Genomic DNA, 72089 nt, shown 5'->3' on the forward strand with positions numbered 1-72089 from the left:
TTACTAACTTGAAAAAACGAGTGCGATGTTTGGGTGTAATTTGTTGATCCTCAACTCATTTTTTTCTCCTGGGAGCCAGGCATATTTCACTAGACAGCCAAGAATTGAAAGAGTCAAATTGTTTTGTTCGATTCGGCACAAACCTAAATTACGGATTATTTGCTTTAAAACTTTCTCGTGTTGCAGAGTAAGACATTTGTTTTCAGCTATCTTTCCTGAATAAAATGAACGACTGGGCGATCAATTCGTCGTCAAACTTCAGCCAATCGCAATGCACGGGTCCTCCGACGGCTGAGATCAACAGTTCAGCAACCGTGGTTGCCATTGCGATATTGCTGGTTATCAGCGTCTGTCTTGTCATTGTAGCAATTACCTATCAACTGACCCAACCAAGAAACAGTCAGTTGAAAGTTGTTAATTGTCTTTGTAGCCTTGCTGCGGTCTCTACCTTCATGGCAATGGTTTGGTTGCTGCTGGTTGCCGTTTTGACAAATAACCGGGCGATTTGTAAGGCCGCTGAGCCTGTATCATTTGTGTTCTTATATATCCAAACCTTGTCTTGCTACTTGGCTATTTGGCTCCGTCAAAAATCAATTCGCGAAAAGTTTCCTTTCACTGTGGAGTTTACGAGTAAAATTGAGCTGGCCAGTAACGCAACTCTTGTCGGATTTGTGATCCTTACTTGTTTTTACGTGCTTTCTTCCATCTCTATGAAAGCGACTTACCGTCCAAAGTTTGGTTGCTGTGTAGAAGCTGTCGGGTTTGTTTTGTCAGGCTTGACCACTTTCTTCTCTGTGGCTTGTCAGGTCAGCCTTGTCTCTTTGAATATTGCTCCAGTGTGTAGACTGAGGCGGCATAACAACGATTTATTTCCAATCTGCAAAAAGCTCCTGGCCTGTACGATAGCAACTGTTGTGTCCGATGTAGCAGTGCTGCTAGCAAGACAGATTCCAATTTCAAAGGCCACAACTTTCTGGTTGATTTCAATAGCACCTCCGCTCAACGCCGTTTTAAACAATTTGTTTCTCTGTTTGTCCTTCGGCGATTATAAGATGAGACTGTTTCCCTTTTTTGTCCATTGTTCCTTGATCTTTTACCGGAAAAATCGAAAAATAACAGCAAAAAATAACGCCGACGCTGTATCATGTTTGAATAACATTGACAAACCAACCATCGCCGTTAATCGAAGCATTTGGACAGGAGGTGGCAGCAATACTTTACCAAAAAATACAATTTTGCCTTCAGGCATTATTTCAGCTAGCCACCTCAGCACAATTTTCCCCCGAGAACCTTCAAATAGATTCCAGCAAAAAACTATCGCCTCCCCGAAAAGAATGCAAATATCCAAAGCGGAGGTATCCACAGGAGATAATCAGAAACACGTTCCTTCGATAAGAATTGCATGGGAATAAATCAAGGGGCAAAAAGCTTTAAAAATATTTGTTTTTCTGGCTTAGTTAGGTCTGCTTGTTATTGTTGACCTTGCAAATTCCAATGTAAGTATTTTGTGACCAATTTAATTGTGTAAGCGTTCTATGGCTTAATGTGAAAGGTCACTTAGCACAGGATTCAAAGTTAGGATTCAATTTGAAAATTTAGGCTTTTTTTGAACCTCTTTGGATTTAAGAAAAATTAAGAAAATTTGCCACAAAAAGAGAAATTCAATGTACCAGCATGACCATTTATTGCATTTTTTTATTTATTTAAGGAAAAACATAAGCTTGTTAGAGTTTGTAGTAGATTTGGCTTTTTTATTTTTTCTATCTGGCAACCCTGTAGCACATGATGCCATATCATTGTAGTATAAATGCCCTTACTTCAATTGTTACTACCTTGTCGCAAGAAGGCTGCTTCTGCTTTAATAAGATTGTTTTGTATACACTATATTGAAGATAATATTTTAAAAGGCATTTTGTTTCATAAATTCTTGCCTAATGTGTGGGGGGCGGCCACGTAGTCATGGCCCACCAAACTGGATTATTTTCCTATTTTGGCTATGTATGAATGTATGTGTTAACCCATTTTATTTTTAGCCCAAAGGCGTCTTGCTTCTTATCGGATAAAGCTTTAAACGAAAGTTTTGCCAACTGAAACAACATAAAGGCTTTGTGTGAATCAATAATATCTCTGTAATTTAACTTTTGTATTGAAATTAACACCTCTCCAATCCTAAATTTAAAGAAAATAATCGAACTGACTAGTGGTATTAAGGTTATTCTTCATAACGTCACGTTTAAACGCAACTTTGTGACGTCACATTTTGGCTTAACTTGGTGACGTCATGTTTTGACTTAACTTTGTGACGTCATGTTTTCACGTAGCTTTGTGTCGTTTGTATGCCACCCAAGCAAAATCCTAGATCCGCGTCTGTCTGTAAAATACTTCAGTATCGGATCATCTTGTATGTTGTAGAGTGTTTTTGGTGTGTCGTCGCTTATTAAAAAAATATAGTTAAATTCTCTTTCTCAATAATTATCACCTTTCAGGATTCAGTTTTTCAAGGCGAAACATGTGTTTATAACATTTTTTTTTTGTAAAAGTGTATTCGATTTAAATAAACGGCAAAATATGAGATTGAAGACATTTTACACTTTAGTATTTCCTAAAAACTTATGTCCTTTAAACTTCCCCAATATATTTCGTAAACCATTTTTAAGATCGATTCAAAATGCGGTAAACTTCGCCTCTCAAAGGATTTTTTTTTATATTTAGGGTGATATGAACACACTTAGGCGGAATTTTTATAACATTGTAACACAAATGTAAATGTCAGTTTGTAAAAACAATCTGAGCTGCCATTTTTATTTTAATTGTTCAAATAAAAATGGTATTACACAGGACTGTATAAGTTACATTTACATTGTGCACACATTGCAGCCTAAATACAAGTATGTAATCCACAAGCATGGCCTGAGCGACACACGCCTATAGTGCTACGATGAAGGCTGCAGTGCTGCGGAGTCGGTTAGTACGGTGATTCTCAACAGCCGGGCCACGTCAACTTTCTGCCTGTCCGCCAAATACATTACAATTTTTATGTGTCTCGATTGCAAACCGCGAGATGTTGAAGGATTGTCCATTAAATTTAAAACTTCGCCAGTTCCGTAACACAGAGTTAATGGTCTTCTTTGGACTTAATCGTACGTCACAATGCTGCAAGTGTTGTGCCAAACTGGCTACTTAAACTTTAAGACCAGTTGTATGTCAAAGCTGAGAAGTCTAATAGTAGTATACTTTTGCCGTAATTACATATTTGGATTGATTTGCATTTTTGAAGGTCAACCGGTCCGCAAAATTTGTTCCTAAATTTTACCCATCCGTAAGCTAAAAATGGTTAAGAACCACCGGCACTGGGTTAGAAATAACCCGAGTCCGAATCTGGCTAAATGTGCCATAATTCCATTACAGCCGGACTTTTAATAATCCTCGTCGCGTCATGACATAACTTTTAATCCCATCTCTCAAAATGTCATGGCCTTAATAAAAAAAATCTTAGAACCTATATATTGACGTATGAAATACTCAAAGCCGTGTGTGTTATCAGCCCGCTACTGTGTTGGTATAATTTCGCTTCAATTAATATTCGTGTAGGTGGGCATGAGCTAAGATTTACAAATAACTCATACGTGGGATGGCTTCCATATTCAGCTATTCCAGTGCTGCGCAATCATTATGCAGTTCCGGCACACAGAGCTAAAAAAGAAAGCGCCACCACCCACAAGATCTACGTCAGTTTACATATTTAATCAGGTGTTCTTAATTTTTTTTTTTGATCCGCATGGACCAGTGTCGGCAAGAATTTTTTTAGAGCTGACGTCATAATACAAACAGACTTCAAATATTTGCTGTTTCTGGTCTAAAAATGTTAAAGTGAATTGAAGTCTAAGTATATTCAGTGCAGACGTTTTTTTTTAACTATAGCCTACTGTTTTCGTTAAATAATAGATTGCTGAAATATACACCTATACTAGTTTTATTAGGCATTCATGGACCTCTTAAAACTAGTTCACGTACCCCAAGGGGTCCATGGACCCTCGTTTAAGAACCCCTTTATTGTAAAGCAAAGAACAAAACAAACTTTTTTACTGAAAGGTGTCGAACGCGCAAACAAATGGGCCTATTACATTCGTTTATTTTAAAATTTTGCTCTGTTACGGTCGAAAAATATATAAAGCTGGCTTATATTCTAAAAAATTATATTTTCTTTCTATAGCCGATTAGCGGATCTGAGGTCATTAAAGACTTTTAATAGCACTCGGAAACTGAAACCTGGCAATTGTACTTTGTACTTTTTTTCTTTTTTTAAAAACAGCAGCCGAGACTTATTTATAAAATGCGAATTGAGGCTATAATAATAACGACAAAATGTCAATAAATTAATGGAGCAGTTTTATTTCATGAGTTTCGAGCGTCTAAGCTTTGTATAAATAAAATAAACACTATTGTATAGTAGACGCATTAAGCCTGGCAGTTGAGTTTGTAAAAAATAAAATTCTGAAAAAGCATTTTCGGCGATTGAACGTAACAAAATTTTTTTTTTTAAGTTTTACATAAGTAAAAAAAATTATAAAGTTACACGTGGATTATTGCACACTGCCAAAATGCCTGCAATGTAGGCTAATCGTTGTGAACTTTTTTGTTTTGTTAATGCTATACTGTTTATATGTGGGCTACCTTCAAAAAAATGCAAGTGAAACTATTCAGGAAACACTGTGTGTTTTGTGGGCATGGGCTCGCGGCCCACTGATTGCGGAGCACTGCGTTAGTCTATCGAAACATTAAGTGGGCAGACGGACAAAATACGTCGTAATTTTACTGTTACATACGTTTAACGGCGCTTGTCACCTCTTATACAGGTTAATAGGCTTACTTTCACTTAGTATTCGCCGTTATACAATGCTATTATGAATAGATTGATATTTTGGTCGTTTTTGATCTGGAATTATCAAATTGGACTCTCAGGTCAGTTTGCTTTGTGTTTTGTGAATGTCTATTATGATATGCCGATACTTTGTAGCAACAGAATTTTCCTAACCTAAAGTCTGATTCAAGCAACTAAAACCAATTGGTATCAACTTTAATTGCCTGTGGTCGAAATTCGTCGCAAGGCATTCCTACATAAATTGGCCCTTTTTTCGTTACTAACGTTTGTTAAAGACTAAACCAGTGATGCTCAAACTGTGTGCCTTGAGATATTGTTAAGGTGTGACGCGAAACTTTTTGTAATTCCGGAAAAGAGTGTATTTTGTATTACCAATAAGCATTTTAGACTTAAATACGCACTATCCATTAGAAATTAATAATGCTGAGATATTTACATATAGTTATAGTCGTGTGTTAAGAGCGATTGTGAAATTACTCTATGGTTGTTTCTGGTTAAGTGTGTCGCGAGCTAAAATAATTCGGGAACCATTTCAAGAACTAAACAGTTAAAGAGTGTATTACGTAATATTGGAAATCTGGAATTTAGAAGGCACTGTTTAACAACAAATTGTATTCAAACCTTGACAAGTTTTCGCCCAACCGTTCTTCATAAGGTCAAAGAAAAACTGTAAGCAATTAAAGAGTACGAGAGTAGAGGCACAAGCGCGAGTAAAAGGCGATAAGAATAATTGAGTCCAATATATCCAAATATCTCTCACTGACGCAAAAACACAGTAATAGCTGGAGGTCTGCATTTAACTGTACGTTTGGTGTATAGAAGCTAACAGTAGTTGAGTTATAAAAGCTTGCTGTAGGGCGTAATGTGAGTGTAGAAGACAAGCTTGGTAATACTCGACAATTTTTCTATTATTGCTTGCGTGTTGAATGACGATAGCGAACGTAGAATTTTTCGCGCGGTATACCCAACTTAAAAAAGTGTAGAAACAGTGCAGGTTTTCTGTAAGACGTAAAGCATAACAAGTTTTTTTTTTCTTCTCTTTTTAGGGCGAAGTAACTCAGGAGAGGTGAGGTTAGCAATTTGCTAACTCCCCCTTCGGTTCGGGCTCATCATTGCCCCATTTGTTTTATTTTATTTGAAGCTCTGGCATGTAAACGCCTTGTAAATGGGAACAAAAACATAACAAAGTTTGATGTCTGGCGTGTGTAGTGTATTCGTATTGGTGCCGACTGCACCACGCACCGGAAAACAACAGCTTTATATAACAAATAATTGGCCTCAAAGACTAGAAGTTAATCACATTCTTTACGTGGAAAGTGCTAACCTCCGCACCTAGTTAAGTAATTGTGCGTAACTATGCGCCGCGCCATACTGCGCGCGCAAGAACGAAAAACAAGCCACAGCGAACGGACAAAAACTTACAGTGAGAAAAACCCAAATCCCGATTTAGTCCAGCAATAATAGCATAGAAGTTTTGAATTATGCTTTGTTCGACTGTTAGCCTTTCTAGGGTGCCGTTTCTTAGTTTTTATACAGCGCAACTTAAGGTATTTTATACTGTGTAAACCTTGGTTAAAATGTTCGCCAACAGGTTTGTCCGTATGTCCATGTGCCTTATCTCACTCTTGTGCCCACTGATGCACCTTCTGATGGTTTGTCCAGTTTTATCCAATATCGATTGTTCGGAGACATTTTACGCGTGTAATTGCGTAGACCGCATTGATGGTACCGCAGTTATAATTTCCGCCGACTTTAACGCTGCTGCTATTCTTTAATGATATGACTCCTATTGATATGTGAGCAAAGTTCACAAAGACTTTTCATGTAGAGCAGGATAGCAAATTTTTGTTTTTCTTCTTTAAATTTGCTGGTGACGGATATGTTGCGCATGTTGTGCGTTTGCCGATAACTTAGAAGTGGCTTCAAAGGAATATTCTGATGCGGTTATTGGAATATTGGTCAGTGTGACGTCTAGAGTTTAAGGACTAGTCACACGTAGGCTATATAGTAAACGTTTAAAACCAACCACTGTGGATCTGTATACTCTTTCCATTTGATGTATTTATGTTTTAAAGATTACGTGCTGTAGATGGCGCCCTCGAGATGTAATGCACTGTTGCAGGCGATTTTTGGTTTTCAAATACTCGCCAGTCACACGTAGGCTATATAGTAAACGTGTACAACCAACCGCTGTGGATCTATATACTCGGTGATCCATGTTGCACTGAATATGTGTTAGGAAACATCTATGAACATTGTTGTTTTGTCTGTACTAGTCAGTATTGGCTTGCCCGAGTGCAATACACTGCCTTCCCACCACAAAGATCTTTAGCGTGAAATGCTTGCCCAAAACGACGGCAGTGACTTCATTTGGCGTAAAATATCTTCAGTCTAGGTAATTCACAAAAGAAAATGTGGCCGATTTGGCGTACAAATCGTCCTAATTTTGCGTAGGATTTTGGGCAAAACAGTTTTTGCGCGAATCTTTGGCGGTCACAAATTACGGTATGTAGTCAATTGGCTAAAGGTGAGCGATTATGCGGTTGAAGTTTTGGATCCCTCTTCGAAGCCTAAATGCCCCCTGTTATTAGCCAAATACTACTTGAGGGACATCCCACCTTATTATTTTCAGTGATGGTGATGTTTTTGTAGTTATTTCCGATTTTGTACGCGAAGAAGCCAAACAGACGGAAGAGTTGAAACTAAAGCACCAGCGACATGTTGAGTTTTAGTTGGGCAGCCTTTTCTGGTCGCGGGCCAAAACCAAACTCAGAAAGGTCTCTGTGTGCCATTTTCAAGTTAAACTGTGTAGTGTAGACTTTACGTATCTTATTTTAACTACCACAACGACTGTTAATCAGGGATAAAACTAGGGTATTTTGTAATTAAAAAGGGGTCTATCTACATGTTACACCCAAGGCAAGAACATTATTATAACAAAATACTGTTACTTGGTTAAAATAGCCTTAAAATACGAGGAATGGTCTCGTGCCCAGTTTGCAAAATAGGTCGCACGCCTCATTATTTGCGTTGGTGGGCCGGATGTGGTAGATTGCCCACTCCTGCTTTATAGGAATATATAGGGTTTACACAAGACGACATATATAACCACGCAGGCCTGCTTTATCGCATTGGGTTTAGCTCGAACTTCGTTTTTCATCAGATAGTTGTGTATCTCTGATTTCGCCAAATGTATTGAACAGCATTTACTTGGGAGAATTTGCAATTATTTCCCATTTGGATAAATGTGCTTATTATTTATTTTTCTCAATTCTTTTCGCCTTGAATTTCAAACAAACTGTTTGCTGAACAGTTTTCGAGAAAACCAACGTCATGTGTTTTCCAGGGTTTTGCGTAATTCCGAAAAAAAATATCCGAAATGTGTAGCCTCAGAAAATCCTCAAAGCACTAATGCAGTACTAACAATAATACGTTACAACCATATGTTTTTAAAATCAATTTTTTCCAAATGGGTCGATTTAAAAAAATATATTTTCGGTCAAAACATACTCGCCTTAGTCGTGGACTATTACGGTCATTGCTTTTTTTTTTATAATATTTTAAAATATTTCTTTAAATGGTCATTGTCAATAAAGAGAAAATATTGCCACAACCTGTAGGCATTTTAGTGTTTTGGTTTATCGTATACCGTAGAAACGGTTGGCGCAATTTTTTATCACAAAATAAATTTGTAGACGCCTAATAGACTGTCATGGGTTGATATAGACGCTGCAATATGCAAGGGAAGGAACTTCGTGCTTTCAAGCAGCAAAGCTAACCAAACAACCTCCAAGTCAGCTTGCACTGGTGGTAACTTGACAAGTATTCCTGACGAAGCAACACAAAACCACATCAGCACTCTCGCAAGCAACAAGGTTGGCAACGGGTGGACTGGAGGTAGTGAAGTCTGTAAGTAACAAGAAGCAAAAATGTTTAAATTAACTTAAATGCAAGTGATAATTTGTAAGCATATGGAAACATAACTTTATCTTAAACGGTTTAATGTTGTTAAACTGCATATTTTTTACCAGACGCTTTCATCGGCGGGGAACGTGATGGATACGACTTTAAGTGGCCAGATGGAACAACATTTTTAACCTCCACAGGTTTGAATAAAACTAAGTGTTACGTGCTTAAGTGAATTTTTTTAAGGAGGGAGGAATGTTACGTGCTTAATTAGCACTACAAAATTATCACCGGTTGCTAATTACGCCGACTGTAAATTCTAACATTCATTATTAATTTTGCGCCTTTGTTCTTAAATGTAGGGCTAGGAATTAGGTTTTCGCATTTCGAGACATGTATAATTGTATATTAACGTAATATTCTTGTGCGCTGTGGTGTTCGCCGTTAATTGGACTTTAGACATGTTTTTTCCTGTCTCCAAACATTTCTGCAAATCTCACAATCATTTATCGCTTGTTTTCCGGCGCGGTTTAACTTCTCACTAAAAGGTCCGCCCAATGTTATCTTTCCACGAAACGGCCGCCCTGTAAGGCAGGCCTGGGGTTTCCGGGAGCGCGTCGGTTCCCGTGAAAAGGAGTTTCGTTTTAGCGTATATTACGAGCGGCTCACCGCCTACAGCAAAGAGAGACGTCTGGGTGTAGCCTTGTGAAATTAGCGAGTAAAACTTTAAGTTTCATTATGCTCTGTCTGTCGCTTTTGTAAGTAATTGTGTGTGTCTAAGTGTCATTATTGTCTGTGGTGTGGTAATATTCTACTCTTGCAACCAATACATCTGTACATTGGGTTTTCTTGTTGTGGTCTTTAATATAAGTTCTCTTTGGTAGGTTATTTATTGCCCGAAAATTAAGGACTCACAGCGACTTTACAGGAGGCCTAGGTAATTTTCTAGAATTACTAGTAAAGTCGTAACACTAAGTATAAGGTTTGTCCGATAATTTCGGATTCGATAACCTGATGCCAAATGATAGTATCGGTACTCGTCCGATACTAAGATAGTATCGGTGTTGATCCAATACCAAATTTATTTGTGCATAAAAGCCATGTTTTGCGATCCAACGTACAGTTCAAACGGTGATTTTTTTGTAAAATGTTACACTAAACATTAAAGATAAATAGTATCTCGAACGCGAAAACAAATTTCGGTCTAGTACCCTTAAAATCATTATCTTGCTACAATTTCACCAATTTTGTCTTTTTGACCATAAGGAATGACGTCATTTGGTATCGGAATATAATACCAAGCAACATTTTTTACTCCGTGTGCCAGTTTATGAATACTGTCAAAATATCAACAACTCGCGTGCCAAACATTTTTCTATGTTTAGTTTTGCACTGGCAACCAGGGATACAGTTTTCTGCCTTTTTAGTTTCGAAATTTTGTCGTGCGCATGCGCACGCGTCGGATTCAAGTCCCGAGACCGACTCTGCAGACCTGTGATCTGACATCTGATTTACGTTTATTTTTTGGAATATACTTCCATTTTTTTCAACCTATACCTAGAAATGTTAGCCATAAGTTTCGTTTTTTGTTGGTTTCTCAGCCGCACAAAAATACACGTGCTTGATTTTTATGTAGAACAGTGGTTCTCAACCTTTTTAGCATACGGACCGGTAAAATTTCAAAATTTTGCAGACCGAAGGACATTGAAATATTAAAATAAACCCAAAATGTAATAACGACAAAAGTAAGACCAAAACGAGTTGTCGCCTACTTTAAAGCAGTTGGGAAGAACACTTGCAGCATTGTGACGTAAAATAAAATCCAAAGTAGACCCTTAACTCAATGTTACGTCACAATGCTGCAAATTACGGAACTGGCGAAGTTCGAAATTTTATGGATAAGCGGCGTCTTCTTTCATTTTGCAATTAAGATATAAACTTGTAATATATTTGACCGACCGGCCGGAAAGTTGACGCGCACCGGCGGTTGAGAACCACTGATGTAGAATATCCTGCATTAACGCAGTGAGCGTCACACCACTTTTGGGGTATTGTGACGTAATAAGATCGGTTAGTCGTAAACAACAAGTTTAACGCACACACAAATTGTTAAATACAACAGTTAAGACAGATATTCGTGACACGAACTGGCAATGTGTTCAATGATTTAGTTAACGCTAGTGTTAGTGATGTAATAATAATGTTAATAAAGTGGTAATGATGAGTAATGGTTGTACTTACGTAAAGTGATATAATATGAGCGTTAAATCACTTGGCGTGCCCTAATTTTGATAAACCTTTATAATCCGATATAATTATTGTGGGGCCCGGGACAGTATTTCGGGGGCCAGGGCATATATACTTTAAACTAAGCTAGTTAAACTCAAATTTGTAGTTTGCATTCTGGCGACATAAACCTCGGTAATGACATTCTGAGAATCGTGTTTCTAAAACGTAAGTTTACGGGGGCACACATTTTTTGGAGCCTGATAAGGGCGCCCCTTGCGTGAAAGGTTAAAAATATAATGCTTTATTGATATTTTACAACAGCGTTTCTGTGGGGTAATTATTGGTCCACATCGGGATACAACGGATGGGCTGGTTATGGGCCTTCAGGCAACGGAACATGTATGGCGTTTAGAGGAACACGGTCTGGTTCATCCGGCAATTATACTTACACTTGGAAGTGGGTGGATGCGTTGTGTTCTGCAAAATTCTACTACATCTGTGAAAAACAAGGTAACGTGAATAAAGTTGATAAAATACATATTGCCGGAACTTATGTTATTTTTTTTCCTTTCGCCCGTATATGCAAACAATTTTTAACGAATTTGTAATTTGTAGATTATTTGTCCAATTTATCCTGGAAATTTTAACCAAGGGTTTGAAAGAGTTTTATGTTCAAGTAATCGAGCTCAAATTAAAACTAAACGATATATATTTATAATGACCATACAAAATGACAATATTGGCGTTAAGAGATATCAAGAAAAAATGCAATCTGTTTTCGCTGTAGGTGGAATCCATTATCATATTATTGCAAGACTGTGTTGCAAGACTGTGTTGATAAAGTTGTCTAGTTTACTAGAGTATAAATAAAGAAACGTTATGTATTAAGATTAGATTGTTTCAATTTTTGGCATCTTTCCATGTAGAACAGCGTATTGCAAGAATTTAAAAAAAAAAATGAGTCATTTAGATTTAAACAGAAATTGAATTACGCCGAACTTTCATTTAGTTAGACAATGAGATAGAACTTAAAATCATTTATAGAATACATTAAATTTCGTATAGTAGGGGTGTGCAACTGTCAGCCGGCAAAGCGACATTTTGTACTTCTCTTCAGGTTTTGGTTTTACACATAGCCTACTCTCTACCAAGCTTGCCTTGCAAATCTACCGACAATACTAGTTCAGTTTAATATGTTTTCTCTGTATATTCCTTACCAATCCCGTGGCTTTAAAAATGGCATTCGTTTAACGCATGTGAATGACATTTTTGCAAACTATAGGACACACAAAATCCCTCACCGGAGAGTACTGAATATTGAAAACCTGGAAAATAGCCTTAATCTTAGTAAAAAATTATATAAATGCTATACTTTTCGTAAACTCAGTATGAGTCATGAAAACTGTTAGCGTACAATATGGAAACACTTGTATTCATGGAAGGTGTAACACAGGCAGGGATGTCGCATTTTATCCCGATAACGATACCCGATATTTTGGGCAAAAAAGTATCGCGACTGAGCCGATACCTCATGACATTATATCCTTGCTCAAATAGGCAAAATAGATGAAATTAAAAATGTCTAAATGCATTTTTTCCCCGATTGGTAGGCCAAAATTTGCGTTATCGTTAAAAAGTTTGCTTATGTCCAGTTATACCGACTAAGTTTTGATATATTTACGGATTCCGCAATTTGGTGTTGGTTATTGGCCAAATCCAATAACGTTGGACATCCTTACGTTTTAGATAAATTAGAGCATAAATATGATTTTGCCAACAAAAAACAAAAAGAATAAATAAATTTTGTTTTTTATAAGACCAGGGTTCACCATGTTTTTAAAACATCCACAAGGGATGAATAGGACAGCCAAGAAGGGATTAGGGTTGAAATTAATGATGTAATTCGGGGTGGGGTTTGGGACTGATTCTGGCCAATTAGGTCTTATTCCGATTAATTTAGGACTTCTTCCAATTTAGACGGTATTACAACTATAATTAATTAGTCCTATTTTGTTCTTATTCTGAATGTTTTATTCTAAGGTTAATGTTGTTTTTATTTAATAAAATATTAATAACGTGTAGTTTTTTGACAAAAATAAGTAAATAAATAAAAATAAAATATATTATATTTTTTTCTTACAAACCTAGTTTCACGCAACGTAAATGTGACGTCACCGACCAGCACACCAACATTGGGAAGCAATTTGAAATTCACAGGAACCATCTCTGGCTTTTACAACGAACCTCTTAACGTGGTTGTCGCTCATGGTGGAACAAACACCAAGGTTTCAAGTAATTTCGTTGGAACGAGCTTTACTTACGTCATCAACCCTGTCATCTCGACAGACAACGGAGATTTCGTGTTCACTGCAACAAATACTGCTGGAACTTGTTCTGGTTCCACAACAGTTCGACTTACCGTCGGTAAATCCCGTGCTTTAAATATTTTAAATTAAGTTAGGTGCTATATAACAATGTATAAACTATATAACAAAGACAATCAATAACAATTAGTTGATAATTAAAAAAAGCGAAATAGTAACAAAGAAATATACAGGGTGTCCATAAAGTCTCTTTACAATTTAAAAAATTATTATAAAGTGAAATGATGAGATATCGCAATGAGGTTTGTTTTATGTTAATCAGTATTTCATAAAGTTTTTATTGACACATTAAATACACTTCTAAACATTTAATCAACATTTAATTAAAAACATCATTACTTTATTTAATACACTTCTATATGGGCACCATTAGTTGCACGAAGCACATCTAAACGGTTAATTTAGAAATTTTGTCTGAAACAATAAATTTTAGTGCCAATAAAAACTTTATGAAATACTGATTAAGATAAAACAAACCTCATAACCCTACTTCAAAAGAGCATAACAACAGGTTAGAGATAATATGGTTAACAATTAGGATTAGGTTGTTAAATTGGTTCGTCTGTGTTAAGCGTACAAATATTTTTGTTGGCATGGCAATTAAGTGCAACTTTTTAAACGGCGCCCATTGTTTCTTTTTTACTAGTTTTAATTTCGCGCACTACGTGGGTAGAAATATACACAAAGCTAATTGGTGCTACCCACACAAAAAGAACCTACAATACTTCCGTGTTATATAACCTGCTGGATACACTAATGTTTTTTTGTGATTTATAAAGTTTATATATGATTAAAACTGTCTGTCATCTTAAAGCTAACAATACAACCCACTATCTAATTTAAACTTACCCGATGTGGCCTAACTAGAAATCATAATGCTGTCTTATTAACAGCTTTCATAAGAAAAACGTTGCTGAAACCTTTTTTAGGAATAAACGTTAGGTTTTTAAACAAAAATGGTTGCATTTACTTCTTATTTTTGCGGCTCCTCCGCCTCCAAATAATGTGAGGTTAACACCTTCACAAACACAAATCACAATTAGATGGACAAATGCTCCTGGGTTTGTTACTTCGTACTTTGTGTATTGGAAACCAGTCGAAGGTTACTCTGGCTCATCAACTACAGTTAGTTCACCCACAGCAAGTTACACAATTAGTGGGTTGACTTCTATGAAAAGATACGAAGTACAAATTAAGAGTAGAAGTGGTTTAGTTCAAAGCACAACGGTTACACAAACGACTTCAACAGGTTTACAAATTGCTTAACAAATTAAATAACATATCGTAGTATATTGCATAATGTTGTCTAAACATTTTTCAATACATCGTTTGTATTTTGTAATTAGCTATTGGAAACCAACAATTATTACTGCAACCATAAAACAAAGCTAACTTTTCACTTGATATCGATTTCAGGTTCAGTTCTTGTCAGTTTTTCCAGCTTTTCACCACTAACAGTAACTCTTAAAGCGGCTGCATCTGTAACTTGCACTTGTTCGGGATATTACGAGCCACAATGCAGATGGTTCAGGTATTTGGAATTTGTCAAACTTTATTAATTGCTGCGTGTTTATCATACTGCCGATAGCCTAAAGATACGTTCTTATATAAGTGTCGGTAAAGAACTAATAACAGGAAGCCTTCTTACGGAACTGCAACTACACCATGCTCAACACCATGCAAGGTTTAACAACACACAAAAATAAGATACAAATGCAATATTTTTTTTACATATTCGGAGCAATGTATAGTATTGATCGGAATAAGCTCTTATTGGCAAACTGGCTGTTGCAAGACACATTTTTATCTTCCAGCGCATTTCGTTTTTACTTTAACAGGAGCAACGTCGAACAAACCACAGGTACTTCGACACAAGTTTATCAAACCTCCACCATAGCAGGTGGAAGTACGTCAGGAACATCTACACTTCACATCAACATTACAGATCCAAGTTACGCGGGTCATTACGTGTGTAAGGCCACCAACTGGGATGGAAGTGGAATAAAAACTAAAAATTTAACCATACATGGTAAGTAGTGGAAAATTATATTCTTTTGTTTCTTCCTGCTTACACATACTTTAAAACGTCGTTTGTTTTTCTGACACAGTTAGGCCAACTATTGCAACCAGTAAGTCAGCTATAGATTTTACTTCATACAACACTCCACAACAAGTTTACTGCGAATCGCGAGGTCACCCCAAGCCTACAGTTGATTGGACGAGGTAAGCATACGACTTACGGCCCACGGCAACTATTTGCGTTGTCCACATATCCTGAGCAGTCAATTGTAATTTGCCTACTGCCATGGAATTTTGCATCCTAGCTAACAGCTTTTGTGATAAAATGTCCCACGCTTTGTGACTTAAAGCTAACAGCTGCGTAATATGTAATAGTGCTGAACGGATTTATTTTTATCTTGTGGTACTGGCATTAGTCGTAGTTCATTTATACTTTGCACATTTAGTATGTGCTTTGAAGGTTGCTCGTTAAATTAATGTGGCTCTCGTCGTTTTTGGCCAACCATGTTGAATAACGTGGTGTGAGCAGTGCCATCTAAATTATCTTAACAGGAAGTTATTAAGTGAAACTTTAATTGGTTTAGATCTGGCTTTTCGGTTGCAACAAGCAGTGGTCTAAAAGTTCGTCAATTTCAAGCGAGCTCAACTGCTTTCTACGTAAAACAAACCCTCAACATCAGTCTTCAGAATGTTCTCGAATGTGGGGAGTATGTTTGCAAAGTTACAAGCTCAGATGGAAGCGAAGAAACTAAGTCTGTATCAGTAACAGGTAAACTTAAACTAGATACACACGTTCGTCATTTGTAAAACTTTTTTGCATCGTGTTCGTTTATCCTAAATCAGAACACAAAATTTCCTTGTTTAAAAAAAATAGTTTCGCAAAACATGAAGTTAGTAGCGTTTATAACGGAATACAATAACAAGTATCACATATCCCTAGTTCAACAGGAATAATATTAATCTAAACATTTTGCTGCTTTTGTTTCCCGAAACAACAAAAAGTATTTGGCTTATTGAATGACTACAGCAAGTCTGGCGCAATTTCCTTTACGTATTATTTTAACTCACAGTAGCAACCCACGTTCCTTTAGTGCAGTGCTTTTCAACCTTTAAAATTTCCATCCGCACTTTTTTAATTCGAAAATTTCCATCCGCACCAAACAAGCACAGTAAGTTTGCAACGTTTGCTTTTATTTGTGAAATAACAATAAAGAATTTGTGTATTAAAACCATGAGCTAAGCATTGACCGATATAAAATAGATAGCTTAAGCTGCAATGAACCACTATACGAGACTATATTATTGTACCTTTAACGCATAAGTGGGCGAACGAGCTTATTCGATTACTGTATTACACATAATAAAATATAATAATGCATCATTTTCATCCGCACAATCATCCTTACGTTAGTCATCCTCATTACAATTTTTTTATCCGTACAAGTGCGTGCCATCCCACGGTTGAAAAGCACTGCGTTAGTGAATAATATTAGTGAAAATAGTTTTTTAAAGCTTAGTGTTTAAATTAAGGTTGCGCAGTCGAAGTCGGACTCGGAACTCGAGTAAGACCACTTAAAACTACCCGAGTTGCCAGTCCACGTGCGCATGCGCAGTTCCAAATTTTGAAGCTGATATGGCAGCAAACTGTAATTTGTAAAGACGTATTAGTTTATGGTGGATAACCGTGTAGAATTATATGACAATAAGTGGATTAATAATTATCCACTGCATTTAGTTACGGCAATTGGCGGAATATAGGCTGTACAATCAGAGCCGGACTCCGGACTCGACGAAATCGCACATTTGGCCGGTGTCGGACTCTGGTTGATTTTTAACCGACTCCGTAGCCCTGGTTTAAATCGCTATAGTGACTTTTGTGGTGTTACGTGCCATCACTTCGCAACTTTATGAATGAAATTGACAAGCCAAATAAAAAGAAAAAGTTTTGCCTAATTATGAACACCAGATCATTTTACGTGGCTACTATATGCATGTTGATAAACATTATAATATATTCGCTATAGGGTGATAAATAGATTGCAAAAATTGTCACATTTGAAATTTTGACAATTTATTTCCAGTATTTCAAACTCACAAAACTTTTTTACATTGTTTCTATTAAACGATTGTTATAGTTCAGCCGAACGTAACATTATCCACCAATGAGCTGACTGCAAATTATGGAGAATCGAGAATTGTTACTTGTACCAGCTACGGTTATCCAATGCCAAACATCACGTGGAAAAAGTAAGTAGGCCTAATGTTTGTGAAATGCTTACGTTTTAGAAGCAGTGTACAGCAACACTGTATAAACATACTTACGTTTGTCAGACAATGATGTAACTTATTTTTCTTTTTAAGGAAACTCAAATGACAAATAGACTTATTATTAGAAGGTTCAACTATTTCACAGATTTCTTTAAATAAGCATAAATCTCTTTGTTCCGACGGTCGTCGAGTAAAGACGTTATACAGTCGCACATGCGTGTGGCCCATTGTTTATTATTATCAACTTTGGCTGCTCCGTAAATAACGTTTAAATATTTAAAAGAAGTGTAGGCTCTGTACAGCGGACCTGCAGGCTAAGTCACACAAAGGGGGTTGTTACGTTGAAACGCGCATCTTAACCAGTGTTGTAAACAAGTCCTTTTGAACTGACTTGAGTCCCAGTCAAGTCATTTGTAAAGTACCTTCAGTCCAAGACAAGTCATGACATGACTTAAGTCATTACAACACTTCCTTGCCCTAACCTACAATGACGACAGTCTCCAAATCCTGGTGTAATGACGCCAAATTCACACAATACACACAAGTAGCAGCGAAGCACGTAACACGCCAACGAAGTACTTTCATGTGACTAACAGGACAAAGCACGGTTTCTAAACAATAAAGTTTCAAATAACATTCAGCTTTTCACATTCTTATTTCTAAGTTTTTTAAGTTTCGCTAAACACAAAGTCCAACAATTAGTTACTTAGCAAAGTACAGCACAGCTCACTATTCAAACTTATTGCTACCGTACATGCATTTATGAAAGAAGTATTGCGCTTTAGGATCTCAAAAAATCTCGGTGTAAAAATATTGAAGCTTTGGTAATTGTTGAAAATAAGACAAAATGAAGACTTTAGTCAAAACGAAGGACATTTCTTAAAAATGAGGACAATAATTTTTCTAGCACATAAGCTTTCGAAATAAGGACAAATCTTAGAAATACGGACAGTATTGCAACCCTGGTTATAGACAAAGTTTAAGAAACTTTGTTTTTTAAATACTTACTTTTAGGGTAAACTTTCTGCTCTCAACCGACGCTTATCAGACCATTTCCACCGACAGCACAAATTATCGGAAAACTGCAAATCTACATCTAACAAATATTGACGTTGGTTTGTCGGGGCGTTATTATTGCGAAGCAAATAACTCAGAAACAGTTCACAACAAAACATTTATTCTCGAAGGTAACTGGCGTTTTGACTCAAGGTAACTTTTTTGCTCCGGTAATCATTGTGACAAACCTTTATATTTTTAGTTCGAGCAAATATATCTCTTTCACCTTCATTGAAATGGAAAGTAACACATTTTCCCGAGTCATTCTACGTCGATTGTGTGTCTTTTGGATGGCGCCAGCCCAACGTTTCTTGGACAAGGTACGGTCTATATAAAGTTTACCCAATTGGTGCATTTGGTTTGTTTTATTGTTCAATGCTGATCTTAGCACAAATAAAATTAAAAAAATATATATTTTCTAACAAAGACATGTTTATATTTTATTTTATCAAAACAATTTTTTTCACGCAAAACCTGAGCATTGTGCATGGACGTTTTAAAATACTATTTGAGTATGTCAAATGTATCAGCCTAAAATAAGGTTTTAATAGCTGGTTTATTTTTAAACTGAACGCGCATTTATTTCATTCAGAAATGACCAGCCAGTAACCGCATCTACGTGGGTTGAAGTGCACCAAGTTACTACAGCAGTTTCCACATTCCAAGTGAACTCGCGTCTTCACTTCACAGCCACAAGCATTGAACAAGTTGGAGCTTACAAGTGCACAGCAAGCAACAACATTCCTCCATCCGTTGTGAACACAACGTTCTATTTGCATGGTAAGGTCGCTTTCTTCACACTTTGGAGAGCCATGTGCAGGGATGTTTGATAATTGATGTTTCAAAAAATTATCGCCCCACGATCAGATAACAAGTTAAAAAACTGCTTTAGCGTTGAGACGTTTAGCTACAACCAGCTGTTAACCAACTATTTATTTTATATAAATTTATCGGACAAGATTGAATCGCTGAGTTGGATCGCATATCATAGCGAGAATTCCTCTTTTGATTTGATATCGTATCGGTACCGATACTCCGTTTGAATATTATCGGACATCACGAGCCATTGTTGGAGAGATGCTTATAAAGATTTTTTTTATAATTTAACGTTTTTGTTGCGAATTGGTTTCAGCCAAGGCAAACATCTCCTTGTCAACGAAAACAGTTTCGCTTAAAGACGGCATCAGGACGCAAGTTAATTGCACATCATTCGGATTTCCGCAACCACAAGTTTACTGGACAAAGTAAGACTTTATATGAATGAACGGGAATTTACCAGTTTACTTTATTGAGCAACTTCGTTTTGAACAGAGGTTCCATGAACGTGTCAAGCAATGCTGGCGATGATTTATTTCAAACAGTTCACAAAGAGGCAATTTACAAGACTGTCGCGTCTATTGAGTTTGTAAAGGCTTCGCCCACTACAACAGGAAGTTTCGTATGCCACGCCAGCAACACAGTCGGTGAAAATAACTTAACTTCACTGCAAGAAACTTTAACGGTTACTGGTAGGTATTTATTTTTTATGTTTTTGTAGACTGATTACACAACTTGTACTTGATACGTTCACAGATACTTAGCGGTGTTATCTAGTTTCAACGTTTAACACGTTCGACTTTATATTGCGCATTTAAAGTAAGGGCGAATCCAGGAATTAATTTTGCGGGCCATCAAAATTTTATTTGTGACGTCTTTAGTTCGTCATACCGTGACGTCATAAAACAACTAGCCTAATCTTAAAAACACCGCTGTTCTAGAGCGAATCTGTGCGCAAATATGGTAGCCAATTTCAAGCTAATCGCGTGTAGCACGAAAAAATGCTTCATTTGTTTAACTTAGTAAAATTTTAATATAAAATTATACGTTATGCACCAGATATACAAAATGGTTAGATATGGAATTTATCAAATAATTTGTCAAAAAACACAAAGTAGGTGGAATTTAGTTATAAAAAGGGCGTGGTCTGGTGCACTCCTTGACCCACCCCTGATTTAAATTTCCGATATATTTTCCCCTTTTTAGTCAAACCCACTTTTATGAATTCGTCAATTCCAAGTGAATTCAGCCAATCACAGTCGTTGAATTGCACGTTTGCCGCCGACCAGTCGACCACCTTTCACTGGACCATCAACCAACAAAACGTCACAATCAACAGCGACGCGTCGCCAACCTACGTCACAATTCACAGGACAAACTACACAGTGACGTCACAACTAGCAATAGAAGCTTCCGCAATATTGGGCGCCAACGCAAGTGTGAAGTGTTGGGCTGAAAATGGAGAAGGTGTCTCAAGCAATGTTGCTGTAATCAACAAAGGTAGTGTATTAAAGTAAAGCACGATTTATTTATTCATATTTTTGTTACTTTCAGTTATAATCGTAAGATCTAAATTATGGTATATGCCACAATGATTTACGAAAATAATATATTTAAATGTAGAATGTAGATTAACGAAAATTGATGATTGGAATTTTTTTATTATGAGTCAAATAACGTGTGTTTATATTAAGTAAATGTTGAACATGTAAACATGTTGAAAATATTTGAAAGTTTTCTGTTGTGTTTTCCAGTCAATATATGTTTAACCACGCCTAATCTTAAAATATTGATTTAACTTCTGTAAATTTCCTTCAACTATTTGATAGACTTGCTCTTCGATAATGGACAGTTTTTCGTCCGCTACCAGCTCCTCAGAAGTCAAGCTGATGCCAAACTGCATTGTGAAAACAAGGGAGGGAAATTACCGTCATCTGAATATCTAAATGGAAGTTCTTTACCTGTCTTACCTACAAACCAAGCAGTCTGGACAAATGGTAGGTTTTATGATGTGGAAATGCGATGTGTGATTTATTGTTAATATTGACATTTTATATTAAAGCAACAAAGGCAAGTCACACAAGCTGCACAACGTTTTACAACGGAGCTACTCAATCCATGAATTGCAGCGCTTCTTTACCAGTCCTGTGTGTATTTCCTGGTAAGTAAGAAGCAGTAGATAGAGCCTAATTTCCATACAGCCTAATTATTTTGACGTTTATTGTTGATGCGCTATAGCTCCCATTTCAGTCTAATTGTAGTAATAGCACACTTCGTATTTAGTCTAATCGTCTTATTAAAGTTTCTCGCCTTATAGTAAAATGACCTCGCCCCTATTTATATAAAAAAAATACATCATCTCATTTCTAACACTTTTTAACGAGTTTAACCGTGTTTAAAGACGTTTTTGAAACGTTCAGCAGACAACATTAAAAAATAAAACGGAACATTTGTAATTCAAAACAGTTGTTTGACAAAATCTTTGTTTGATTTTGCTTAACAATGGCTTTAAACTAACAGTTTACTATAGTTGTGCAATGTACATATCGTATGTTTTGTATGTTTATTGGGCTAATTTTGAAAGCACTTTCCGTTTCAGTGGTTGATGTTACCGAAGTTACAAAATGCCACCGCGACAAAATAATTGTGAAGTGGATTGACGAAACCAAATATTCACGGAATTTCAACTTTCAGCTGATTGCACAAAGTTCTGACAAATTGATTAACATCGTTAAAAATTATAAACAAACGGCTTCTACGAATTACATTTACACAACAACATTTCCAAAACTGGTTGGCAACGAAAAATACAATATTCAAGTAAATGATATTTACAATATTAATTAACATTCTTTTCCATAACTTAATGTTCATAAATTATTTTTTAAAACATTAATATATTATTTCTTAGATCAAGCTGTTTCCTGATTTTTGGAAAGTTCCGCAAACACCTTCGGTTTCTGGATCAACTTCAGATGTTTTTGAGAAAGTTGTTTCTCAACTTACTCTTGAAAATCAAATCTGCCAAGTCAGAATCACAATGCCTCAGCCAACTGTAGCAGCCATCTTAAGCGTTAAGGTTCGAGTTCCTCCATTATTTTCTATTGTTATGGACAGGAAGTCATTGAATTGATTGCTCCATATTTAATTTCAGCTGAATATAAAGAGAAACATCAAAAACCAAAGTGAAATCTCTGAAATCGCTATGACACCTTCAGTTTTAATGAACCGTAATTTTTCAATAAATCGAGGTGAAACGATTACCATGGATTTTCATCCCATGACGTCATCTTGTAGAAGTACAGTTCTTCCGGTAGATGGCGTGTGTTACTTGCCACCAGGTAATAAAAAATACTTTTATGTTTTTTTTTTGTTAACATTTACCCGATAGATTCATTTGTTTAGATGGTTAGGCACCAGAAAATAATATCGTGTTGCCAACCTCTTGTTATGCAATCATATCGATATTTTTTTGTGCTATGTAGATTTGTCAAAGATTTCAACACCACATATTTCAACAACGCCTATTTTAAGCACCGTAAAACAACCGAATCTCATCTCATCTGTAGGTGTACCAGTGGGTGTTGCCTGCGCTGTAATAGTTGTCATATGTGCTGCTGTTGTTGTCTTCATTAAAAGGTAACCAACAATATACAGACAATGTTTCTTAACGTTAAATCAAACTTATCACGAATATACCTCTTAATACAGAAACCAAACTCGGTCTAGTTTGGGAAAAAGGCCAAGCAACAATATGAATCCGGGATCGCCAAACAACAAAGGTAGTATTCTCCACGTTTTTTTCCGTTGGGGTTATATTGGCAATCGTATTTTCGCCGTTGTAACTCTCATGCAATGAAACTCTTTAAATTTGAACTGCAATATAACATGGATAAATAAGACGCTGAAAATATGCGACAATGTGATAAGATTATTCCGTACAACGTTTCCTTAATATAACATTCATCAAGTTACCCAAGCCTATAAACTCACGTTTCAAGGAATTAATAAAGCTTTGTGTTCGAAAGTTTAGGCAAGTTTTGTCCACCAATGTAGCTTAGCAAATTAGACCAGTCTAAACATATGCGCAGTACCAAGTTTGAAAGCCAATGTGGCCGCAAACTGTAAATGGCAAAGATGGAATAGCATATGGTGAAATATTTTCAACAACTTTAGGAGCGTGGGTGATTTATGTGACACACTATGAGTGGATTGTCGTATAAACCTGCTACTATAGTTACGTAAACGGGTGAAAAACAGTCAGGAGTAGGACTCTGGTTGTTTTTTTCATTTAGATTGAATCCGCTCCAAATAACAACAAAGTTTTTCGATATTAACATTATTCGCAGTCAACAACCCTGATATTGGTAATGCTCAAACTTCACGTCACAACTACGTCAACACCAGCTTTGCAGTTTCCCCAAATGCTGACGTCATCAAAGCATCCGGTGACGATCCTGACTACGTCATGCCAAATGTTGACGTCATCAAAGCATCCAGTGACGATCCCGACTACGTCATGCCAAATGTCTACCTCAAAGAGAAAAGTGCCACTTACGAAAACGGAAATGTTGGAGCTCAGAGCGTGGAAGAAAACACTGCATACGAGCAGTTTGGTAATAGTGATGCTGTGCAATCTGTATACGAGAAAGTTAAATAGAATTATTCAACTTAACAGACCTTTGAAAACAAAAAAATATTACATTAAATGTACTGGTATGTACAACAAATAAGCTACCACGAACATAAACAATGTTAAGTTTAAATGTCTTGTCTATTGTATTGCAAGTGGTGTAACCTATTAAACAATAACAGTCATTGTGGTCACACTTATGCCGACATGTTTTAATCTTACTATTTTCCGATATATTTCAATACCACCTTTATATATATATACCATATTTTAATATATTTTGTTTCTTTGTCTACATTTTGATTTTAGTTTACAATTTTAAGATGTGCATCATACATGCTTCAAAACTTCGCTTTTGCGACATTAAGTCACTTACTTTTTATCCATTTTCTGCTTATTTTATCCATTTTCTGTTTATGTTACCAGAAATGTGAGAAATTGTGCAATTCCATCCATAAAAACAAATATACCAGCCAACAAACTCAACTGTATATTTTAGCCTTTCACTTTTTTCGCCAAACCCAAACCCCCAGCACTGCAATCTTACTGACCATACGAGAACAGCTACTAATTAGTCAACGTATCTCAATTTTATGCATTTTTTTTTCTTTGATTATTATATCGCTCCTTCCGATTAGCGATTTAATAAAATGACTTATTACCAAAATTAAAGTTAAAAGTGTTATACGGAAATCCCTGTTAGTAGTATAAACGTCATCTTTAATTGACCAACACGCCCACTGAGTGAATAATTACCTCCCAATGGTGATCAGCTGCTTCGGATCTGACGCATCTGTCCTTTGGGCTAAATTCCAAAAAAAAAACATTTATATACTATATGAAAAACAAACATTTAGCGTCTCTTTCTTTGCTCTAGTTTACAATTTAAGGTGTGCATTATACATGATGCCATACTTAGCTTTTGTGACATTGTGTCACTAACTTTTTATCCATGTTCTGTTTATTTTACCAGCAATGTAAGAAATTGTGCAACAAAAAAAAAATATATATATACCAGCCAACAAACTCAACTGTATATTTTAACCTTTCACGTTTTTCGCCAAACCCAAACCCCCAGCATTGCAATCTTACTGACTATACGAGAACAGTTACTAATTAGTCAACGTGTCCCAATTTTATGCAGTTTTTTTTTTTATTATTAGCCTATATCGTCTCGATTTACTGAAATGATTTATTACCAAAATTAAACGTAAATGTAGCATTATGGAAATCCCTGGTGTTAGTATAAACGTCATCTTTGATTGACCAACAACTGAGTGAATAATTGCTCCCCAATAGTGGTTAGCTGCTTCGGATGCAATTAATCTGATCATTTGGGCTAAAATGAAAAAAACATTGATGTACTATAAGAAAAGCAAACATTTACCGTCTCTTTCTTTGCACTAACGTTCAAACAATACTTTTGTTTTTAGTCAAACGTGCATCTTTTAACAGGATTTAATAGAATGGGTATTATACTACAGTTGCAAGGATATCTGCGCTTGAAAAAAATCTATAACTTTTTGTTTTTTTTATCTATAATTTTTTTTTGTATCTCCAATCTCATTGTGACTAACACTTTGGAAGTGGAATCGTCATGTATTATTTCTTGCTTTGAAATATTTGATTTTAATTTGACCTGAACACGAACCGAACCATTATTGTTTCCTGTATGGTCGACTTGGCTTAAAATAAATTGATTTTCTTCATGCGTTTAAATACATGTGAAGTTTACAATTCGACAATAATCACGAATTCGTTTCGTCATGCTTTCGTATTAAAACTTTGTAGATTTTTCACAAATATTAGCGATCATAAATAAACAGGATTAAAATTTAAAGTAAATGTTATACCTATCTGCCTTTGTGGTAACATTAATGGATCTATCTGTGGAATGAGGCACTGCTTTATTAAAACTAATATTCTAATATAGAATGTTTGTTTTCCTTTTACGTGGGATGTAAGGCGTAATGCCAGTAGGACGCTTGTAAAGTCTATTTGTAGCCCTGCTATGGTTGGATATTTATAAATAAGTCACAAGCCTCGGCATCTGTAAGTATCCTACTTCTAAAACCAAGCGACGTATTTTAGCGTTCTTAAAACAAAACACTTATCTTTACGTATTGAATCCGACTATTATCCCTTTTAACAATTTTTTCATTCAACCGTATGAATTTTAGCTTTTGTTCGATTTTTGAGTTATGAAATTCGATCCCGTTGGTTACTGCTATAGCTTGTTTTATTTTAACCAGAAATGTAGGTTATTCAAAGTGAAGTTGTAAAAAAATTCATTCACTGTAGTTTCGTTATTTTCGGATCCTCCTCAAAATGGTGCCAACCTTTCTGCGCTGGTATGCGGCCCCTCTTCCCCCTATAATCGGGTCTGAAACCAAAACTACACAAAATTCAAATCTATGGTATAGGTAAAAGGCATACAACCACCTTGAGGAAATGTCAGTTACGCTAAGATATAACGCAACCGTACTTACAAGTATAAACTACCGAACATTTTAATCAAAGTATAACTTTACCGTAGAAATTCATTTTTTCAACATGGTGGCAAAAATAAAAAGTTCCATTTATAAAACATAAACGGAATTATTTTGCTTTTCAGTTCGTTATAAAAAATCACTCAGTGTGTAGGATGGCTTCGAGAGGCAAACAATTAAATGCACGCTCTGCTTAAAGCATTAAACGTTTTATCAGTTGTGGTACAAAGAAAACACACGTTTAGCACAAAACAAAATGCAGAAGTTGACTTGAAGATTGTTGTTTTAGGCTGGGTATTGTAAAATATTTTACTCTAATGGCTTCCTAAAACGTCATAGAAGAAGAATACGTTTAACGTAAAGGATATAACTAAACACTTGTATTTCATTGATTGGACGAACTGAATAAGTATTTCAACTGAAAAAAGTGGCACTGTAGAGATTGTATTATGCTGGTAAGTAAATTTCTTTCAACCTTGCGTTATCAGTCGATCTTTCTTGCCAACTTGCCGCTTGTTTTCCAGTTCTTGAATAAGACAAATACGGCATCAACCGAGTTTCCTTTAAATCTTTGTATTTCATGTTAAATCAATGTTGTTTGTAGCGTTCTGAAATTACGTGTATTATACAGTAGATGTTTTTGAAAACTTGGACCTCATTGAGTAAAGAGTACGTACTCAATGTGAACAAAAGGGTTTGTACGTGTTTTTAAGCTGCTAATTTGGATGCGGTCATTAGTTCTGTTCGACTATTTGATCAGAGTTAGTATTAAGCCGCAAACACAATCGTTCGTAGTAAGTGTTTAGCTTCATCTACTGCATAATTTAACACTTTCATTGATCTTTGTCTTTAAATGGATTTCCGATTAGCAATAAGTACATTGTATGACTTTAATGCCATAGTTACTATTCTGTTGTTATTTTAAGCTATTTCCACAGTGTTTAGGTATCAACTTAATCTTGTGGTGGGATTTAAGGATGACTGATACGGATTATTTTTTCATTTCGATAACCGATAATTTTGGCGATATGATCCGGTATTAAATGACGTCATTGCTGTGTTCAAATAAGAAAAATAATCCAATTAATGATCGTAACGGAAATTATTTTCACAATAGAAAACTCTATGTTTAATCGAAAAACATGGCTGAACGGCACCAGTTTGTTTGGCATCGGATCGGCACATAACCTAGTATGGCACGAGTAACGATACTAGTACTTGGAATCTAGTATCGGCCCCTATCCGATATTATCGGACATCACTATAGTGAGGCCCTTCACTTTTTTCAAAAAAGCAAAAACATCTACTAGGGCTATTCGTAACTTTTATAACACGATTGTTTTTTGAGATTACAGTAAATAAGAGGAGCGAGAATTTGCTGCGGTAAACATGTTGTCAACGCAGTCGTTTGTTGTTGTCTTAATACCAGTCATATCAGCCATTTTTGGAACACTCCAACATTTGAAACGCCTCGTTTTCCATCTACGTATTTCCTACCGATAAATTTGGCCCTCATATACCTTATGATCATTAGTTGATTGTGCCTTGGATGAACAAGATAGCTAGCTTAACAGTTTAATTTTTGTTGACAAGAAATAGTTGCTAGCAGTATTTCATCCGATGTTAATCTTATTTTTGTTATTGTTAATGTCCCTTCGGACCGACAAAACAGGTTTGTAATGATTTTTATTATTACCAAACTTTTTTGAAAAAATTAGGAGTTTTTAACTAATATTTTATATACCAAACGATTACAGTTTCAATTAAACAAGTATTTTCCATGTTACAATTCTCACCGTGCTAAAGTACTTTGTAATGTGTTCCAATGTATGGCTTAGTTTGGTATCAAGGAACTAGCCACCAACCACGCTAAATGCTTTTTAACATACATATCCATTATTGTTTTTATAAACAATTTAATTTAGTTGTGTATGAAACAACAGCAACAATACGCTCAGAATTTAAAAAACAAAACTTTGTGAATTGACGCAATACTTTTTCAGCGGAAAATGTTTTGTGACAAATGTTTTGTTCCACTTTAAGTTTTTTCAAACTTTGTCATATTGTATTGCGTTTATAACAACCGGCGTAGGGTATATTTATTGTGTTTCAGAAACTCTATAGATAAATTTAGTTTTGCGAAAGTGACACCAAATTCAGCCAATAGCATTGAGTGTTTGTTTAGACGCTGCATTATGCAAGGGAAGGAACTTCGTGCTTTCAAGCCACAAGGTAATGCAAGCAGACGCCAAGAAAAATTGCATTTCTGGAGGTGGTAACTTGGCAAGTATTCCTGATGAAGCAACACAAAACCACCTCAGCACTCTTGCAAGCGTTCATACCAGCTGGGCATGGAAGGGAGGTAACGTAGAATGTAAGTACCTAGAAATGTGCAAATATCGATTGAAATTAAATTAGCAATAAAAAACTGTTTTCTCCAGACGCTTTCATCGGCGGGGAACGGATTGGAAACGAATACAAGTGGCCAGATGGAACAACATTTGCAACCAAATTATCAGGTGTGAATAATTAGGTCCCATAAAATCTACACATTTGTTTTTCTCAAGTTATTCGTATGTTTTAATTCTTGGTTTACTAATACTACATTCTATGTTAAAAGCGATTAAAGATTTAATGTTTTACCTAATACTGCTTGAATCGAGTTACTTGTCGGTTGCTGCGTCAAACAAACCACAGTTATTTGATAATTATATTTACGTGAAATGATAAACATCGAAATGCCAATCGTATATTAATCTATTGCAAATAAAAGTTTAATTAATATCACATCCGACACCGTCGTAATAATGAACCCACAGCATAATTACAGTATTATTTTTAAAATGTTGCACTAAGTCTAATTATATTTTCGTTGTACGTTGTCAATAATGAGGTATGTACAAATGGCCGTATAGACGTTATATTGTTGCTTTTTTATTATTTTATCCAAATTTGTCATTGTATTTAGACTCAAACTACTTTTGTCCCATTATTGCTTTATTTGAATCAGATAATAGTTGGTTCACATCGGGATACAACGAATGGATAAGTCGAAGTGGACCTTCAGGCAATGGACGTTGTATGGTGTTTACTGGAACACGATCCGGCTCATCAGGCAGCTATACTTGGAAGTGGGGAGATGCGGCGTGTACTGGAGTATTCTACTACATTTGCGAATATCAAGGTAAAGTTAACTTTTCACAAACAGCAAATGACCAGGGACTTGCTTTAAATGCTGCATCATAGTTGTTGTGCAAAGTTTTAATGGACACATGGTTAAATCAAACAGGTTCTCTGGCGAACCCGTGCGTAATTATGCAGGACTACGTGTAAACCCGGTATTATGAAAAAAACGGAAAAAAAATCTTAAATTGGGAGAAGCCTCATTGAATTAAAATCCTCAAATATTCAGAGTGTTTCTACTATATATGTGAGCACCATATAAACTGCAAATACGGTGCTGCATTGCTTTTTTTGCGATATAGATCCCGCAACTAAATGTATTTTAGGGCTTGTTAAAACAACAGACCAAATGTATAATTTAACTTTATTTCAACAAACAGAATCATTGTATTGCGAGTACACTCAACTTATACCTATATTGATTAACATCAATATCGGTCTATCATATGCTACAAATCCAACATAATTGTCATTGTGTATGAGACTACGGTACAGTTATCATGTTCTTACAAACGCAGTTTCCCGTAACTTGACTGTGACTTCACCGACCAGCACACCAACATTGGGAAGCAATTTGACATTCACAGGAACCATCTCTGGCTTTTACAACAACCCTCTTAACGTGAGTGTTGCTCATGGTGGAACAAACACCAACGTTGAAACTAATTTCTTTGAAACGAGGTTTACTTACGTCATCAACCACGTCGCCTTATCACACAACGGAGATTTCGTGTTCACTGCAAGCAATAGTGCTACAAGGTGTTTTTTTGCGGATACAGTCAAGATTATAGTTGGTAAGAAAAAATGCGGTATTTTATTTTAGACAAAAATTGAAATTCAAAAGCTTGGAATTTTTTTTAAAGTTAAGAATTACGTATGGCCCGTGGTTGTATGGAAATTATGTCTATTCCCCAAAATTGTGACGTTGTGTATCAGTGGGCCGTGTTCAATTGGTTTCGTCTGTAGGTCAGTAAGTCAATTTCTTATCAAATATTTATTTTTTTTAGGTTCTCCTGCACTGCATCTCCCATTTACGATACTGACACTAAGCATAAACTCATTGACATCTGTGACTTGCACATGTTCGGGATATCACCAACCTCAGTGCAGATGGTTCAGGTATAATAGAACATTGTCACATTGGCTCCATGAGTACACGATGCCATATCTACACCTAAACTATACTCTTTTCTTGTTTCAACTTAAAAATGCGAAAAACAATTGAATCTTTAAGGGATCTGTGCTGCAACTTATCAAACATAAGTAATCGAATATGCGAGGTAACACAAAATTTTATAACCTAACGTCCAACAAAACTTAAACCTCTCCTGTTGATGTTAATTTTCCAAGGACTTGTATTAAATGTCGCTCCATTGCTATTCATTTTACTATACACATTAATGCATCAATAAAACTCTTCGGTTTCTGTTGATTTTTTACTACTATCATTATTATTTTTTTACTCCAACATAATACAATAATAACATAATAATATTATTATAGACATAATATGTTACATTTTGTGGCGAAATAAAAACAAAATTATGAATTTCTTGTTATTTCAACCATATTGTTAACTAAAATTATATCAAAAAAGCATCGGTAATTCAAACAGCTTTTTTAATATGGTAAGGCTTAGATGTTTCTATAGATTTTAAGTTTAAAATAACTGATTAGGACAAATAAATATAAAAATACATTTAGTGTTATAGAGAAGCTAAAAATAATTTTAAAATGTCTAGAATAAGACAAAACTTGACCTGTGAAAAATTAAGAAAGCGGTATTCTGTCATTTTTGATTTGCCTAGTCATTTGTATAACAAAAGCGGATTGTCTTGAGACCATGCAGAAGCTTTATCAAACTTTTATTCTAGTTCTACGTCCTTTTTGTTTTAAGGAACAACGTTGAGGTATCTTCCAGTTCAACTGCAGTTTACCAAGTACCAAGTAGAACCAGTAGAGGATCAACTGGCAACTCTGTTCTTTACATCAGAATAAACTACGACGCTGGAAACGGGGGTTTGTACGAATGTAGGACGACCAACTGGGCTGGAAGTGGCGTGGAAAGCAAGACTCTAGCTGTCCGTGGTAAGTAAAGCAACTGGCTTTTTTACGTAAAGGTGCCTTAACATCTATTTAATAGCAGAATATAGTGACCTATTGCTTAACATTACTACATCAAACATGCCGAAAGCAAAGCGTCGCTTATAACTGCCCCTTATTTTCCTAGCCTATATAAGTTATCTTCCTTTAATGCAGAGGCGGGCAACTTCTCCGGTCGGCGGGCCAGATATGGGAAAATAAAGTACTTGGTGGGCCGGATTAGGTAATGCCAAAGCTTGGATGTTTTGGCGCATAATTGCTGCTAAAGTTGTACTATTTATACAATTTTATTGCAACACTTTTATTGCACATCAAACAAACTGCTTTCTTCCCGACCTAAAAAATAAACAAGTACAGAACTTGGTCAACCAAAAATCAGTATATTTGGAATGTTATAAGATAACAATATTTCGCAACTAAAAGTGTCAATACTAATCATGTATTTAGTAGCGAAATATATTCATCTTATAACATCCAAACATTCTTTATGATTGATGTGCAACCATAATCGTTTGTTTTCACAATTCGGATTCAGGCAGATTTTGTCATTCGAAAGAAAATTCTGATTATTGTCGATTTGAGTGAAAAGTATTTTTGCATCCAATTCGCCACATTCTGTGTCAAACTTACGTTTCTTAGCAAATCCATGGGAAAATATTTATTTTAAATTGTAAATATAATGTTAACACAAAACAAAGAAACCCGACCCGCGGGCCGTATGTTGCCCGCCCCTGCTTTAATATAAAGGCAATGTATACACACAGGATATAATCATGTTTTGTTTATTAAGCGCCCCCGGTTTACAAGCCATATCTAAACTAGTGTTTAACTTTAATTGCGCTACTGAAGACGTTTTGCATCGCCTGAAACTTTAATCAACTTCACACACTGATGCCTTGTATTGTTATTTTTATCCAAGTAACGGCGACTATAGCAACATCAACCACCTCGTTAAACCTTGTACACGGAGCAACTCAACAAGTTAATTGTGAATCAAGAGGAAATCCCATACCACAAGTCAGTTGGCTGAGGTGGGTTTTGCATGACAACCAGTGGCGTAGCCAACCCAAAATTTTGGGGCATGGCAAAAAGTTTAAACTTTTTTGTTTAGTTTTCACCATTGTATTAACTGTCGTAACGAACACAAATAACAATGCCAGCAAACCGTTTAGAGCAGCAACTGACTGAGTGTGTATACTCAAAAACCATTAACGCAATACTCAGACTAAAAGTAGTATTTAATGTGCAAACGTAATGTTAACATTAATCGTTTGTGATGTAACAGTGCATGACAATTGAAGGTGTGGCATGCCTGTGATCGACTGTTGTGGTACTGCTCATGAAAGCTACAAAACAAATTATAATTAAGGGTAAAATATTTATAAATTTTGAGGGGGACGTGGTCCCCCATTTTCCTATTACAACTAGACTGCCGTAAGGTTCGAACTTACGGCCTCGGCCATACTGGGATCGTCGCTCTACCAACTTAGTCGCAGACCACAATTGTTGTAGACGTATGTGCTCATAGGTTTTATTCACTACATGATATTTTATTAATATACAAATTTAGGAATGGTTCATTAGTTTCGACCGACCCAACCCACAACGTTTACCAATCCACATATTCAAGCGGATATTACGTGAAGCGAACCCTGCACATCAGACTTGTGAACGTTCATGATGGTGGAAGCTACGTTTGTAAAGTTGCAGCAAACTCAGCTATTGGAGAACTAACACGAACGTTAACTGTTACAGGTAACGTAGGTTTCATGACACAATTTATTACAATAAAATGTGTTTACGGTTAAAGAAGTTTAATAAGTTATTTTTATGTAGAAAAGATTATTATTAGAATTTGTTTTTGCACTGCTATTCGAAAAATAAAATAAGCTTTAGACAGAAGCAAACAATGTTAGCTTTAACAGTCCCTAACGAATGGCCTTAGGCGCATGATTGGATAGACACACCAGTAAAATATAATAACTCACCCCATTCGAACGTCATTAGTTTAAAGTATTAGTTTTTCAAAATAGTACACCAACAGCCATCGCAGACACGCCGAATCTGATAATCAATGATGCAAGCAAGGCAGTTTAGAGAAACAACGAAATTGCAGTGAGGTTCGAACTCACGACCTCGGCTACACCGGGACTGTCGCTCTACCAACTGAGCTACACAGGCTCAGAGTGGACCGAGTCGAGAAACAACCATAGGCCAAATGCTTGCTTGTTTTAGCAATTTATATTGAAGGGAATCAACAGTGCCATATCATCATTGAAAGATACAGACGTAGATGCGTTCAACAACTTTTCAACAATGAGATCACAGTTGTTGTACACATATGTGGGAACATCTTTCATTGAACGATATGGTAGTAAAGCGACGGTCCCGGTATGGCCGGAGGTCGTGAGTTTGAACCTTACTACAGGGTAGATGTTCACAACAAACATTTGTATAGCATCATTAGTTTTGTAAAAGATAACAATTTATAAAACGTTTTGCAGTGCAACCAAACATGACTTTATCAACACCGAACGTAATCACAGCCTACTACGGCGATAAATTGAACACATCAAGCTGTATCAGTTACGGTCATCCCACGCCTAATTTATATTGGAAGAGGTTAGTTGTGATTATTAACGGTTCAGTCTCAAACATTTTTACTGGAATCAATTTTGATTCTTTAATTGCTGACCACACTATTTTTTTGAAAAATAAATAAAAATCAAATAAATAATCTGTTGGATAATTATTTTAATGTACAAATCAGAAAGAATAAAACATTAAAATTAAAATTTTGGGGGTGCTGAATTAAACATATGTTACGCGTACCCCTTAAAAGTTCTGAAAACTGAAACTGAGAGATTCGCGGGCCAGAGTGTGCAAACCACTGGGTGACTGTCTTCGAACGCTAATAAATTGACGGAAATGAATTTAGTACGGGTGGTGCTGCGGTCTCTTCCAACATCAATGATCTGTATTATCAAACGAACCTGACTGAAGCTGCGAAATACAAATCAACAGCAACTCTCCACATTCCAAAAGCAATGGTTGAAGTGGCAGGAAAATACAACTGCATCGCCCAAAACGGAGGAATTGTGAAGACTGCAATTCTGGAAATATTAAGTAAGTGTCATACTGTGAACCAGGGCTGCGGAGTCGGTTTAGAACAACTCGAGTGCGACTCCGGCTTAAAAACTAAGTGAAATCCTGAGTACGACTCCGGCAAATAAACCGACTTCGTCAAGTCCCTCGTCCGACCCATGAGTCCTGTATTTCAGTCATCTAATAAAAAGGACGAATATACAGCAATCCACCAATAGCGGTAGTCATATAACTCATCCACCCACACAACGTTGATTGCATATAATTAATCCATTCCACCTTTACGGTTTATAATATTTGGTCTTATCGATTGCGAACCTGCTACTGTGCAAGCGCACGTCAGACTCAGCAGTTTAGTGTTATTCGTGACAACTTTAGTTAAATAAACAGACCTCGACGAGTCCCGAGTCTTGAGTCTGCCTCTGACTCTGCTGTCTTGGTCTAAATACCGCATGTAAATAAAACCGTATTCTTCCACTTAATTTCAAAATGTTTTCTCTATAAAAATGTAAAATCGCGTAGTAAGTGTCAAAACTCACAGTTTAATATAAACTTTTGTTGAAAAATACATTAAGCAGTATACCTTTATCACTTTTGGCATTTCCTTAATTTAATTACTATCGTTCAAATGATTTAACGAAACAAGTACCAGAGTTTATAAATGGGTACCGTTGTTGAGAGGCATGTTAATTATTTACGTAAAAAGTAATTTTGAAATCCCAGTTGAGTAATTCATCAAATAGATATACTTTGACCTGATGAAGCACGGTTGTGCGAAAGCTTGTCGAGAATCAAATACAATTTGGCTTTATACAGTGCCACCTGATTTCTCTATATCAAATCATTTGTGTCTGAGTCAAGTCATTTGCTAAAAAACCTGAGTCAAGTGAAATTATTTAAAAACAATGACTTAAGTGCACTAGTCATTACAACTTAAGCGCACTAGTCATTACAACACTAATCGTTGCACATAGGGCCACACAATATTTCAGTATTATCAGTTTTAACATTTTTAATGTTTTCAGTCCACGCCAACATTTCACTTTCCCCATCATCGCCTTGGAAGATCCCAGTGTTTCCAGCTAGTTTCCACGTGGATTGCGTGTCTTATGGATGGCGGCCACCAACAGTCACATGGAGCATGTAATTTTTTGCAGTAATAACTAGTAAATAATAATGAATCTGCAACAATATGTAGTGAAACCTCAAAATAATAAACCATATAATGATCGAGTTTGTTTTAGAGAAACAAAATGGTACATTTCTTGTTCGTTTGATTCATATGCTGACCATATAACAATATTTCCAGGTATTTGGTTGTACTTAAAAATAACCTCTAAAAACGTTAAACTTAGCAGCAGAAAAGCGACTAATTTTAAATGTAATTTTAATCCAACTTGTGAATGGCTTATGTGCTTTAGCTTTTGTTCTGATCCAATTCGTGTTTTGTCAAACATACTTCTTCGTCCAACGGCATTTTCAGCCTGTATGCTAAAAAGTACTAATATCACTTTAGAAGTATTAGTTCATTCTTATGGAAATAAATTGCGTTTGAACTAAATTGATTGTAAATTATTTGGCCTTGTAGTTTAAAGTATAGTTTATTGTCTAGCTTTTAAGGATTGTGTAAATCTAATTGTGATATGTATTAGAAAAAGTAAAATGTTTCAATTTAATTATATTATAATTAAAGCATAAAAATAAATCTTGGTAGCCAAGTTCGTTTAATAGCTAAAAAAGTTAGGCCTTATTTAAAGCTTAAAACCAAAACTGTTGTCTACATCGTTTTTGTAGAAACTCACAAACTATCAGCTCCAATGCGGCATCTCAAGTGCATCAAAGAACAACCATCAACATTCCAACTAGCCAACAGATTGGTCGTCTCCAGTTTAACGCAGCAAACATCGAGCAAGTTGGAGTTTACAAATGCACAGCAAGCAACAACAAAGACAACGCTCATGCTGCTAACACTACGTTTCAATTTCAAGGTAGCGATATACTTATAAGACGATGTAGCGAAATTATTACTGTTGTTGCGGCATTGTATCAATTATAAAATTATTTTTCGGAATCACGGAAGCGACTCCTTAATTTTTTATTAATTTTTGCAGCAAAGGCCAACATATCTCTCTCGTCCGCAACAATTTCCCTCAAAGGCTGTAAACAGCAACATATTAACTGCACATCGTATGGCTTTCCAACACCACAAATTTACTGGACAAGGTAAGCGATCAACACATTCCAACATTAAAGTTAATACGCTATGCTCAAATTTAAACAACTTTCGCAACTTATGCCGTGATACAAATTGACAAGATTTTAACGCCTTCAAATGGCTGTATTGACTGAAAACAAAATAGTGTCAACTTTTTGGTTGGCGCTTCATTTGGACATACTTATGTACTTTAACCAGTGCTGCGGAGGCGGTTTAAAACAATCCAGTTAGTCCCCGGTGTAGAAAATTAAGTCGATTCCTTAGTCTGCTCTCCGCAGCCTAAACTGCAGTTTTACCTCAGGATCGTATTAAAGCATAACAATCTATTTAATGTTAAGTAATTTTTAGTCATGAGCCGTCACTTACTACAATTTGTTATTGCTTCTTTTATTCCCGAAAAATTTCATGACAAAAACAAAATGTTTTTTAAAAGTGTATATCCAAAGTAAACGCATCTCTTGTTTATTTCACTTGCAGAGCATCAAGCAATATATCGGTAGACAATAGGACCAACGTATATCAGAGTATATTTCACGAGATGATCTACAAGACTGTGGCTGTTATAACATTTAAAGCAACTTATTCACCAGCGGACGGTGGAAGTTACGTATGCCATGCAAACAACATAGTGGGCGACGGCATACTAACCACAGTACAAAAGACACTACTAGTTAGAGGTAAGAGTCCAAACAAACGTAAAAAATCTTGTTGCTGACACAAACAAAGTAGAATCGCTTGTTTAAACACGAAATATACAAAATCGTGCATGTTATGGATTCCAAAAGCATTAGCAGCAGGTGTCCTCTTGTCGATCAATGCTCCGCTGACGTTTGTATCATATCGGGGTTTAAATCTTTTTGTTGCTAAAACTGTTTTCAATAAAAAACATGCCACAACTATTCGATACGCAACTTGAGATTCATTAGCGATTTCGTACTGAATAACCTTATATATCACGGTTACAAATCACTAACATTAATCTGATTTCTATGATGTTGCCATGTTTTATATTTGTAATGTATTGAACTTCCTACTTAAAAAAATTGACTACAAAAAAATTATTTTATTTTAAGTAAAACCTCAGTTACTTCACGCGTCATCACCATCGAACGAATTCAGCCAATCGCAGTGGTTGAATTGCACGTTTTCCGCCGACCAGTCGACCACCTTTCACTGGACCATCAACGACCAAAACGTCACAATCAACAGCGACGCGTCGCCAACCTATGTCACAATTCATCGGACAAACAACACAGTTACGTCACAACTAACAATAGAAGCTTCCGCGATATTTGGTGCCAACGCAAGTGTGAAGTGTTTGGCTGAAAATGGAGAAGGTGTCGCAAGCAATGTTGCTGTAATCAACAAAGGTACGGCTTTAAAATTTAAGTTTAAGATGACGATTTATTTCTGATACGTCATAGTGAATTCTAAGTTAAAGTCATAATGACCTAGCGATAAAAGGTACACGCCAAAACAATTTACAAGAAAAAGACTGAGATTGTGTAAAAATTGTTATTGTGAATTTTAGTATTAAAAGGAAACATATCACTGGGGTTTATATTTAGTGGATCTTGGAATTGAAAATATATAAAATCGTTTTTAGTTTCGGATTTTCTGATGTGTATCTAATCAATATAGATTTAGCCGCAATTTGTCTCAATTATCTCAAAATATTGAAATAACGTGAACAAAAATGATCTAATTTTATCTAAAAATGTAAAATAAAACCATTTAATCGAACTAGAGTCGCTTGTCCCAATGACCTCGGTCAAAACAAGTCGTTTTATCCAAGCGAATCATGTCGAGTCATTTAAAAGCACTGACTTAAGTTAAGTACACTTAAGTCAAGTCATTGACTTATGTAATTATAATACTGTTTAAATGTGTAGACTTTAATTAACTTTTCTTTAACCATTTTATAGACTTGCTATTTGACCATGGACAGTTCTTCGTCCGCTACCAGCTCCACAGAAGTCAAGCTGATGCCAAACTGCATTGTGAAAACAACGGAGGGAAATTACCGCCATCTAAATATCTAAATGGAAGTTCTTTAGCAACTTCATCCACAAACCAAGCAGTTTGGAGAAACGGTAATTATCACATCTAATTACTTGCAATTGCGATTAGTGTTTAACAACTTTACTTTAAAGCAGCGAACGCAAGTCACACAAGCTGTACAACGTTTTACAACGGAGGGATTCAATTGATGAATTGCAGCGCTTCTTTACCTGTCCTATGTGTATTTCCTGGTAAGTAGGAAGCGCTAGTTACAGCCTAATTCGCATTCAGTCTAATATATTTTGAAATTATCTTACCTTTATATAAAAATAGCTTAATCCCTGCCCATTACTTAGTCTTATTTCTATGACTGGTTTAACTATTTATAAAATATGTACAGCCAACCTTAATAACTAACGCATTACTCTGGTAATTCTAACGCTGCTTTTACAAACTGTCCAATCTTTTTTGTGTTTTCCACTTGCTCAAAAAAAAAGAAGATGGCACTGACTTTGGATTTAGACAAACAGTTCACTCATGTGCGCAACTTGTGTCTGTTATATGTTTGTTGGGTTATTATGGTAATTGATAGAACTTTATTTTTGATGTTTCAGTGGTTGGTTTTATTGAAGCTACCAAGTGCCACAGTGATAAAATAATTGTGAAGTGGTTTGAGGAAATTAAATATTCCAGAAGTTTCAACTATCAACTGACTGCGAAAAGTTCTGACAAATTGATTAACATCGTTAAAAATTATAAACAAAGCGCTTTCACAACTAACATGTACACAACAACTTTTCCAAAACTGGTTCCGAATGAAAAATACAACATTCAAGTAAATCATATTTATAATAATTGCAATTAGTTTTGATATCTTAATAATCATAATAATTATTTTTAAACAATAATGTATTATTTCTTAGATCAAGCTGTTTCCTGATTTTTGGAAAGTTCCGCAAACACCTTCAGTTTCTGGATCAACTTCAGATGTTTTTGAGAAGATTGTTTCTCAACTTACTCTTGAAAATAAAATCTGCAAAGTCAGAATCACAATGCCGCAGTCAACTATAGCAGCCATCTTAAGCGCTAAGGTTCGAGTTTCCCTATTAATTTCTATTGTTATAGACAGGAAGTCATTGAATTGACTGCTGTATTATTTATTTCTAGATCAATATAAAGAGAAGCATCAACAACCAAAGCGAAATCTCTGAAGTCGCTTTGACACCTTCAGTTTTAATGACACGTAATTTTTCAATAAATCGAGGTGAAACGATCACAATGGATTTTCATCCCATGACGTCATCTTGTAGAAGTACAATTCTTCCGGTAGATGGCGTATGTTACTTGCCACTAGGTAATTTTTTGCGTTCTCTGTTAACATTTACCCGATAAATGTATTGTTTAGTTGTTTAGGCACCAGGAACTAATATTATATCGTATGGCAAACCTATTGTTATGGAATCATACCATGTGGTCTTTTGTTTTTTTATATGTAGATTATTCAGAGATTTCTACACCACCTATTACAACATCACCTATTTCAACAACACCTATTTCAACAACACCTATTTCAATCACCGAAAAACAACCGAATGTCAAATCTTTTGTAGGTGTACCTGTGGGTATTTCCTGCGCTGTAATAGTTGTCATTTGTGCTGCTGTTGCTGTCTTCATTAAAAGGTAACCAACATTATACATCAAATGTTTCTTAACGTTAAATCAAACTTATAACGAATATACCTCTTAATACAGAAACCAAATTCGGTCTAGTTTGGGAAAAAGGTCAAGCAACAACGTGAATTCGGGATCGCCAACTAACAAAGGTAGCATTCACGTATTCCTCCCTTGAAGTTATATTGGCAATAAACATTTCTCGGTTATAACTTGCAGTAAAAACGCTTTGAGCGTTTGTACTGCAATATTGCATGGATAAATCAGTTTGGGACGCTGAAAATGTGTGAAAACTGGCGAGTAATAATTCATACCCTTAATTATGCATTAACCAAGTAACCCAAGCCAAAAAACTCACGTTTAAAGCATTTACTGCAGTTTTGTGGTTCAAAGTTCAACGAGTCTTGTTCATCTGTGTAGCTTATCAAATCGAACCACATCCCCTAGTTTAAAAACCAATAAGGTTCCAAACTGTAGATGGAAAAATTCTAAAAGCATATAGTGGAATATTGTCCAACCATGTTATAAGGTTGGGTGATTTTTATGACACCCCTATGAGTGCATTGCCGCATAAACCGGCTACTTTAAAGTTACGTGCATGGGTAGAATATAGGCCGAAGTCTGACACTGGTTGTTTTCAATCGAATTCGCTGGGAATAACAACAATGTTTTGCGATGTTAACATTATTTGCAGTCAACGACTACGATTCTGACATTGGCAATGCTCAAACTTCACGTCACAACTACGTCAACACCAGCTTTGCAGCTTCCCCGAATACTGACGTCATCAAAGCATCCGGTGACGATACCGACTACGTCATGCCAAATGCCTACGTCAAAGAGAATAATGCCACTTACGAAAACGGAAATGTTGGAGTTCAGAGCGTGGAAGAAGTTGGTGCAAGTGAAAACACAGCATACGAGCAGTTTGCTAATAGTGATGCTGTGCAATCTGTATACGAGAAAGTTAAATAGAGTTATTCAACTTAATAGACCTTTGAAAACAAATCAAATCAAACAACCGTGGTGTTATGTACAATCTCCCGACTACGAAACATGAATGCAACGCTAAGTTCTTAAACTGTTTTAATGCAATAACGTAGCCCACGAAAAAATTACAGTCATTGCGATTACATCTATTTTGTAATGTTTTAATCATACAAATTTTCTACATATATTATTTCTGCTTAATTAAATAATTTTGTTTTATTTCTATAAATTTATTTAATAAACACTCCCAGATTCATTGCGGTAGTGTGGTGTTCACCGCCTTAATTCCATTAGCTTTTGCTTAACGACTGACGTAATAAAACACCTATGTGCCTCACAATCATTATTCCTAACCCCTTTATTTCGTCATATTGTCTCCGCTATCTCCAGCCATTCCCTTCCATGCTAGCATTTATATACATGTATTTGTTTTCAGTGTGCTAAGTTTTAGTTTTTGCTGTTTGTCGATTTTGTCAGAAATATGACTAATTGTGCAACTCCAAACACAAATGAACAGATGTACAAGCACTTTAGAAAGATAAACTATATTTTTTAACATTTGGCCTCCCCAAAGTCAAACCTTCAGTCTAACAATCTTTTGAATATGACTGCAAGGACATAGTTCTATATGTTCAAGTGACTTCCATTTTATTTATTTGTTTTTTGATCGTGTTACTGAAATGAATTATTAATATATTTGAAGGTGTATGTGTTATATTCAACCCATGTTTAATGGACCCATATGCCTACTGGGTATGTTATTGCTTTACAATGATGACCAGCTGCTTTCAGGTCTACAACACTTAAATTTTTAAGCTGAATTAACAAAAAACAACTTATACTCATGTGGTTGGTCGTACGTAAGAGTATAGCGTCTGCTTCTTAGCTTAATTGTTTGAACAACACTTGCTGTTTTGTTATACGCGTAATTTCTTGACAGGATTCAAAACACCGACAATTGGATATTCTATGGTGGGTGTTAGCATAGTTGCGTTACAAAATTTAAATCACTTAAAATAAATTAGTGATCTGATTAACCCTATATGTGCTTTTTATTTGATTATATCAATCTCATCGTGTCTAACACTGTAAAAAGTCCTGAAAAACCGTGTTTCTTTGTTTTAAATATTTTCTAACGTCAACTGAAACGATTTGCGTCTCCTGTTTGAAAATTGTTTTTCTTTTAAGCCGTATAATTTACTTGCTCTTCATGCGTTACAGCACGTTTGGCGATCAATAAGCAACATTAACAATGAATTTGTTTGTTATAACGGCCAAATACAATAGAAGCAAAATGTAATAATAATTGTGAAACCGTTGTACTGCTTTATGCCTAAGCCTAATTTGGCTTCGTTTAACCAACGCAATGAGGCTGTCCCGATAAAAATGCTGTTCTAATATAGAATGTTTGTTTGTCTTTTAGGTGGGATGTAAGTCGTAATGCATGTATGACGCCTGCAAAGTCTATTTGTGGCCTTAACATTACTGTTTCTGACTTTCCTTTAAACGTTTTTCCCATGTTTGTGAATGCTTTTTCATATTTTTTGAATCCTTTTTTACAAGTTGTGTAACTATAACCTTGATATGAAAGTATACCCTTGGCATTAATATGTATTTTCTACTGGTAGCATGATAGAAGATTTCTTTTTGAAAACCAAAACGCCATCGCATGTTAGGGCGAAGTGATAAAAAACACTTAGTGTATGGCTGTATGGTCGAGCGCCAAGAGACGACCAATCAAGTGCTTGTTTAGTTTCAATCATTAAACGTCCAATCTGTCACACGTGTGGGACAAAAAATGTTTATCGTTAGAAAACACTTTTTAGTGTAAAATTTAATCAAAAGATGTACCGGTAGCAGTTGTCTTTAACCGCTGTTTTTGGTAGATAGTGTATACTGACTCTAATTACCTCCTATATAATGGGTGTTGAAAAAAGGTTAGGTTTGATGTATATAAAACTGCTGTAATTAATTGGTTTGGCGAACTTAGTCTTTCTACTCAAAAACGTGTCGCTGAAGACAAAAGTTATGGATGAAAAATACGGCTGTCAACCAAGACTAATTTAAGTCTTTGTATTGCATGTTAAATTAGCGTTGTTTTCAAATTGAAAAATGAAGAAATATCTGTGAGTGGTATTTGCCAGCTTGTTTAAGTATTTACGATTGTATGAGTGACACAAAGCTGCTGTATGTCGTAAACATGTTGTCAACGCAATAGTTTGTTGTTTTTCTTTCTTCCCGTCATAACGGCCTTTATTTGAACTGTGTGAGATTTGAAACGGCTCGTTTTTTAATCTACGTATTTCCTACTGATATGCTTGGCTCACATCTTAACAATTGATCATTGGTTTATTAGTGTGATGTGGATGAACTAGGATAGCTAGCTCAATAGTTTAATTCTTGACAATAAAATATTTGCCTGTATTTCATCCGATGTTAATCTTATTTTTGTTATTGTTAACGTCCTTGTGGATTGACAAAACAGGTTTGTACTTTGTGTTGTTCTTACCAAATTGTCTTTTAAAAAAATTCTTCGAAATTGTTTTTATAATTTTTTTATCATATCCACACTTTCTTATTTTGCCAAGTCCAATACCGTTTGTAAACAGGTAGGCTGTTTTACTTGGCATTCATTTTTACCTTTAAAAAAATACGTTGTATGGTGGGCACCACCCATGCCTAATCCGGTTCAAAGTATACCAAACACTATTATTATGGTCGATTTTATTTGGTTGTGTAAGTAACAATACCCTCAGAGATTAAAAAGCAAAACCTTGTGAATAAATGCAACATTTTTTTAGCGTAAAATGTTGTATCAGCAATTATTTGGTTCCATTTTCTTAAGTTAATAACATTTCGTCAGATCTTGGCCATTTAGCTTCGCATTCGATCGATGTAGTCCACATTTATTGTGTTTAGTTGGCGAAAGTGATAGGAAAGTTATTTAAAAGTATTGTTTGGTTTGTTTTAGACGCTGCAACATGCCAGGGAAGGAACTTTGTGCTTTCAAGCAGCAAGTCAGAACAACCAACCGCCAAGTCAGCTTGCATTGCTGGAGGTGGACGCTTGGCAAGTATTCCTGACGAAGCAACACAAAACCAACTCAGCAGTTTAGCAGGCAACAAGGTTGGAAACGGGTGGACTGGAGGTAGTGATGTCTGTAAGTAAAAGCAAACGTTACTGTTCCTTAAATGTTTTAATGAGGTCTAAATTACATTATTTCAAAATTACATACTTTTTTATTTCTTTGTTATTTTAAGATGCTTTTATTGGCGGGGAACGTGAAGGAAACGAATTTAAGTGGCCAGACGGAACAATATTTTCAACCTTATCAGGTTTGAGTTCAAGTTAAATATTAGGGATGTCCGATAAAGATAGGACCCGATACCCGTTGCCAATTGATAGTATCGCTACTCGTCCGATACTACGATGGTATCGGTGCCGATCCGATACCAAACTTATTTGTGCATTACAGCCATGATTTAACTTAAACTTTTAAGATGAATAGCTTACTTCGAAAAACATTTCGGTCTAATATCCTCATAAACATTTATCGTTGCTGCAATATCATCAATTTCATGACGTCATTTGGTATGGGATCGTTGTATTTTTCGCACAAAATATCGACCATCGGTATCGGACTAAAACACCAATTATCGGACATCCCGAGTAAATGTAACAGAAAATGGTGCTTGTTATGTTGTTCCTTCTAGAACATGGGTTCTAACCTTTTTTGTATGTTTTACTCTTTTTTTTACCCCAATATATAAAATTGTGCTCATTTATTAAAAAAACGTAAGTAACAAATTGCATCAGTTATTTTTCGACGGCTGCCCAAGCTTTTTAGCAGAGCAACGGAGCCGGAGTCGGAATCAGGACTCGGGAGTCGAGTAAGACATTGCAAAACTACCCGAGTCATGAGTCTGACATGCGCATGCGCAGTATCAAATTTTAAAAGTGATATGGCCGCCAAATGGAATAGTAAAGGTGAAATAGCATATGTTTGAATATTTTTTAACCATGTATTATGAGTGTATAAATTATACGACGCCCCTATTATAAGTGGATTTTTGAATACCCACGTTATTTTAGTTACATAAATTGGTGAAATACAGGCTGTAGAGTCCGGGCCGGACTCAGGACTTGACGAAATCGCACATTTGACCGAAGTCGGACTCGGGTTATTTTTAACCGACTCCGCAGCCCTGCTTTCTAGCAATGAGTTGTTCAATATCTAATAAAGTAGTAGATAATAACTGGGCCGAACACAGTGACAAAAAGTAGGAAATCACATGCAGCACCTTACAGTTTTTGCTACTAATTTTTAAAGCACCTAAAATCCGCTATGACTGACCTTTCTAGTCCTAAATTGAACAATTAAACCTAAAACACACTGTCTTCTCGCAGACGGGTTACCTAAATCTATGCCGAGGCTGCCGAAAAAGCTGATGAATTTAAGCAGCAAAGCACGAACAATTACGATACTAAGAGATAACGATGTTGGCAATAAACTAAATAAAGTATCAATTAGCGAAGCATAACTTTACGGAGGCTAGACGATGAATCAATAGCTACTAGGATAGCTGTGAATAATCAATTAATATAAATTAGCAAAGTAGGCTGCCAATACAATTTTTATGTCCTGTCAACTGATTTGAATATTTTGATTGATAGTTTATTTACCCCTTAAACCAAGGAAATTTACCCCGTGGGGTAAATTACCCCAGGTTAAGAAAGGCTGTACTAGAATAACACAACAAATGAAAACCGTGCCAATGAATGTTATACCAAAACTGTGAATCTGGGGTAATATATTCCTAACGCATCATCTATCGAAACATTCTTGGCCATGAGCAAAAAAATCAAATTATCAGTCAAGTTAGTTAAACTCAATTTTGTGGTTTCCATTTTAACGACAAAACATCCGTAATGACATTCAGCGACATATTTTGCGAAAACGTAAACAGTGGGCATAAATTGTTGAGAGCCCAAAGAAAGGGCGAACTACTCAAGAAAGGATAACAAAAATACTGCTTTGTTGGTCTTTTAAAATAAAAGGTGGTAGCTGGTCAACACCGGGATACAATGGGTGGACAAGTGGAAGTGGACATACAGGCAGTGGATCATGTATGGTGTTTACTGGAACACGATCCGGCTCACCAGGAAGTTATACTTACACTTGGAAGTGGGGAGATGCGGCGTGTACTGGAACATTCTACTACATTTGTGAAAACCACGGTAACTCAAATAAAGTTAATAAATGGCGAAACAATACACCTTGCCGGAACTGATGTTAATTTTTACTTTTGTCCGTATGCAAATAATTTGTAACCAATTTGTAGTTTGTAAATTATTCATCCAATTCACCTTTACAAATTTTAGCAAAGTGTGTTGTATGTTTAAATAATCGAACTCAAATTGAAACTTAGCGATAAATATTAATTGCCAATTGACAATCATTAGCCAAATGACAAGCAAAATTTGACGTTAAAGAGATATATTACAGTTATTCCAGTGGTTTTAACGCTTTTTTGCCGCGGACCACTTACACTCGATTTTCACCATCACTGATCAACACCTAGTATCGAAAGAAACCATTGGCTCAAATTTACTGAAGTTTATTTAGGTAAAACAAAAATTAAAAAAATCAAGCTTCAAGCGATAGTGGCAGATTTTAGATTATAAGTGGATTTTTTTGAGAGACTATAACGTAGGAGTTACGGCAGCCGTAATAATGCTATAATTGCGTTAATTTCCCTAAACCCGAGATATGATGAGATATGAAAAGCTTTTCGCGTACAATCTCGAAACCCCATAGCGCTAGTTGGACTATTATCGGGACGTGCACCGCACATAGGGATTCCCGATATATTATATACCGATACCGATACCCCCCAAAAAAATTATCGCGATCCGATCCGATATATAATGACGTCGTAACGAAGCTGAAATTGGCAAGATATATAAAATTAAAACGTCCAAGGATTTTTTTTCTAGATTTTTAGGCCAAAATTTGACTTAGAGTTAGGAAGTTGACATATATCGAGTTCTTAACCGACTAAATTTCGATGGATTTAACGATTGTACAAGTTGATACAGAGTATTGGCCAGATGCGGTATTGCCCGACATCCTTACGTTTCATAATTAAAATGAATTACAGCATAAATGTGATTTTATCGAACAAATACAAAACCACGAATAAATTTCGTCCTTTTATAAGACGAGGGTTCACCAAACTTTTTTTAGGACAGGACAGTTAAAAGGGGTGGCGGTAGCGTGTCGGGTAAACTTTAAAGATTAGAATGGCGGGCCGGATGTAAAATTTATAGTATCACCCTCGTTTGATCTAATTATTATAAAGCAAAAGAACCATCAAAATATATTTAAAAAATGTATAGTGAGCCCAATAATGTCGTTTAGTTTAAAATTCTATCAAATTTTGCTTAAAAACAACATTTCCGTTAATAAAGAAAAAAAAACTATTTTAGGATCATCACAGAAATATGCAGCGGGCGGGAGAATTTAACCGGCGGGTGGTGGCTTGTTGACTCATGCATTAGACTATAATATATTTTGTTCTTACAAACGCAGTGGACCGCAACTTGGCTGTGACGTCATCAACCAGCACACCAGCATTGGGAAGCAGTTTGACATTCGCAGGAACCATCTCTGGCTTTTACAACGAACCTCTTAACGTGGTTGTTGCGCATGGTGGAACAAACACCAACGTTGAAAGTAATTTCGTTGGAACGAGCTTTACTTACGTCATCAACTTCGTCACCTCGTCACACAACGGAGATTTCGTGTTCACTGCAAGCAATAGTGCTGGGACTTGTTCTGGTTCAAAAACAGTCCAACTTACAGTCGGTAAATCGCGTTCTTTGATTAGTTTAATTTAAGTTTTTCGCTGTTAAACAGTAAAAAGACAATAAATATTCAATAATAATTGAAAAAAGTGAAACAATGAGAAAGAATAATATTGCTATCGCGCCGTCGACGCCGTCAACAACTATAATGTAAGTTCTCAGGTCACAATTAGCTAGAGCGCTGTTGCTGGGAAAGTAGTGACAGGATACAGAGTGACTTGGAATCCAACTGGTGGTTCACCAACACAACCTTTAGAAGTTGCTTTTCCACTGTTACAACCATCACCGTCGGTTGTTTTATCCAGTGGTTCTCAAACTTTTTTGTGTGTGTCACCTATATGGAAAAGTTTTATTGAACTTACCACACGCCAATCTATATGAACTTTGCTAACTTTTAGTGGTTGTACAAATCAATTATAATCAATTACGGATTTTTCTGTAACAAGGGTTCGGAATTGTCATGTTAAAACGGTAATAGGTAATCGAGTTCATATCACGAAATCATTGTGCGAAGCCCTTGGAAAATTAAAGACGCACAGTGTGAGTTTGATCTATACGAATTCTGCTGTAAATGTGTTTTTTTATTGAATTTTCTTGCCAAAATTATCGCGGCTTTAATCTGTAAGCACATATCAAATCGAATGCAGCATTGATGTAGAATAACATTGTTTCAAACTTATAACCTCGTACCGCAGGGCTGCGGAATCCGACTTCGATCTAAAAAAATAAACAAAAAGAGTCCCGGGTCGGACTCAGTTTTGATAATGTTTACATACAACGCTGATTGTTGCAATGCAAAACCGTTGTACTGCCAGACCGGCCTAATGACACACCACGTGCTACTTGAAAGCAATTCTAATTTGCACGTTACTTTTAGTCCCGCCACCAACCAGTTCGGTCACTTTAACCCAATTAACCAGCGGTGGAAAGTCACAAATCACAGTTCAATGGACGGCTGTTGGTGGAGCTACATCTGGATATTCGGTGACGTGGACTCCAAATGGTGGATCCGCCCAGTCTAGAAATGTTGCAACTGGCACAACTACAACCACCATCAGTGATTTAACACCTGGACAAACATACAATGTTGATGTCAGGGCTAAGTTGGGAACAGGAATTAGTGACCCTACTTCAAAGAGAATAACAACAGGTGTTAACATATCGATATTATGATGGTCAACAAATCAGGTTTTTTCGATATATTTTATTTTCAGGCAGATTATCTAAAAAAATATTTTTTTGGATTACACTGATTTTGTTTTTACCTTGTCTGGTTACTGTTGAGCATACAAATATTTTTGACTTGGCGAGGTAGATGAATTTAATCTCTAGGATGACGGCCATTGTTTATATTTTCCTAGTTTTAATTTTGCGCGATACGTGGGTAAAAAATTACACAAAGCTTATTGGTGCTACCCCCACATATATAGCCTACGATACTTCCGTGATGTACTGCCTGCTTGGAAAACTAATGTTTTTTCATGATTTTAAGGGTTATTTCATGAAAACTCTGCGTCATCTTAAAGCTAGCAATATAGCTCACTACTAATTTAAACTTACCCGATGTTACTAGAAATCATAATACTGTCTTATTAACAGCTTTTAAAAGACAAACGTTTCTGAAATATTTTTTTAGGAAAAGACGTTAGGGTTGTTAAAATTTGCAAAATACAATTGCCTTTTGTTTCTGCAGCTCCTTCACCTCCGAGCAATGTGAAGTTAACACCTTCACAAACACAAATCACAATAAGCTGGACAAATATTCCTGGGGAAATTGTGACTTCGTACTTTCTGTACTGGAGATCAATCGATGATGTCTTTTCCTCATCTGCAGTTAGTGCGCACACAACAAGTTACACAATTACCGGTGCGACTTTTATGAAACGATACGAAGTACGCATAAGAAGTTTAAGTGGTACAGAAGGAAGCACAACTGTTACAAAAACGACTTCTTCAGGTTAGTATACGCGAAGTCAAATGGAATTACATTTAGAAAGCACCGTACATTGCATGAAGCTGTCTTATCAATACATTTTAGCTTTTGCTAGCCAACAGAAAAATATAGTAATTCCGAATAAAAGCAGTTACATTTTTACTTTACCTGGATTTCAGGATCAGTTCTTGTCCGTTTTTCCAGCATTTCACCTCTAATAGTAAGTTTTGAAGCGGCCACATCTGCAACTTGCACTTGTTCGGGATATTACGAGCCACAGTGCAGACGGTCCAGGTATTTGAAACTCTATAGTTTCTGCGGGGTTGTTAAACGGTGACGGCCTAAAGATATACTAAAAAAACTCTTACAGTACTTATTTACTTTATCCGAAGGTTCGCCTACCTATACTTTTCAGGACATAAAAATGCGCTAACTAACGTACAAGGTCATAAAATATATGTTCTTTTAGAAAAAAAATAAAATAATTGAAACAAAAACGATAAAATAATGCAACGCAAATTTATAGCTATTAAAAATGTTAAATTATACTGCCATTAGTTGAAACCAACAACGCTTTGTATATGGTTTGCCTACACATTTGAAGCAATATATCACATGGATCTAACTACAATGTTAATATCAAGTTGACTGTCGCAGTTTAAAGCAACATTTTCTTTGATCACAACAGGAGCAACGTCGAACAAACCACAGTTACTTCGGCACAAGTTTACCAAACCTCCACCACAGCAAGTGGAAGTACGTCAGGAACATCTGCACTTCACATCAACATTGCAGATCCAAGTTACGCGGGTCATTACGAGTGTAAGGCGACCAACTGGGATGGAAGTGGAACAAAAACCAAAACTTTAACCATATATGGTAGGTAGTGTAAAACTAATAATTTTGTTTCTTCGCGCTTACACGTCATTTGAAACGTCGCTTGTTTTTCTGAAACAGTTAGGCCAACCATGGCAACAAGTAAGTCAGCTATAGATTTTTCTTCATACAACACTCTACAACAAGTTTACTGCGAATCGCGAGGTCACCCCAAGCCTACAGTTGAATGGACGAGGTAAGCAAACAACCTACGACCCACGGCAACTATTTACGGTTTCCACACAGCCTGGACAGTCAATTTAATCTTGTTGTTTCTAACAGGAACATAGAGATTTTGTATATATGCTTACAACACATTATTCTTACTTATTTGCTATCATTGGCCACACTATCATAAAACTTAGCATTCCAGCTTACATTTTAGCTCTTTGTGATAATACATTCTATGATTGATTGCTTGGTGATCTTGAAATGAGAGTCTAAGAGCTGGGTACAGTGAAAACTCATATAGAAAGCTTGTAGTACTGGCATTCTTCGTAGGTCATTTATACTTTTAATGTTTAATATGTACTTTGAAGGGTATAGTTACCACACATTCGACGCATTTTGTAATTGGTTGCGCTGCTTATAAATTACAGTTATAAGCATTATAACTAATTTGCTGCTTATTAAATTAATGTGGCTCACGTCGTACTTATATTTTCGATTTTGGATAACAACTGAACAATCGTCTCAACAGGAAGTTATTAATAGTGTCGTTTGCTGGGTTTTAGGTCTGGCATTTCGGTTGCAACTAGCACTGGTCTAAACATTCGTCAATATGAAGCGAACTCCACTGCTTTCTACGTAAAACAAACCCTCGACATCAGTCTTCAGAATGTTCTCGAATGTGGGGAGTATGTTTGTAAAGTTGCGAGCTCAGATGGAAGCGAACAAACTAGGTCTATTGCTGTAACAGGTAATTTTAAACTCTATAGGTTTAAGGCATGACACGTAATTCGGCAAAGTCTGGATTTACTTTAGAGTCAGGCGGCATTTGAAGTAACAGTAGCAGCCTGTCATTCTATGGCTCTGATGACTTCCTTATTTGTTCACGGTATGACGTTTAACTCGCACTAGCACGTTTTGTTGTTCGGTACCTCTAAAGTTTAGACTATAGAGGTTTGGAGTCTAAACGGTGTTAGTTTTTAGCTATTTCTTTGCGTGTTGGCGTGGATTGTGGTTTTGTGATATCGTGCTGCATCACTTTGTGGCATCATGAATTTTTTTATTATTGGTTGATTTTTTGCTATTCATTTTGACTATTTATTTTAATTGTTCCAAATTCCTCCCAATTACAACAATTTAAATAAGAGCTTTTTCCCATTGTTTTTCTTAAATGACTATAGTTTAACCGAACCTCACGTTATCCACCAATGAGTTGAATGCAAATCATGGAGAATCAAGAATTGTTACTTGTACCAGCTACGGTTATCCAATGCCAAATATCGCCTGGAAAAAGTAAGTAGTGTTTGTCCAACGCCTATGTATGTAACATTGAAAAAAAAAAATTTCATTTCTACTTTGACCTGATGAAGCACGATTGTGCGAAAGCTTGTCGAGAATCAAATACAATTTGTCTTTATACAGTGCCACCTGATTTTTCTTTGAATTAGGACAAATACGGCCATATACAAAGATTATTTATCCATGTTTTTCTTTCGAATTAAACTGTTTAACTTTCAGTAATTTGCTTTCTATTTATTATCTTGAATGCGATATTGTGTTTACTATATTTTTTAGTTCTCTTTACATTAGATAATTTAATACTTGTACGACATCTACAGAAAGTTTTTTTTTTTTTTTTTCTTTTTTTTGAACAGTTTTGGTTCATTATCAAACTTTATAGCCTATGTTGTTTCTAATTTAATTTCGGAATTTCATCTTTTCTCATTTTAAGCTTAGCTGAACCTTATTTTGTTTGTTTCAGTTTGCTGGTTTACTATCGACGGAATCCGAATGACAATGGCCATGACGAACCCGATTGGATTCCAGGTCCAAGACACTCAAAAGCGATCAAAGGTGTTCTTGGTGGTGGGATGGCTCATCCCGGCTCTTGTGGTTGGATCGGCGCTCGCCGCTGGTCTTCCAACAGGAAACTACATCAAAGTCAAGGACATAAACGTTACACAACAAGGAGGAAACAAATACGAGAGATGCTGGTTGGATCCTGGCACCAACGTGTTCATTCTCACTATGATCGTGCCGATCGCGATTTGTCTGCTGGTCAACTTCCTCTCTGCTCTCATCGGATCGTGGGTGCTCTTTTCCTCCAGGAAAAAAAGGGAGCGAAGAAGTCCGGAGGAAATGGATCAAGACGCCAAGACCTTTTTCAAGGCCTTCTTTTTCTTGATGTTGGTTCTTGGAACAACTTGGGTTCTTGGATTTTTTACAGGTACAATTTGCAAACGGGAACAGGGTTTTTACGCATTTTCATGAAATAAATTCAAAGACATTTTAACAGTTCTTAAAGATAATTTATCGTTTTTTTGAATACCTGTAATATAATCACTTGGCGTCTTTTAAAGATTATTATAAATGAACAGCATAAATGTCAGGCGAAACCCAATAACAAAAAGAAATATTTTGTCAAACTATTGCACTTTCTGAACAAATTATTTAAGCTGCACATAAAATAAAAACCTTTTTATAAAACATAGTGATTTTTAGGACTTTAAGAATGAAATGCAATTCAAAGAAAATGAATGACTTTGTGGTAAACCTTAACAACGCTTCGTTTACAATTAGGATGACAATATTCCCCAAAATGCTGCAATTTGGCTGAAATTTTACTTTTTCTTCGCGACTTTTTTCTTTTATGTAGGTTAAGCAACATTTGGCGTCAGAAATGTATTTAGTTTCGGACACAGCAAGCCGTTTATCTTTTAATAAATTTAGCGCATAATTAAAGCTATTTTTACTCCAGGTCTCGGCGACGAGATGACGTCAGAAGTGATGACGTACATCCACACGCTGGTGAACGGGCTTCAGAGATTGGCGGTGTTCTATTGCTACTGTGTCAAGAATGACGTCATTCGCAAGAAGATATCATGCGTAGGAAGAACTTCTGGCGTTTCAGGCCAGGAAAGTACAAGCGACCATAACCTAACCCAGCAAACTTCACGTACTTAGGAAACATCCAAACACAACTGTTCGGCGGTTGTTTTTCTCTTCAGTTCTATCCACTTGTTTAGTTTGCCGACATTTAGCTCTAGATCAGCGGTTCCCAAACTTTCTAAATTTTTCCTGGTGGACCCGTTGCAATTATTTTGATATTTCGCGGCCCTACAAAAGTTAAGGGTCAATTGAGCAATGTTCATTTGTAGTACCCTACCACAGTCACGATTCTTTTAATGTAACAACTTTCTAACTAATGCTAAAGATTCGCTGATAGCAGATAACACAGCATAGTAGATGCTTTATGTCGCAAGAAACATCATAAAACACGCTATATGATCAAATAATAAAGCATTACTAAAGACTAATAATGATGACAGATAATGTTAAGAATATTTTGCTAAAGCCTAATGTTTAAAATCTTTAAGTCTAATTCTCCTTGCGGACCCTCTGAAACTGCTGTACTGACCCCAGTTTGGGAACCGCTGTCTAGAACAATCTTTGCCTGATTTGTTATCACTGAGTTATATTTTAATTAAGCTCTGATTGTTTGTATTTTTTAATCCAATTTTTTCTTTGGTTGTCCATTTTTAGCATTGTTATCAATAAAAAATGTATATAAAGTTTTCACGTCAATCATTTTAAAATTACACTGTTTTGGATAGTTACGCTAATCGCAATGTATATACCATTTAAGAAACTGCAATGTTATGTTTTCTTAAATTTTGTCAAATGCATAACCCCTTGTAATATTATTATGTGTATCTCCACAAACATTTGTCGATGAGGCCAAAGCTGAAGGCAAATGGTTGCCGATATTTTGATCATCCATACCAATATTAAACTCTACATACCGTCAGTACTTTATTAGCATGTCACCACCTAAAATGCCCAACCTAATGTCATACAGGCGCCGTATATTCATAAACATAGCACAATTTAAGCTGTCCGTTACCTGTTATTGATTGGATGATGCGCTACTGAGGTTACCCACTCTTTGTCAAGGCGCCAAAATATGGTGTATGGATACTTATAGTCGCGCTGCAACTTATCACTTGACAAGCACTTCCTGTTTGAATTGAAGCTTGTTAAGTGTTATGCTCTTATACTTTATCACATAATTTGTTGTTAAAACTTGCTAAATATATCTGAACCAACAATACTTTTAACATGTGTTCCATTGTCGAAAAGGTAATTTATACATTCCATAGTTTTAGAGTTGAATTAGGCCAATACATTATAAAGCATTAGAAAAGCATTATAATTATGTTTTGGGCCAAATGTAATGTCAACTACAAACGCCTATCTGTGAGATTTTACTATTTAAAGAAATGTCTGAACAGTTAGTACACACTTCTTTATGTTTGCTATTACCGTGCAATAAGCTTTTGTTGTATAGCTATTGTTTTCTAGGTTTCGATTTGCCCCCAAATTATGAAAGATTGACAAAGTTTTCCTTGTTTTTTATCACTAATATCATCTGCTATTCCTTCCTTTGAAATATTTTGCACGAAATTAACGTGAACGTAAGCTATCCAGTTTCCTGCATTGTCGAGTTAGCGATGTGCTGCCTTCTAGACGTATACATTGATTTTTCTTTATGCGTTAAACTACGTGTAAAGATGTATGTTGAACAATAATAAGGATTTCGTTTTTGTAATGCCTTCGTATTAACACTTGTTCAGATTTAAATAAACAGGATTAAAATACAATGTTAAATGTTATACCTTTTGCTTTTGTGGTTAAGTTTAATTCAGCTTCTTTTAGATCTATCAACGCAATGAGATGTCGCAATATAAAACTGCTGTTCTAATATAGAATGTTTAATTGCCTTTTATGTGGGATGTAAGTCGTAATGCCAGTATGACGCCCGCAAAGTCTATTTTTAGCACTGCTATGGTTGAATCATTTAAAATGAGTCACATGTCTTTCCTATTTGAATACGCTATATGCCTTGGCAACTGTAAGCATCATACTTCTGAAACCAATCAACGTTTCAACGTTGATGTAACCAAAATACTTGTCTTTCGTATTGAATCCGACTCCAAAATATTGATCTTTCGTATTGAATCCGATCATCTCATATACCGTTTTTTCATTTAACCGTATGATTTTATCGTTTGTTGATTTTTGAATTATGAGATACAAGTCCGTCATTTACTGCAGGTAACTTGTATAGTTCTACCTGTACCGTGCTTCAAAGTTTAGCCCTACAAAATGGAAAATTGCAAATCTGAACGCTATACTATACTTAGAATTAGTGCCTTTTCACTATGTTGAAAATTATTGAAAAGTTATTCGAAACTTTCAAAATACTACCTACTTCTGTATGGGCTTTGATACTCGTACTACGTCTACGACAACCTCCAACCATTATGTTCCAATGATTCGAAAAAATTATTTTGGATCACACAGAACCTTTGTCAACCATTTTGCGTTGGCCATATAGAGCCCTTTAATACATCTTATTTTAGGTCTGAAATCTAAACTAAACAACAAACAAATCTCTGGTAGGAAACAAAAATGATTACAAGTATAAATCACCGTAATTTTTTTTAAATGTAACTTTAGCGTGAAGATGCGTTTTTCCAACATAAATAAAAAAATGTGCCCCATTTATAAAACATAAACGGGATTATTATGGTTTTCAGTGCGAAGTGGTACAAATGCACTCAGCGTATAAGTGGAATTGGAGAGGCGGACAATCAAATGCACGGTTTGCCTAAAGCATTAAACGTTTTATCTTACACTTGTTCTTAGAAAACACACGTTCAGTAGAGAACAAGATGCATTGTTTAGATTTGTTGAACTAAATAAATATTTGTACTGAAAAACAAGTAGCACTGTGGACAAATTGTATTTTATTGTTAACCAGCTTTCGCGCAAATTTGCTTTATCAGTCAACCTTGCTTGTCACTTAAAAAACACGATAAATCGACACTACAGTGCCACTTGGTTTTCAGTCCTTGAATAAGACAAATACAGTTGACAACTAAGTTACGTGTATTAAAGATGCTTTTAAAAACTTAGAGCTCATAAAGTAGAGAGTACACACTCAATATAAACAAAGGGTTTTTACGTGTTTTGTGGCAACCCGCTACCCGTATTATTCGTAGAAGCTGCTGTTTTGGACGGGATCTTTAGTTCTGTCTGTCAACACGAGAAGCCTCAAACATAATTCTTTCTGGTAAGTGTTTAGCTCAGGGATGTCCAACTCCAACATGCCGGCGTGCCAATTTTTAACTTCTAACTTCTTCCCGTGCCAAAGTTTCGTAACCGAACCAATTCTTTTTAATCATTTAAGCGCTTTTTTACCAAAAATAAGAACGTTTATTTAAGCTTGAAAACAAAACATTTGGCACGCGTGCCGCTTGTTGGACACCCCTGGTTTAGCTCCATCTACTCCATCATTGAATATTTATATTGATCTTTGAAACCTTCGTGGCCAATAGGTTGAGAACCAGCTTTTAATGTTACAGTTGCTATGCTATTGTGCTGTTTGTTGTTTATGGTTTAATTCCTTAGGTTTCAACCTAATTTTTCGGTGGGCCTAAGATCACTGATTAATATTTTCCCATTCCCGATATTTTATTCAAAATGTCGCTATTTAATTCGATACTAAATGACGTCAATGCTATTGTCGAATAAGAAAAATTAATCAATTTAATGATTAAAATGATAATTATTTTCAGAAAAAACTGTGAGATCAAAAACATGGCTTCTCGAGAAAACATGCTCGTATGCAATATTTACGTAAATTCTATTTATCGAATATATGTTTCGATCATTCCCCAAATACGCCATATTTGAACCCCTTTCGCATCAAAGCCAGAAGTTAAGTGGATAAATTTTCGGCCCATATCTGTTTTTGCTTGCAAAAACAAGCTAAGGAAAAAAAATATAAAATATATAATATAAAATATACAATACAAAATACAAAAAGTCAAAAAAAAAATTAAAAATTAAAAAAAAAATTGAAATTGAAAATAAAAAAAAAACACAAAGCCCTGAAAATATACCACAAACGCACCCCTGTCTATTTTTTTAGTTGGATTTAGTGGAGCTTGATAGTACGGTGGTCAATGTCCCAAGAGTATTGCTGTTGCGGCACGAAACGTTTTAAAATTGGAAAAAACAAAAAAACGTTTTTAACCATTAGAGGTTGAATTGCGGTTACTTAATAAATACAAAACTAGTTCCAACAATGATTTGCGGCATATATTTATCGTAGAACATCAAACAAACTTATTTTAGCTTTGATCAGTTTGTACTTGTCTGATTTTTTATCATTTGGTAGGCAACCAGAATTGTTTGTTTTCCACCTATCTGATTTAGGCAGGGGCTAGGGATGGCTAATACATTATGTTCCGAATAGGCTAAAATAGCGCGATATGATCACGTACTAAATCACTTCATTGCTGCGGTTAAATATTCAAAATTAAACAAATCAATGCTTGTAATAGCAGGGCCGGATTAAGGGTACTGTAGGCCTAAGGCTGTTTACCAGAGAAGGGCCTAATTTGCAACCAAGCAACAAGAAGTAATAAAAATACATACATATTGACTTAACTCAGTCATTCGTTTTTAAGCAAAAACTGTACTGTAGTGGTACTGAATCTGTATCACTGTCAGCCTAACAAAAATTTAACTTTAAACAAAATTGGGCCGAATTTTTCCAGGGCCTAAGGCTATAGCCTTGGTAGCCTGATGTTTAATCTTACCTTGTGTAATGGTAATTAATTTCAGGGGAGAAAAATCTACGTTGGAGCGATAAACATGGCTGAACGGCACTTTGCCTCGCATCAGATGGGCACAGATACCAACCTAGTATGGCACGAGTAACGATACTAGTACTTGGAATGGAGTATCGGCCTCATCACATTATCTGACATATCTATAGTGGGGTCCTTCAGTTCTTTTTTTTAAAGCTAAATCATTTATGTGGGTGCTATTTTTTTAAGTAGCAAGATTGTATAACACGTTTGTTACAAATATTAAAAAAGGGCAATTTTACCATGCCAAAGTACATTGTGGTTAAACATAGTTTGATGACAAGAAGGAAACATTCACCAACCATGCTAAATCCTGTTTAACATTTATGCCAATAAGCATTATTAAACACGATTTTTTTGGCTGCGCAAGTAACAACAGCAAACAAACGCATAGAGATAAAAAAGAACTTTGTGAAATATCGCAACACTTTTTTAGTGGAAAATGTTCTACAAAAAAAATTTGTAACATTTTTTAAGTTAACAAAATTTCGTCTTATCTTTCTAATACTGCATTGCGTTTATAAAAACCGCCGTAGTGTATATTATTGTGTTGAGAAACTGTATAGAAAAGTTTTGTTTTCGAAAGATACAACATCCAAATTCTAATTGTTTCGATTTCAGTTACAGGGTGAAAGTATCAACAGCTCACTCGGTGTATTAGAAGCATTCAGATTCGGATTTAATATTGTTCCAAAAACTGCAGACGTTTGCGTATTATATCGCTGGGCTTTCTATGTCTATTGTTTTTGTTTTTTAATCCACTATTAGTATCATACACCCATTCAGATTCGGATTCAATATTGTTCCAAAAAACTGCGGACGTTTGCGTTTTACACTGTCGGAGTTTCGAGGTCTATTGTTTTTCGTTTTTCAATTAACTCTAAGTATCATACACCCATTCAGATTCGGATTCAATATTGTTCCAAAAAACTGCGGACGTTTGCGTTTTACACTGTCGGAGTTTCGAGTCTATTGTTTTTAGTGTTTCAATTCACTATTAGTATCATACACCCATTCAGATTCGGATTCAATATTGTTCCAAAAAACTGCGGACGTTTGCGTTTTAAACTGTCGGAGTTTCGAAGTTTATTGTTTTTAGTGTTTCAATCCACTATTAGTATCATACACCCATTCAGATTCGGATTTAATATTGTTCCAAAAACTGCAGACGTTTGCGTTTTTTTTTTGTTTGTTACCGTTAGTTTCCAGTTTTAATATGCAGTGTTTTACACATAGTCGGTGAAACAGAAAACTTTTTATATTTGTCCTTTAGTGTTAGCGCAAGGCGCAATTTAAGTAGCACCCAATTAAAAACAGATCCGGGAGTCATACATGTAAAGTCGTGCGTTTTCAGTTTTTCTCGTCTTTTTAGAGTTGTTTACTGCTAACTGTTTTATTTTATATTGCCGGGTTGGTTTTACTTCAATACTATAATATTACCATATTTCCCTGGTCTGATAATTGCTTAGAAGGTTTAGCAAGGCGTTGCAAGTGTACAAATATTGCAGTCAGATATGTCAAGTATAAGTGTTTTTAAAGTTCGTTATTATTATGTATATTTGTGCGTATAATAGCGTAGTTGCAATGTTGCAACCGTAATTTATAACGCATGGAATCGAAACTATTACGCAAAAATAGCGTTTATTTAAAAGTTTTTATTAACCTTATTTGGCTGCGTAATTTCCAACGTCACATGTGGTTAGTCGGAATCACACTTTTACGTAAAACTAACATTCATGGTCAACGTACAAATAACGTCACTTAAAACGTAATTTTTCGCATTTACGTCGTCTGAGGTCGACACTTTACGTGAATATAACGTTTATGGTGATCGTACAAATAACGTCACCAAAAAAGTATTTTTTAACGTCGCCTTTACGTCGTCTGAGGTTGACACTTTAGGTAAAACTAACATTCATAGTTAACGTACAAATAACGTCACTGAAAAACAATGTTTGACGATGTCTAAAATGGCAAAAATTTAGCACGAGAGTTGACTTTATGTAATAATTATTCATTTCACTGTAACTATGTGACTTTAAAATATGTCGTAAAATACGCTATAATATCTAAGTCTTGAGTGGATACTTTTACGTAAAAATAACGTTGAGGTTGCAGCGTCTTTTCAACCAAACCTAACCAAAAATCTGATCGTTTGGTTGGTAGCCTATATACTTTAGAACCGAACTGTATGTTTGCTTGGCAGGGCGTGACAACTCAATTTTACAAGTTGACATATTTAAAGTGTTTAATCTTATAGTGGCCGTTAAGCAATTCTAAATGTTTAGATTGGCAGTTTTGTCGTTGTTTTTGATTGCTCACTTCGGACTGTCAGGTCAGTGTGGTTTGTATTTTGTGCATATTTTTTTTTAAGTATGTCAATGTTATCAACAACAGAACTCTTCAATTTTTTTAAACCAAACGCCTATCAACTGAGAAGCTATAACAGGGATGGGCAACTATTGTTGTAATGGCTTAAGTGAATGATTTTACTTGACTTAAGTATCAAGTCACTGTTTTCAAATACCTTTACATTACTCAAGTCTTTCGTTAAAATGACTTGACTGAAGTCTTTTTGGGGCCAAATGACTTGATTTGGATTTAAATCATTGACTCAAATAGAGTTGTAATGCCATTTTTTTATAGACATTTTATTATAAATTTAAGCTATTTTTCTCACTTGTTCAACGTAAAACAATTTGTTTTCCATTTATTGTTTTTGGTTATGTTTTAATTGAGTTATTTTTTATATTCGGACAATTTTACTTTTTTTTAGTTTATCTTTTTAATTTTATATCCCTGTTTTTTAAATTGAAGTTGACTTGTACTAATAATGACTTTACTTGAGTAATTGATGACTTGGACTGGGTCTAAACTTTCTATTTTGTAGAAATACTTGACTCAGACTTCAGTTATTTTGAAAATGACTCGACTGGGACTTCTGCTTAATATGACTTATTTAAAACACCGTGGCCAACCCGCGGTTTGCGGTTCTTCACCCTGCATTATGTGGCTCTCTTTACTGCATGTTTCATTTTCGATTTAAGATATAACAGCGGGGGTGGGCTACTGTTTTCGCGGGCCAAAACTAAACACAGGAAGGCCGTTGCGGGCCGTTAAATTTTAACTGTGAAGACTTTACGCATCCTAATAGAACAACCACAACGACTTTTAGTCAGGGATAAAACTAGGGTGTTTACACTCGATGGAAAAACAAGATTAGCGGTAATCGTATGAAAAAAAAATTCTTAGTTAAAATAGCCACAAAAATATAAGGAATGGCGTCGTCCCTAGTTTGTAAAATAGATCGCGGGCCCGGTGATTTGTGCTGGTGGACCTGATCTGGCCTACGGGCAGTAGATTGCCCACACCTGGTAAACAATGTTGATTTTCTTTGCTTAAGTTACCGAATGTTGCTGACTCGGAATCAAACCCTATCACTTTTTTTAATCGACTTTAGAAGCTTCGACTTCCCCAGTGTGAATAACAATCCGCGCTATGCTCAGACTTGTTAGTGCGGAACGTTTACAATAAATCTAGGCAAGCGGGGAAGGGAAGAAAGTGGCCATTCTCCCACAAATTTTGTGCCTAGTTAAAAAAAAGTAATTTTTTCAAGTAAATGGAAAAGCTATTGGCGCTCCTCGCGAATCTAATTATGTCTCTAGAATATCTTAACCCATTTTGATAAAATTGCTTTAGCCCAAAGGCGTTGTACGTGCTATAGCAAAACAAAACATTAAGGTTTCGCAACACACAAAAAATAAAGGCTTGTTTATAAAATCGCTTTAGTTTTTGCTTTGGAGGTAACACTTGAACTGTGTGGTGTTCATAAGGTTAGTTTTTGTTACTTTTTATGTCGTCACATTTTGACTTAACGTTGTTACAATAGGTACGAGGCAACTCAAAAAGTGTGCTAGTGCTAGTCCTCCTAATTATATCATATTAAATTAAAGAAAAATAACCATACTAAATTAAATAAAGTACCCACAACCAATAGGCATTTTTGTGTTTTGTTGTAACGGTTACTAAAAACGTTGGCGCATTGCTTTTTACCACAATAAAATTTATAGACAAATTGCTTTAAAAAGTTTCGCTTACTGTTAGACGCTGCATTATGCCAGGGAAGAAACTTCGTGCTTTCAAGCAGCAAGGCAACTCAAGCAACCGCCAAGTCAGTGTGCATGGGTGGAGGTGGTAACTTGGCAAGTATTCCTGACGAAGCAACACAAAACTGCATCAGCACTCTCGCAAACAGTAAGGTTGGAAACGGGTGGACTGGAGCCTATACAGTCCGTAAGTACCAAGAAATGTGCAAACATCAATTGAAATAAAATTAACACAAAAAAATGTTTTCTCTAGATGCTTTTATCGGAGGGATACGAATTGGAAACAAGTTTAAGTGGCCAGATGGAACAACATTTTCAAGATCTATAAGTTTGGATAAAATTAAATTTCAGGGATGTCCGATAATGTCAAAATAAGATCGGATCGGAGCCGATACCCGATTTCAAATTCGTCCGATACTTCGATAGTGTCGGTGCTGATCCAATACCAAATTAATTTGTACATGTTTTGCCATTCAACGTAGAAATGGTAAATTTGATGGAAACTATTACACTAAACATTGAAGATAAATAAGCTTAAATAGGCTTCCGAACGCGAAAACAAATTTCTACATAGTATCCTATAAATTATCGTTGCTACAATTTTAACAATTTTGCTTTTTTGACCATTCGTCACGCTCATAACCAAATTGCCTAAATCATTTTTTATAATTTTCAGAGTTTTTGCCCAAGTCACTGTTGACATCTCCATCCATAGAAAAATTGCCCAAGTCATTTTTTTGCACAAGCGAGTGGGAAATGACCTAAAAATGACCCAAGCACTTTTTCTGTGGATGGTGATGATACAAGGAGTGACTGAATCAAAAACTTTAAAAATCAGTAAAAAATGACTTAGACAATTTGGTTATGAGCGTGACGAAGTAATGACGTCATTTGGTATCGAATGGCGATATTTTTTGCGCAAAATATTGGTAATTTGTATGTATCGGACATCCCCAGTTGAAATATATAACAGTATTTTGTTATGTTGGTCCTAATAGAATAATACAACAAATGAAAACCTTGCGGCGATGGTCATAACAAAACGGTGAACCCACTGTAACATAATATTCAAAATACATCCATAAAAACTTTCTTTCTGTTATTGGCCATCCGTTATATTAGCTAGACCAGTGGTTCTCAAAACATTCTGTGGCCCAATAGTTTTATGAAAGAAAAAAACAAAAAAAGGTTTAGAACAAAACACAGCAGAACATATTTCAAAACAGATTATTTATGCAATCGTGCCTGTAAAATTAAATACAGTCACACAAATGAAACCAAATCTTTTTTTTAAATTGGTCTGTGACCCACCTTTAATGTTCTTACGGCCCACCAGTGTGCCATGGCCCACTGGTTGAGAACCGCTGAGCTAGACCATTATCATACCAAACCTTATAAATTATAGCACATCATAATCTTATAGTTTCCCCTGTAGATAAACATAAAAGAAAAATTCCTGTTTTTCAAACATTCGATAATTTTTGATTAACCTTTATATTCCGATATGTACCCTGTGGGCCCGGGGAAGTATTCGGGGGCCAGTGGCATATATTATTTTAACTGTTAGCTAGTTGAACTCAAATATGTACTTTGCACTATTGCGATTCGTAAACGTAAGCTGGGGGCAGAAAGTGTTTAGAGCCCAAGAAGGTGCACCAGTGCACGAAAGGTTTGACTTTTCCGGTTCAGGTTCGGGTTCAAGGATTTTTTTCGGACTACGGTTCAGTTCCGGTTTCGGTTCGGAGCAATTTAAAAGTTCTGGTTCAGCTCCGGAACGGATATAATATAAGTTGTGTTAAATCTAAACATGTAGGTCAACAAATGTAGAGAATAATCTTTGAATAGTAAGTTATTCAATTAAAGTTACGTGACGTATTAAAAAAACAACAACTCATTATTAAAATATCTAAAAAATTAAAAAATCAACGTTTTTTAATCAATATTCAAATGTTTTCATTAAATTTTAAACATGGCATAACTTTAGTCTTTAAAATACAAGTTGTGACGTCATGCTGGAGCGAACCGCTTTTATTAACAAGTTCGGGTTCGGTTAAGGTTCAAGTTCTTTCAAATTATTTGGTTCAGCTCCAGATCGGCTCAAACAAAAACTGACCCAAAACCGGTTCATAAAGTTCCGGTTTGGTTCCGGTTCGACTCCCTGGTTAAACCACTGATTTATTGATTTTTTACAACAGATAGTAGTACTTGGTACACACCGGGATACAACGGTTGGATAAATGAAAATACACCAACAGGCAGCGGAAGTTGTATGAAGTTACTAGGGTCACGATCCGGCTTCCCAGGCAGTTATGCTTACACTTGGAAGTGGATTGACGCGTCGTGTAATTGGTATATCTACTTCATATGTGAATATGAAGGTAATGTTATTTAAATTCAAGCAAAAGGATTGTGAATCAATACATATTGCCGCATAATTTGTTACGACTTTAATACCGACGGATTAGAAGGCTGCAGATTTTTTTAATTGTTCTGTTTTGATAAAAAAAAAACTATGCTTCAGCATAAATCAGCTTCATATTTCTCTGCGGGGTTATACGATTCTTCAACGTTTCTGAAAATTTATAACAAAGGGTTTGTGTGAAGTTGTACATAACAAGCGGTAATATTGACAATAAAATAATCTACTTAAAATACAATGAAATAATATGCTTAAAATAAAATGACATCTGTAGCGGGTATATACATCATTTCTTTACCTCATAATTATTTGTTGATCAATTTTTTTTTAGTTTAATAAGTATAAATAGCAAAACGTCATGTATTAAGATTAGATTGTTTTAACGTTTGGCAGAATTCCATAAAGGACAACGTATTGCAATAATAATTTAAAAAACAAACCTAGTAATTTCAATTTAAACAGAAATTAGGTTACGTGGAACTCTATGTGAAGTAACATTGGAATATCGTTGTCGCAGGGGGCGTTATGTAGGCTACTTCTCGTCAGATTTTAGTTTTACACGAATACTCCGCCGGGTTTGTTTACGAATCTTTTGAATAAAATGTGTTAATCGCACAGTCAACTACCAAGCTTGACTTGCAAATCTACCGACAATTACGGCACTAGTACAATTTAATCTTTGTTGGCTGTATATTCCGTAGCAACTCCTATGTTCAGCAACTCACCCCAGTGGCTGTAAAATTGGTATTCGTCTAACGTAGGTGGCTAAGATTTTTCCAAACTACAGCACACACGAAATCCATTCATCGAAGAGTACTAACTAATGAAAATCTGGGGAATATCCTTTATCATCACTTTAGGTGAAGTGAATCTAGTCAGTGAGAAATGTTCAGCACGTATACACGAATTTCACCCGTCGGTTTAAAAGGTTTCACGACATTCATGTTTAAAGTTTTGATGTGTAATCAGTGCTGACTGATGAAAATCTGGAGAATTAAATTTGATATTGGAAGTCGATTGAAGAAATGACGATGAAAGAACTGGTACGAAATACTATTTTGGTGTAAGAATAAAATCAAGATTGATTTTATTGCCATACGCTTCGTGCATATGGTTTGTGTACACTTTGGGCGTAGTCCAGTAACAAAAAATGCTCCTAGCGCTAGAGGCAGATTTTAGATTATAAATAGGGCCCGCAAAAGTCGGCCCGCCGCCTCTTTGACATTTTAGACACGAGTCTATATCACATACGTTTTGACTATTTCACCTACGTAATTGCGATTCGGGCGAACGATTATTTTACCTCCAGTTTGTTTACGTTTTGATTCTGCCTTTTCAGCTAGATCAGCGATTCTTTACCATTGCGCCGTGAAAATGCTTTCAAGTGTGTCGCGAAAAATCGGAAACCGCACAAAAAATTTTTGGACATATGTTTTTTAAGATTTTTATTTTTTTTATTTTCGGCGATGTAACAAAAACTTGCAAGAATTTTAAATGAAATATCTGTATACCAAAAAAATCGCGTTCGCTTCGCTCGCTAGGTGCGCCTTGACTTAATACGGTTAACAAACACTGATCTACATTAACTTTAAAGTTATCGCGTTTCCTCAAAGTGGTTTTATTACACTTTTCATTAGAAGTATGGATGACGGCGTGTGAACTCGAATTTTAAACCAAACAAACGCTTTTTTCGCGTTTTGCGTCAACACTTTCCTGCCTCTGTAAATGTAATTAAACACGTTTTTAAGTGCAAAAAATATCCGAGGCCCGCCTGATTGACAGTTGTTCTATAACACTTCAATAACACAACTCTTAGTTAACATTTTGTGCGGCCCGCAGAGACTTTTCTGAATTTGGTTTTGGACTGCGACTAGAAAAAGTTTGCCGACCCCTGGTCTAGGGTTTTGAGGCAAATCACTAAAATAGTAATAGGATTGTTTGAACAATACTATTAGGATTACAATTATAAAAATTGGAGCAATGTTTTTAATTTGTCTGATATCTGTTAAGCGCACAAATATTTTGACTTGGCAAGGTAGATGAATTTAAATGCTAGGATGACGACCATCGTTTATATTTTTACTATAAGTTAAATTTACGCGGCACGTGGGTAAAACTACAAAAAAGTTCGTGCTACTGCGCCACCCACACAAATGTACCACACGATACTTATTATCTGATGGAAATACCAAGGATTTTTCCATGATTTTATGGTATTTATTCATTATTAAAACTGTAATTTATTTAAAAGCTAACAATGTAATACGAGTTAAAACGTCTGCCTTAACAAGCGGAAAGTCTCTACAAATTTTACTGTTTTTTAACAGATTTAATAAGAACTAATTTAGTACCTAATTTGTAATGTTACTAAAACGCTAAACAATCGATAAAAAACCAACGTTTCACGTTGTTGAAACATTTTTGCGAATAACGAGTTGTTTTTTAAACGGAGTTAATAATAAAATGGATTGCTTTTTATTTCTGTAGCTCCTTTGCCACCAAATAATGTGAGGTTGACACCTTCACAAACACAAATCATTATAAGCTGGACAAACGTTTCTGGGGAAATTGTGACTTCATACTTCCTGTATTGGAGATCAGTCGATGGTATCTTTGGCTCAACTGCCGTTAATTCACCTACAACAAGTTATACAATTACTGGGTTGACTTCGATGAAAAAGTACGATGTACAAATAAGAAGTACAAGTGGCTCAGTCAACAGCACAACTGTTACAAAAACCACTTCAACAGGTTAGTATACGTGAAGTAAAATGGGTTTACATTTAGAAAGTATATTGCATTGTATTGAATGTCAATATAATTTTCAAAATATTCTCAAAATATTCTAATTAGCTTTTGCTAGCCAAAAGGAAATACAGTAAACCCGAATAAAAGTAATTTAAATTTTTACTTTACATCGATTTCAGGTTCAGTTCTTGTCAGTCTTTCCATTATTTCACCTCTAAGAGTAATTTTTGAATCAGCTACATCTGTGACGTGCACTTGTTCGGGTTATTACGAACCACAATGCAGATGGCTCAGGTATTTGAAATTTGTTAAACCATATTGCTGGGTGTTTTTCAAACATCCGATAGCCTAAATATATGTTCTTATATACATTTTAGAAATGAAAAAAATGATAAATATATGTTCTTTACATATGTAGTATTTAAACATAAAACGCACTATTTTGAAAGACCTATACCCAGTTGCATTATAAAAAATATATATGTTTCTTTAAAATATACTTTTATAAAATTCGCTTAACAAGAGTTTAACATATTCAAACCAATGTATCATATTGATTCAAATAAGCTCTCGCTGGCAAACTTGCTGATGTGTAAAACACATTTTTCACCTAAAGCGCATTTCATTTACCTCAATAGGAGCAACGCCATACACACTACAGCTACTTCGGCACAAGTTTACCAAACCTCCGCCACAGAGAGTGGAAGTACGTCAGGAACATCTACACTTCACATCAACATTACAGATCCAAGTTACGCGGGTCATTACGAGTGTAAGGCCACCAACTGGGATGGAAGTGGAACAAAGACCAAAACTTTAACCATATATGGTAGGTGTAAAAATCTAATAATTTTGCTTCCTTTCCACGTACATGTGCAGCAAACGTCGTTTGTTTTTCTAACACAGTTAGGCCAAGTATTGCAACAAGTAGGACAACTGTAGCGTTTCCTTCATACAACACTCCACAACAAGTTTACTGCGAATCGCGAGGTCACCCCAAGCCTACAGTTGATTGGACGAGGTAGGCAAAAGAGTTACAGCCCACGGCAACTGTTTTTATTATTCGCACAGCCTGAACAGTCAATTGTAACCCAAAATGGCTCTTAAAATGTAAGCTAGAATGCTTAGTTCTATGGTAGTGTTTGTGACTTTGAAATAAAAGTGAAAATAGAATTTGTCTTCAGCTTGTGGTAATGGCATTCCTGTAGTTCATTTATACTTTGCATGTTTATTATGTAGTCGAAAGGAAAGGTTCCACACGTATGACGCCTTTTCCAATGATTTTGCGTTACCTTTTATTGCAGCGAAAGCTTAATATAGCCGGCGTAAAAAATATTTTCGAATTAAGCCAGTCATTCAACCGTTGCATGCGCTGATATAAGCAGTGAAATTTTAGGAAGTTATCAAATGGAACGTATAATTTGATTAGGTCTGGCTTTTCGGTTGCAACAAGCAGTGGTCTAAAAACCCGTCAATTTCAAGCGAGCTCAACTGCTTTCTACGTAAAACAAATCCTCGACATCAGTCTTCAGAATGTTCTCGAATGTGGGGAGTATGTTTGTAAAGTTACGAGCTCAGATGGAAGCGAACAAACTAAGTCTGTAACTGTAACAGGTAAACTTAAACTTTATACACACGTTTGTCGCTTACAAACCTTTTTTTTCATCTTACACTCATTTATTTTGAATCATAATGCAACATTTTACCATATTAAAAAAATAGTTTCGCAAAACATGTACTTAATATCGTTTTTAAGTATTGGAGTACGATAACAAGTATCGCATATCCCTAATTAAACCAAGAATGTTATAGATTTAAAACATTTTGTTCCTTCTTACCCGAAAACAACCCGAAACAACTAATGTAGTTGACTCATTTAATGACTGCGGGCGCAATTTCTTTTCTTCGTATTGTTTAAAGTCACAGTAGCAGCCCACATTCTTTTAGCGCTTATTATTTCCTTGTTAAATTCTAAAAGGAAAAGTGACTGCGAAAAACACGTTAGACGTCATTCGCCGAACAGTGTTGCATTTAGCCTATACTTTTTAAACTTAGTGCCTAAATCGCTATAATGATTTTTGTGGTATCGCACATTAGGGGTGATAAAATATTTGTATTTTAGGGGTGATTAGGGGTGATAAAATAGATCGAAAAAGTCTTCACATTTGGTATTTCAACTTTTTATTTCCAGTGTCCTCCCATTTGAAACAAATAGAATCAGATTTTTATATCGCTTTTTTAACAATTCTGGTGCATCCGAACATAACGTTATCCACCAATGTGTTGATTGCAAATCATGGAGAATCGAGAATTGTTACTTGTACCAGCTACGGTTATCCAATGCCAAAGATAATCTGGAAAAAGTAAGAAGGCCTATATTTGTTTTTTACGCTTACGTTTCTTTATGTAGTGATTAACAGGGTGCAAACATAAATAAGAAAATATTTCGCCGTATATAAAACTGGTATTCGATTTTGTAAAATTAAGCAAGCACGTAACAGAATGGCGGTTAAAAATTAAACATTCGAACCGAAAATCTTTCTCAGTCATTTATTGGCGACGGAAAATGTATTGTAATAAAACTGTTTTGGCTAAGTGGTTAAAAGTTGCGATATTTCGACGACTGTCTTACGTAATCACAAGTGCATACGGTTTATTTACATAAACTTCGCGCAAAAACGTTATTGTAGCACATTTTTAAGGCTTTATTTTTATTGTACTGTAACTATGCCACTGTGCATTTTCGCTGCTCAAAAGGTTTTGCATGGAATGATAAGCCTTTAACGTTTTTGATTTAAACGAAGGGTTTAGAACAGGGATTTCGAATATTTATTTTAACTGCCCATCCTGTTGACTTATTATATATGGCGTACCCCTTAAAATATTGAATTAAAAAACAAAACACATGGGTTTAGGTTTAGAAGCCATAATTCGGCTTATCATCAAACAAAGTATAAACTTTAGCCGAACAAATTTTCAGCCCAGTTGTGCATAAGTGCCTAGTTTCATCAAATATTCTTGGCTTCAATAATTGATCAGCACGGGAAGTGGATAAACTAAAATTCGTTGAACGTAGTCTTTAGTTGCGTCCAATAACGTCATTCGCTGGATTTAACCATTTTATAAAGAACTCGGCGATTACTGCTACAGACATTTGTGAAACTTTCTTCAAAAAATTTTTACTTTTAGGTCAACCATGTTGGTTTCCTCCGACACCAGCCAACAATGTTATCAGACCATTTCCACTGACAGCACAAATTATGGCAAAACAGCGAACCTGCATCTAACAAATATTGACGTT

At 35.7% G+C, this 72089-nt stretch overlaps 2 protein-coding genes across 2 annotated transcripts in view; both read left to right on the plus strand.

The window, feature by feature from the left end:
- The first annotated feature begins 224 nt into the window (after nt 1-224).
- On the plus strand, nt 225-26025 carry LOC146136908 (uncharacterized). Its single transcript, XM_083396281.1, has 24 exons — nt 225-399; nt 8609-8791; nt 8914-8988; nt 11339-11527; nt 13166-13441; nt 14818-14932; nt 15240-15430; nt 15510-15624; nt 16005-16189; nt 17556-17667; nt 18703-18875; nt 18947-19064; nt 19337-19524; nt 19877-19988; nt 20056-20252; nt 20767-21060; nt 21390-21557; nt 21623-21721; nt 22160-22380; nt 22472-22639; nt 22715-22901; nt 23046-23199; nt 23272-23342; nt 23910-26025. The coding sequence occupies exons 1-24, from the start codon at nt 225-227 to the stop codon at nt 24218-24220; spliced, it is 4077 nt and encodes a 1358-aa protein (XP_083252407.1). The 3' UTR covers nt 24221-26025.
- Nucleotides 26026-68703: 42678 nt separating this feature from the next.
- LOC146136909 (hemicentin-2-like) overlaps nt 68704-72089 on the plus strand; it is a 21236-nt gene continuing 17850 nt past the window's right edge. The window contains exons 1-7 of the mRNA XM_083396282.1: nt 68704-68791; nt 68968-69082; nt 69427-69617; nt 69695-69809; nt 70218-70402; nt 70980-71151; nt 71978-72089. The exon at nt 71978-72089 is cut by the window's right edge and continues 73 nt beyond it. Coding sequence (XP_083252408.1) covers nt 68713-68791; nt 68968-69082; nt 69427-69617; nt 69695-69809; nt 70218-70402; nt 70980-71151; nt 71978-72089 — 969 coding nt within the window. The 5' untranslated portion in view covers nt 68704-68712. The remainder of the gene's footprint in view (nt 68792-68967; nt 69083-69426; nt 69618-69694; nt 69810-70217; nt 70403-70979; nt 71152-71977) is intronic.

The sequence above is a fragment of the Ascidiella aspersa genome, chromosome 8 (genome assembly GCF_963924565.1).
Source record: "Ascidiella aspersa chromosome 8, kaAscAspe10.2, whole genome shotgun sequence".
Taxonomy (NCBI): Eukaryota; Metazoa; Chordata; class Ascidiacea; order Phlebobranchia; family Ascidiidae; genus Ascidiella; species Ascidiella aspersa.

Coding starts and splice junctions, on each gene's coding strand:
- LOC146136908 (XM_083396281.1), top strand. CDS start 225: ATGAACGACTGGGCGATCAATTCGTCGTCAAACTTCAGCCAATCGCAA. Junction 14,933..15,239: donor CCACAATGCAGATGGTTCAG/GTATTTGGAATT, acceptor TTACTTTAACAG/GAGCAACGTCGAACAAACCA. Junction 22,640..22,714: donor CAGCCATCTTAAGCGTTAAG/GTTCGAGTTCCT, acceptor ATTTAATTTCAG/CTGAATATAAAGAGAAACAT.